Here is a 72089-nt window from a genome sequence, read left to right on the forward strand (position 1 = left end):
TGGAAAAGGGTGACGCAGTTGCTCCGGCTGCACACGATGAGTCTGAGGATGAACACGCACAGGAGAATGCTGAGGGGGTAGATGCTGACCTGGGCATATGCCAGGGAGGCAGAGACACCCAGGAGGCTTTAGTCCAAAGAAACTTCAGCTAGCCCACCACAGATAGACCTGCAACACAAGCCAGGGCAGTAGGCTCCATGCTCGATACCCGAGTGCAAAATCTGCCTGGATAGGAACATTAATTAAAGGCCTTGTCAATAAAGCTCAATGTCACACAATTCACTCAACATCATGGTAACCGTCCACCTGCAGAAGAAAGGAGTCATCTTGAGCCATGCTTACGCATCAAAATTTAATAAAGTTAACAAAATGAACAGAAAAAAAAAATTACAAAAGGCGTTGCACATCACACCAAGTGGTCATGAACTAATAGTGGGGCAACATAAAGTGGAGAAACCCGTGGTGTGCCTAAGGTGCCTTAAGTTTTACACTCATCGATGCTATGTCTAGATGCTCCCCCCTCGCTGGCACTGGCATCTGAGACAGCCTGCTCACTGTGCTGTCCTGTTGGCCGTCCTCTGGCCCGTGGAGCCCTTGCTGGCCCAGCCTGGGAGGGAGCGGACAGTTCTACAGCTGGCGTCTCCCCAGTCGCCGCAGCCTCATCGGATGCCACGGTCACTGGCAGAGGGGCGAAGGAGTTGCTGCCCTCATCCAGAGCACCCCGAGAGGAGCCTGCAGAGACGGCAGGCAACTGCTGCGCTGACGTGAGGTTGCTTCAGACCTCCCTGCTCACCGTAGATGGATGGGCACCGAGCTGGGATACTTGGTGCCCAAACCATCTCCCACACTGGCACTGACCAGCTGAGGTCAATGCAGCTGTGAGGGCTTGCAGGTCCGAGCGCAACCCCAGGAGGCTGCAATTGTTCTCCTGGGGGAGCCTCTCCACAAGAGTCGCCACTCTCTCCCTGGAGGAAGCATGGCGCTTGGCCATGAGGCTCATTGTATCAGTGATGCTCCATGTGGACTCCTCCAGCGCAGACACCATGCCACGCATTGCCTCATGTATTTCCGTCAGATCCTCCCGCATACCCTGCTGCCTTGCGGACAATTCCAGAGGCACATCAGCCACCGACTAAGCATATGCCAAGTCCCCTGCAGTCCTCCGACTGCCAGCGCCATGGGCACTGTCTCTGCCCACACCTCAAACAAGTGCGAAGTGCCCTCACTGCTGTGCCCCAGAACACTAGTCGATGATCTAATTCCTACCGCGGTGCTTGTATCTGTGCTGGTGCCTGCCTGGCATAGATGGTGTGACACTGGCGAGTCAAAACGTTCAGAGCCCTCAGGTGTGAGAGGTGGCCCCTCTGCTTCCTCCTCCCGGCCCTACTCCAGTGATGCTGAAAGAAAGAACAAGGATATTTGCTTAGTTAAAGTGAAGACAATGTCAATGTGCATGCCTGTCCCCCGGATCATTATGCACTCATCCTTCCATAATTAATGGTCAACCCATGTTGCAAATTTCAATCATTGAGCATTCAACAGTGCCATGGCTGCTTGGGCACAGTGACCTCAGTGCTCAGCAAACATACCTCCCCATGGCACCCCAGACTCACCACCACCGGTGGACCTGGGTGCATGGTGCCTCTCCAGATCCATGGCGTCCTGCTCAAATCAAGTGACAATGGCCAACTTGGCCTGACCTCCGCCAGTCCACATCCGCTTGGTGGCATTGTGTATATTCTTCTCCTGAAAAGGAGTGAAGAGCATTGATTAGTCCAGCCTGTACCTGGATTCCCATCTCATTCCTGCCACCCCAACCAGAGTGGGACATTGCAGGGCTCCAATGCTTCATCATCCCACAGCTACTGCACACTCACAAAGAAGCCAGGGCTGACACACCCACCCTTGCCCAAATACTGCCTACATCATATTCAGCACCACACAGTCTAACCTTGCAAAGCAAGGAGGCACAAGCACATGGAATGCAAAGGCCAGCAGATGGATTGGTGCCCTGCAACCTGGAAGCTCCCCTCCCAACAGGTTAGTACCCTGACTTTGACATGCTTCGCAGTTCTAGCACTATGCCTAGGTGCAGATCCTGGAGTTTGCCCCCAAACCTATACTCTGGGTATAGGTGTCACACATGCTGCAGGTGCAGAACCCATCTCAGCACTACCCTCTCAGGGTGTACTTGGCATGGGCAATATCTGCTGGCCCACCTAGCAAGGGAAACATACTGTGAAGGATTCAATGCTGTAACTGCACTCAGTTGTTGGTGGTGGGAGGCATGGCACCTTGGGGGGATAAAGGCTGACAGCTGCATTAAGTGACCTCTGCCAACATGGTAGTCACCCTTCCTGAGCACAGGAGGTCGTAAAATCTCTTGCGGCACTGGACCCACGTGCGTCATACCACATCATGGGAGCTCACTGTCTTGGCCACCTCTTCCCAGGCATGTTTGGTCAGGTCCGGGGGGGTGGGGGGGGGGGTGGGGGGGGGGGGGGGGTGGGGGGGGGGGGGTGGGGGGGCGGTGCTGGGTGGACCTCCTCCTCCCGTCCCTCGGAAGCAGGACCTCCTGCCGTGCTGCCAACTCCACCAGGAGGGCAGCAAGGCACTCATCCAAAAAACAAGAGGCACACTGCCCCACCCTCCAGCCTGGCCTGCTCTCCAGAAGCCCTCTGGTGAGCCCTTCTATTTGCCATTGTGAGCAGCCTTTCCAAGGCTGCCAGTGCTTCATTTAAACAGGCCACTGGGTCGCCATTGGACCCAGAGGCCATTGCACCGCTGCCTGCCCACTCCTGCTATCCTCGGGAGTCGTGCATTATGCTGGGTGGGCCTTAATTGGACCACCTGGGTAAAATGGCAGCGTGGACCCAATTGGGCCCACGCCTGCCCCTGCTTGGTCCGCCCAACATAGAGAAAATTCTCCCCATGGGGTCAGCTTTTACATGTATGTAAGGCAACCCAATTCCTCTAATACCTCTCGACTCCTCCATTGTCTGTATTGTCAAACTGTTTGTCGGAGCTCCAGCCTTGAATCAGCCACAATTTCAGTTAATTCAGAATACAGAAGCCATAATTTTTAGCTCCTGCCATAACCTCACCACTGCAATTACAATATCCCTACTCCACCATCACAGGTTGAAACAGACAATTCAAACTATTTTATTTAATGCTCAGCTAAGTTTCAGGACCCACAAAAAACTTACTCCCATTTTTGCAACATGCCTCTGCTCCTTCTCAGCCACTCTGCTGCTGACACGCTCTTCCCTTGTCATCTCCATTCTCCACCCTCTGGAGGCTACAGCTCATCTGAAACTCTGCTGCCTGTAACCAATCCCACATCAAGTCCCACTCACTCATCACCCCTATATTCACTAGCCTGAAATCTTTCAATACCTAAATTTAAAATGATCATTGTGTGCAAATTCCTCCACAGCTCTGCTACTGCTCAGATGTTCCCTATGCCTCAAATGTAGAAGCCAAGATGCTTCACTTAAGGCATTATGCAAATTTAAATAGTTTTGATTGAGAATATTTTTAGTTTGGATTCTGTTTGTCCAAATGTTAACTTGCTACTTTCATTGACTTCAAAAAACAGTTTAGGATGAAGATTTTATTCATACAAGTTCTCTCACAAATTTATAAAAATCAATTGACATTTTTAGTACCAACTTAGTGACTATTTTCTATATACACTGTCCATCAAGTGCACTCTGTACATTTGGCAAGCAGATACATCTAAGTGATTAGAAACATGGTACTGCTTAATTACTGAATTGAATGTACAAGTCTGAAGTAGACAGAGAAAGGGAAATTGAAGAATTCCAGATCATTCAGTACTAATGGCCTGTAAACCTTGCATCAGTAACCTGGTACATAGTTATCTTGAAGCTTCTTAATATATAGGTAGGTGGTGAAAATCCCAATTATCTAGACAGGGAAAAATTAATTTCTTTAAGTCATTTAAAAATGTTCTCCAATAAGTTTATACCAATACCCTTACACAAGAACAGAAGAAAGGAGTCGACCATACAGCCCATCAAACCTGCTCCATTATTCAATAAAACCCTTGATTTCAACTTCACTTTGCTGCCCAAGCCAGTTCAAAAATTTATCTTAACATTGAATATATACAAACAAGCATCCATAGCCCTCTCCACATGAAGAAATCCTTCCTCATCTCAGTCCTAAATGGCCAGCACCTTATCCAGAGGCTCTAGCTTCTTGTTCTAGACTTGGTATATTTGAAGGTGGTGGTGATGGTGGTGGGGGCAGGCGGGGGTGGGTGCAGATTCATAAAATTACATGGATGACCTTCCCACCTCAACCCGTCTCCCAGCTCCATCACTATTTTATGTGCTGCAGAGGAAGCTAAAAGTAAGTCAGGCAGCCTGGCAACTTTCACTGCGTGGGTTGCTGGAACGGAGAGGAGGAAGAGTAAGAAAACAAAAGGAACCCCTTTTTGACATCTTGTGCCCAGAGGCAACTTCCCCCACCACCCCCCCACCCCCCCGCAACCTTCAAAAGATAGTTCCCCCGTAACCCTTCCTTGCCTCTTGGCTGACTGCTGCCCCTCCCTGCAACCATGCTGGGGCTTTCTAGGCAGGCCCATCCAAAATCCCAGGCTTACCTGAAATCCAGGTTCCATGACACTTCCTCAGGCCTGTAGTCCCAGCAGTGGCCAGCACAATCCTGGTGCTGCTGGGGCCACAGAGCTGTCAGTGGGACTTGCGCACCCATCTGGGAGAAAAGTACCATCCTATCAATTAAAGCATCTCCCAGTGACATATTACTGTGGGGCAGCCAGATACTGAAACCCACTTTCTCAGGAGATTTCCAATTGCTTGTTCTGCCATGGACTAACATTTAAAAAGGTAAATTTAAATGGAGAGGTTGATAAGCACATTTTCCAAAAGTCAAATAGTCATAAGTGAAATGTTCAATTGTTTTTTTTAAAAAAAGTACACACACCATCTAGCAATAACATCACTTTACGAATCTGATACAAACCAACTGACCTTGTTTACATCATGTTACCTCAATAGTTATTTTAAAATGTGTATTTGTCAAGCATGAAAGTTAAGTGACACATGGGTTGCTTTTTGGTCTCTTGACTTAAATCCAGAAGGTGGCAAGGTAAAAGATAGAGTCCAGTCAAGTTGGTGGGAGATCATCTACTGTGTCATTCATTTGCACGTCAGGAGAGCTCATTGCAAAATGTACTTCCAGTTGGCAGCACACTAAGTGGGGTAACAAATTAGATGCTGCAGCAGGTTCTTAAAAAAGGGCCCAAAAGCAATAAACAGCAAGTTATTTTTTCCTTGTGGGACAATATAGGAGAAAAAAAAATAAGTTGTAAAACTTCAGGAAGGTATCAGAAAGTTTTGGTTCAATCCTTACTCAAAGGATTAAATAGAAAAAAAAAACCCATCTAGAAACAAAGAATAGTCAGCATAGATTTCAAAAAAGGAATGTAATGCTTGACCAATCTTATTGAATTTTTTTGTAATAATAGAAAAGTACAAAAGGGTAATGCAGTATATGTAATATATTTGGATTTGCAAAAGGCCTTTATCAAGATAATCACAGTACACATTTGATGAAGGTCAGAAAGTGGAGTCAGAGGACAAGTAGCATAGTGAATAGCTGTTTACAAAGCAAAACAGAATGGAGGGGGATTCAATACAGATTGGCAGTAGATGCAGATAAAACAACCAAAAGTAATGATGTAGGTTTACAATACCATTAAAAAAGCAAGGCAGTGGAGTTCATTTCTAAAGGGAATGAACTGAGAAGCAGAGAAGTCACGCCAAGCTTGTATAGGCCACAGAGTACTGCAAACAATTTTGCTCTCCATATTATAATAAAGAGATAGAAGCACTGGAGAAGGTGCAAAAGATTTCTAGAATGATGCAGAACTAAGGAGCTAAACCCAAAGAAACTGGGGATCTTTTCTATAGAAAGAGAGAAGACTCTTTTTGAGAGGTACACTGATAGAGACCTTAGTTTATGAAAGGCTTTGACAGAGTAGACACCAAGAAGAATTTTCCACTTGCAGAAGAGCCTAAAACTAGGGGCTATAGCTACTAGCAAGTCCTATAGGGAATCCAGGAGATTCTTGATCAGAGAGTGGTTAGAATGGGGAATTCTACCTTCAAGGGAGTAATTGAGGCAACTAGCATGTGTGTTTATCGAGCTTTCCCTTGAATACAAGACAGAAAGGAATAAAAGGACATTGTTCACGGGGTTAGATGAGGCTTGTTGAAGCATATATACTGGCATGAACCAATTGGGCCAAATAGTCTGTTTCTATGCTGTAAATATTCCATAACTATAGTACTGTGGGGTTGCTGGTAGAACAAACTCAGGAGTGGTGAAACATTCTCCATCTATTGATTGTGTCACAAAGCAAGTTGTGGAACAGGCTTAGAACAAGGTTAATAGTATGTGTGAATGCAAGTAATAATAATTTGCACTATGAACTGATGAGAAAGAATTTTGATGGCCTTATTAGATGTCCAACAAGACTACTGGTGGGAGCTCTCATTCTTTCTGCTCAATCTAACCTTCACTTAATCATTTAGTTATCCATTTTCCATAGCTGCTCATACGTCAGCAGCAAAGACTCCACTGCACCTATTTTCATTCACACCAACAACCTGCAAGGAGTTTTCCCATAAAAAGGAGGATATTGAGTGGAAGGTCTCTAGGAACTAGCCTCTATGGAACAGACCACCTTTGAAGTTCTGAGATGAAACATGACAAATGGCATTCAGATGCCTAATTTGGAGGATTCCTACAAACTCATCCATTATCCTTCCATATTTCCACGGGAGAAAGTGATAATGTGATCATTGAATTTTATGAGTAATGTTAGAACTCTGTTGGGGTAAAATGTGGATCAGAACCCCACACACTTTCCAGAACTATTATATAGCTTACAGCACCAAGGTGCAAAAACCCAAAAATTTTGTCAACCATGGCTGACAAAAGGAAGTTAAGGATTGTATAAGGTTAAAAGAAAAGGCTTATAAAGTTGTCAGAAGTAGTAGTAAACGTGAAGATTGGGGAAGTTTTTAGAATATAGCAAAGGAAGACCAAGAAACTGGTAAAGAAAGGGAGAATAGACTATAAATGTAATCTAGCCAAAAACAAAAATAATGGGCTGTAAAAGCATCTATAGGTATGTAAAAAGGAAGCATCTGGCTAAGACAAATGTGGATCCATTACAGGCAGAATTAGAAAAATTCATTATGGGGAATAGAGAAATGGCAGAGAAGCTAAATGATTACTTTGTGTCTGTTTTCACTGAGGAAAATACAGGAAATCTCCCAGATCTAGAGATCCAAGGGACTAGGGAAAATGAGGAGTTGAAGAAAATTAGTATAAGGAGGTTGTATTTGAGAAATTAATGGGACTGAAAGTTGATAAGTCCCCAGGACCTGATATTCTGCATCCCAGAGTGTTGAAAGAGGTTGCTATAGAGATAGTGGATGCATTGGTGATCATTTTCCAAAATTCTATAGATTCTTGAATAGTTCCTGAAGATTGGAAGGTAGCAAATACAAAGGGTGGGAGAGAGAAAACAGGGAACTACAGACCTGTTGACCTTACATTAGTAGTAGGGAAAATGCTAGAATCTATTATAAATGGATACTTGATAGTCATGATCTGATAGTCAGCATGGATTTGCAAATGGGAAATCATGTTTGACGAGCTTGGAGGTTTTTTTCGAGGACGTTACTAATAAAATTGATAAAGCAGAGTCAATGGATGTAGTATATTTGGATTTTCAGAAGGCTTTTGATAAAGCCCCCCACAGGAGGTTGATTGGCAAAATAAAAGCACATGGGATACAAAGCAATATATTGGCCTGTTTTAAGAATTGGCTAACAGGCATAAAAAACAGTAGGAATAAACAGGCCATTCTCACACTGGCAGGCTGTGACTAGTGGGATACCACAAGGATCAGTACTTGGACCCCAGCTGTTCACAATATATATCAATGATTCGGATGTGGGGACCAAATGTAATATTTCCAAGTTTGCAGGTGATACAAATCCAGGCAGGAATGTGTGTCGTGAGGAAGATGTAATGTGGCTACAGAAGGATTTGGACAGACTGAGATGAGTGGGCAAGAACATGGCAGATGGAATATAATGTTGAAAAACGCAAGGTTATCCACTTAGGTAGAAGGAACAGATGTGCAGAGATTAGAAAGTATTTATGTGCAAAGGATCCTGGGTGTCCTTGTCCATAAATCACTGAAACTCTTTCGAGTTATCAACAGTCACAGATTGCAACTCTTTCGAGTACAATCACAGTTCTTGGTTTCCAGGAGTGGGACATGAACCCGCAACCCTCTGATTCAAAGGCGAGGGTGCTATGAACTGAGCCATAGCTGACACCTCAATGTTTTATTAACTCTTTCGAGTACATTCACAGTTCTTTTTTTTTTCCGGGAGTGGGACATGAAGCCACAACCTTCTGACTCAAAAGCGAGGGTGCTATGAACGGAGACACAGCTGACACCTCATAAATCACTGAAAGCTAACATGCAGGTGCAGCAGGCAATTAGGAAGGCTAATATAGAATGTTAGCTTTTATTGCAAGAGAATTTGAGTACAGGAGTGAAGTCTTGCATCAATTGTATAGAAACTTAGTTAAATCACACCTGGAGTACTGTGTGCCGTTTTGGGCCCTTACCTCAGGAAAGGATATTATTGCCATAGTGGGGAGTGCAACGAAGGTTCACCAGACTTGTTCCAGGGATGGCGGGACTATCTTATGGAGAGAGATTGGGGAAAGTGGGCCTGTATTCTCTAGAGTTTAAGAATGAGAAGTGGTATCATTGAAACCTACAAAATGCTTAAAGGAATAGATAGAGTAGATGCAGGTAAGATGTTGGGGAGTCTAGAACCAGGAGACACAATTTCAAAATAAGGGGGAAGCCACTTAGGATCAAGATGAGGAGAAATTTCTTTACTCAGAGGGTTGTGAATCTTTGGAATTCTCTACCCCAGAGGGCCGTGGAAGCTCAGTCATCGAGTATGTTTAAGATAGGGATCGATAGATTTCTGATTAACAGTAACAATAAAAGGTTATAGGGATAATGTGGGTAAAAGGCAATGAAGTATTCTATCAGCCATGAAAGTATTGAATGGCAGAGCAGGCTTGAGGGCTGAATGGCCTTCTCCTGCTCCTATGTTCCTAAGCGGGACCAACTCAGCAATTTTACCACAAGTGGCCCCCTGTTCAGCAATCCTAAATTGGTAAGAATAATAAAAAAAAATTCAAGGGGACTTTGTGCCAGTGGGAAAACACCTCCAGTGAAATCACTGGGGCCTTGGGTACTGCCTTCCTTACCCACAGCCCCCCTGCCACTGGGGGACTGCCTCTGATTAACTGGTGAGATGTGGGGGTCACTCCACCTTCTACAAAATGTCCCTAAATTGGGCTTTTCATTATGTTAATTGGCTGCTCATCTCCTTTGAGCAGACAGTCTCTGCTTCCAATCCCACTACTGGTAAATTCCTGGCCAAGGTCTCAAATCAATTGTTTAATACAAGCATAAACTGCAAACTAGCTGATCTCACTGATATACCTTGTGGCAGCCTGGAGGGAGCCAGAGGTCAAAATGTTCAGGTTGTAGTGACCTTGTACTTGTTCTTGCACTTGGATGCAGGGTTCCTGGCGAGACTGTCAGTATCTCCCTGGAGAAACACAATCTTTCCATGTGCAATGTTCCTCAGAACTGTTCTCCTGAGCATATGTCCTTTTGGGTGAGAATCCTTCCTTCCATTTGCTGCCCCTAGAGCTACAGCTCAAGTTTCTTTCTTCCGCTTCTTTCTAGAATAGGATTTTCAATCTCAGCCACCCCATTCTGCCCACCCTCACAATGAATGACACTTAGCTATGCAAACTTAAAGAGCCCATATCATGTAATAAACTTACAGGGATTACAAATTAGTTATCTACAAGTGTGTAATACAATGTTTCATAGAAACTTATGCAAAAGCCAGATAAAGGAGCACACTGAACAGCTCCCTGTCAATATAGTTAGAAATGCCAACCAAGATCTTCTACCACCCAAAGCCTTTGGGCATGTCAAGGAAGCAGAGTTATTGGATAGAAAGATCAAGGAATTACTTTGGCTTGATGATTTCATGCAACCTCTATTGGCTTATACACAGACTCCTGTTCATTTGGTGAGAGCTCTGCACAACAGAGGAGTATCCCTCCTGACATGCTTCACCACTCCTACACCAAGAAACTGACATGACAAGGTAGAATCAAATATTGCTCTTTTCCCTCCAAGCAAAATCTCCACATTCAGATGCAAAAGATACTAATATGGTTCTAGTGTATCCTTACCTGTGCGAATACAAAGCCAATACCAGTTCCTCTAACAATTGAAAAACGCTCTTCAATCCATGTTGCCATCATTCTAGTACAGCCCTAATATATCCATAGACAATAATGATGATTTGAAAACAAATGAACAGGATCATATGAAAGGCCATATTATTTGCATGATTGCAAGGAATGTACTGCAAGTGGTTTCTAAAACCTCGCACCATCAATATGTCAATTTATAATGGACTCTTACCACAGTATAGATATTTGCCGTTTGATAGGAAACACTTCTTCCACAAGACTCTGTGATATTGATACAGCAGCTGAATGGAACAGACAAAGTTGCCTGCCCAAATGTTGTCTTAAACCAGTCGGTGTAATTGTTAGAACCACAACAATGAAACTGTGGAGACAGAAGGCAAGAAGAAGTAGTTGTCAAACACCAGAAATAAGTACACAAACTTAATACACTTGCAGCTATAATGATTTGAAGTGGTTTCAGACAGGTTATGACTTGGGAGAAATATACAGTTGCAGTACAACTCTGATCTACCAAATGAACATCACACTCCACAGCTAGTTGTCATTGACTTAAGCTACAACTGAAAACTTCTGGGGTGTAACAACATTGCAACAATTTGCACGCAAAGTTGAAAATAGTACATCAAGACAGAAGTTTTACATTTAAGGTTATGCTATTGTTCAGTTATTGTTGTGCATTTAAATATTTTATGAACAAAGATTTTGGGATTAATTGGCTTCAACGAACAGTTAGCTTTGAGCTCTGCCAGGTCAGCTATCTATATCCACCCAAACTAAGTGACAAGAGCCATCCCAGCATAACCTTGAACCAATATTTGATATGCAGCATTTTATAGGGAAATATTTTTGGGAATGCAGTTAAATTCAATGTAATTATGAAATGATGATAGCAGAGCACAGAACCCTTAGTAGTATTCATATCAATATTACACATGCACACCATTCAGTTTGGGCTCCTTCCCAGCTCCCAAACATACAAATGTTAATTTAAATGGCTCAAAAGCAAGAATCCCCTATGAACAGAAACTTCTTTCAAATTATATATTAAAAAAAGGCACAGAATTTTTAAAAAAAAATTCTTTCCAGGGATGTAGACATCACTGGCAAGGCCAGCATTTGTTGCCCATCCCTAGTTGCCTTCAAGGAGGTAGCAGTGAGATACCTTCTTGAACTGCTGCACTGTACACTCAGTAATGTTAGGAAGGGATATCCGGCACCCAACCCAGTGAGATCTTTGTTCATTCGTTCAGCATCCCAGCTGCCCTTCCCCCAGATGAACTTGTCCAGTGACCTATTCCCACACTATTATTCAGGCCTTCATATAAGATTGCAGTGTACCTTGCCAATATAGTGTACAGTATTTGCTGCTCACAGGAAATCTCCTGTACAAGGTAGATCAGACACATCAGGAGAACATTTTGCCAAGCACTTTTCTGTTTGAGCGTGATCCTGACCTACCACGAACTCGTCCTCTTGATTTCCCAGTCTAAGCGCTCATCTTTGACCTTAGACACTATTCTAATTATACTCAACAAAAGTATCTCATCTTTCTGCTGGGCATGCTACAGCTCTCAGATATGAACACTGACTTGCCATTTCCAACTCAAATTAATTTTTCAGCAGAGAATATTGTTGACCTATTAGCATACCTGCAGTGGGCAGGGAGGAGACAGGTTAACTTTTTTAAAAAATTATATAGGAATTGCAACATAGAAACAAACAATTCAGTCCAACCAGCTCATTTTGGTATTTATCTTTTATGATCAGTAATTGGCAAAAGAACAAGGTGATATCAGATGCGTTTTTATTTTAAAGAATGCATGGACACAATGAGTTATGATACTCTGGAATGCACAGCCCCAGAGGGTGATGGAAGTAGTTTTAATAATAAAGCTTAAATTGAATTGGATAAATATTTGAAGCAGCACATTTTGCAAGGGTATGGGGCAAGAGCAAGGGTGTAATACTAGTTGGATAACTGTTCAAGGAGCCAATCAAGGAATAACGGGCTGTCTTCTGTGCTGTTTCATTCCACAATTCTAATCCCATCTATTCACTTTGTTCTCCTACCCACTTATTTTTTTTTCCTCCTGTCTAACCTATTCCCAAATGTTGACATGGCCCCTGCTTATAGTGCATTCCACAGTCTAGAAATTTCTTTTGCTCTCTATCCTAAATCTCCTTACCCATTTCCCCTTGTTCTAAACCCTTCAGCCACTCTGACAATGGCCTAGAAATCTCTTGGTACCCCACTTGCTCAGGTACTTGGCAACCAGTGCTCCTTAAAAAGAAACTACTAGAGACCACCTCCATACATGCAAGTTTGTTTTAACATAACAATTGTGGATCAAGGTAGAAATGCTCTTTCCAGATCCATAATAAGTTTGAGAGCTGCCAAACTCTTCTACAGCTGGAGTTTGAGTTGGCCAATTGTCATTTTTCCCCAGACCTGGCAAGCTGCCTTGGGCTTTTTTTTGCTACCCACAGCTTGCAAACAGTAAATAAAAAAGATTCTGTGGTCCTGGCAGTATCACTTAGTCCATACAAATTCAAATAAGATTCCATCTCTTAAATCCATTTTATCTCTGACACAAATGAATAATATGGGACTCAGTACAGTACTGTCCACAGTGATTAGAACACATGACCCACACCTAGGGGTCAGTGTAGTGTTGGACAGAGCCATGTGTAGAAGCAAGCCTGGCGACAGCTCCTAGCTTAGAGCTTTATTGTACCAATGTATAGAGGTCAGGAATTTCCCCTCAGTGATTTGGGGGCAAGGCCTGCTCACTGAGGGGAAAATGACACAGGATGACGTCAGGAGGAACCCCTGACGTCATCCTGGTCCCTTTAAATATTCATGAAGGCGGGTGGACAGTGAAATCAGCTGTCCACCCGCTGACCTGTCAATGGCCAATTAAGCCCATTGACAGGCTAATTAACCTTATTAAACATCCTGCCCGGCCAACCTTAAGGCTGGCAGGCGGGCCAGGAGCCCCAGAGGGCTGCAGATTATTAATTAAACTTCATCCACTGGCGGGATGAAGTTTCATGTCCGTTTTTTAAAAATTTAATAAATTTTGTGTTTATTATTAACATGTCCCATCTCATGTGACATTAATAATTTTAATATTTATCTATTTTTAGAGTTTACTTATCTCTCACGAATCTCCCTGAAACAGGACTTTGCCTCAGGGACCAGTGCGCGAAAGAGTGCACTTTGACAGATGGGGATTCCCTCCACCCCCCGCACAGGAAACACATAGCGCTTCCTGTCGGGCAGGCTACTGGGCGGGCCTTAATTGGCCCGCCCACTCAAAATAGCAGCAGGCCCCGTTTCAGAGGCGGGGTTCGGCTGCCTGCCCGCCCATCGAGGTAAGAATTCTGCCCATAGTTTCTAGTAGTTAATAAATACTTACTGTTGAACTATGAATACCTTAACAGGACTTATAAAGCTATGCCCAACACCTTATAACATGGTGGCAGTGAATGGAACTTAAAACTTTGCAGAGACTGAAGAAAATGAAAATCCTGGAAAACTGAAATGAAAAAAAAAATCAAAAAGCATTCTGAACTGAAGAAATGCTCGAGAAGCCACATTAGCGCCAAAGGCTTGAAATCTGAAGGAAGACATTAAATTCCTCACTGCAACAAAAGACTGCATTCAATCCTGAGGAAGTCTAGCTTCAATACCAGAGTGTGCAGAGTCAGCAGACCTAGCAGTGGGGGGACTGAAAATTTAAAATTCATGGACAACACGAGTCCTAAAAAAACGTTAAATACTGCAGTGGTCAGAAATTGCCGTTTAATTACAATCTTAGAAACCAGATTCCCAAGCCAGCACCTGAACATGTGGTGGCCGAGCTCACTCAGAACCAAGAAAAAAATTTGTAACAAAGTAGGCAGCTTAAAAAACCCAGCAAAAGCTGGGATTCGACACTTCCAAAACCAGAGAACATTGCGCTAAAGTGGGGAAGAATCTAACCAGTTAATCCAGGCAGCCATTGTTGAAAAAAAATTAAATGCAGAGATCACGAACCTCATGACTGCAAGCACAGGAAAATCTTCTGTGCAGAAGCATACGGTGGCACTACCTTGGATTTTTAGAGACCTCAAAGCTGAACCTGCAACTTAAAAATATTAACCACAGATCAAAAATCTGCTTGATCAATTTGAACTTATCCAAGGCCCAGCTCAATCACTAAATTAGGGATTCTGGAGCAAGATTGCTTAGATACATGATTGCTTCAGGTCTGGATAAAAAAACAGACACTTAATGAGTTTCCCAATAGCTAGACAAGGAATCAACAAAACATCTGCAATGTTTGATAAGTTTTGAAGTAATTTGAAATTTATTTTAACCACCAAAATAACAAAATCCTTGAAAAGGGCCACATTTAATAAGCGTGTCCAGCAGCCAGGAGAACCTGTCGGGTCCTTAATTACAGAGCTGTACCGAACAGCTGAAAGCTGTGATTACAGTGACCTGAAATCTGAGCTAGTCAGAGATAGAATAGTTGTAGGAGTGGCAGACACCACAGTCAGACATGCTTCAAGTGAAGGAAGATCTAACCCTCAAGAAAGCCATCCAGATCGTCAGGCAATCTGAAATCTGTTTGCAGCACAGGTCCATATTAACACAAGAAAGCAAACCGTGGTACAAAGTAAACCCCACTGTCCAATTAGCGAAACACTAACAGGGAAACTCCAGGCCAAGGGAGACAATACCCTTACTGACCAGTAGAGCAATCATGCCAGCGCTGTGGAGCAAAGCACCCCCACAGGCATGATCAATGTCCAGCAATTTCAGCCCAATGCTTTCAATGTAGCCAAACAGGACATCTCAGGAATCTGTGCAAGGCCAAAACATCAAAATGCACAGAAAATTCATAAGGTTGACACAACACACCAAGAGGAGACACAACCATACTTCTTGGGGGAGGTCAAAGATCCTGGATTTTCATTTTGGAATATGGACATAAGTTAATGGCCATCTCACAAATTTTAAATTGGAAACGGGAGTCAACGTTACAGTCCTATTGGACAAAGAACCATGGCCGAGAGACCTCCAACTACAAACAATGGAGACACCACTTATGGGCCTGGACCTCCGGTCATGGGCATGATTCTGGAACCATTGAAGGTATGGCAGCAAACAATCTTCCAGCTGACATATGTCATCCATAACCAGTCTTTTTCTCTCAAACAGAAATGCCTTTGTAACCCTAAATCTCCTCAAAACGGCAAACGATGTCAAGACAATCATTTGTAAATTATACAAAACTACAAGTTCCCAAGAGCTTCAACAAGAAAGATTCTCTCGACTGGGACTTTGGCTTAGAATGGTCTTTTCTTTGCAGAGCGGATTTGTCCACTTTCGTTACAGGTGCTAGAAGCCCCTCAGTCAGACCAGCCAACCACTCAGGTGGTTTCCATAACACCAAGTAGACGACAGTCAAGAAGAACCAGCAATGAGAAGAACCTCAACTTCCAGCTCTAATGCCAGTTTGAGAAATAAACCCCTAAGAACACAGAGCAGACACTGCAATCTGCAGCCCAGCATAACAGTGCCACAAACGATGCTGGAACCAAGTAACAGCACACCACACAGCCAAATGCAAAGCTGAGCTTACTACCAAGTCACACCCTCAACAGGAAAAGCCATCTTCCATTCCAGCAGGCAGCATGTTGAGCTGCACAAAAGGAAGAGAAAAAAAAGAGATGAGCCCCAAGTTTGTCCACCCCATGAAAAGTGGGATAAACTGACTGCCACCTATCACTATGCCAAAGAAAAAAGGGAGACACCCAGATGCCAGAACAACCTACAATTTAACAAAGTTCACCTGCAGCGACAGCTGTCCACTCCTCAGACAATAGTGAGGACAGGATAAGGAAGGGTTAAGGCCTCTTGACAGCTTGACCCTATGAACTCAGACTTGGTGGTTGGTGGGGGAGGCGGGGTTGGTAAAGAGAGAAGTAATGATGTAGCATATGGGGTAAACTGGGATAAAACTTGTAAATATGTTGAAGACAGACTTATGAGGGTGGGGGGGAGGAAAGAGGTGTAATACGAAGGTCTGGCCCATAAAGGGTTAACATGGGACTGAGTACAGTACTACCCACAGTGATGTAGGTGAACACAACCCAAACCTTGGGGTCAATGTAGTGTTGGACAGATCCATGCAAAAGCAAGCATGGAGACAGCTCCTAGCTTATACCTTTATTGTACTTATGTATATAGTTTCTAGTTGTTAATAAATACTTACTAGTGAACTATCCAAGACTAAGAATACCTTAATAGGACGTACCAAACTACACCAACACCTTACAATGTTATCTACTCTATCTCAAACATCTTACCATATCACTGCATAATCTCCACTGTTCTAACAAGAACAGCCCCAATTTTAGTGAATCCTTCATCAGAACACAGCAAAGGCAATGATAATCTTAACCCTGAACTTTATCTCTCTCATCTCCCCTTATGCCTTCTCTTTGAACTCACCTTGTCCATGAGCTCCTCTTCCTGCTCCCTTGATCCCTTTCCCACTAAGCTGATCAACCATCTCTTGGTCCCTAAGTTAGCCAATATTATAATTGGCTCTCTTCAGGCATCATCACTCTCCTTTAATTTGCCATCATCACACTGCTCCTCAAAACAAACCCACCCTTGACTCTACTGTCATAGCATGCTACCATTGCAGCTTCAACCTTCTTTTCCTCTCAAAAATTTCCAATCAGTTCCCATATTTCCCAGAATCCCATGGTTGAATTACTCCAATCAGGTTTCCAACCCTTCCACAGTACCAAAACAGCTCTTAAGTCACAAATGGCACCTACATCAAGCCATGGTGACAACAATAAACTTTTCTCCTCTCATCCTCAGACTGGTCTGCAGCCTTTGACATGGTTGACTATCCTCCTCCAATGTCTTCCACCGTTTTCCAACTGGTTGGGACTGCTCTCATTTAGTTCTATTCTTATCTGTGTAATCAATCATAGCTAGAGGATTACTGCAATGGCTTCCCTTTCTACTCCTGCACAGTTATCTCTGGTGTATCCTTGGCCCCCTCCTATTTCTCAACTTCATGCAGCTTTTCAGTCCTTTATTCTTTCATGGGATGTGGGTGTTGCTGGCAAGGCCAGCCATTTCTGCCCATCCCTAATTGCCCCTGAACCAAGTGGCCTGCCACACCATTTCAGAGGGTAATTAGGAGTCAAAAATATTACTGTGGCCAGACCAGGCAAGGGCAGCAGATTTCCTTCCCCAGAGGGGATTAGTGAACCAGATGAGTTTTTAAATGACAATGGTTTCATGGTCACTATTACTGAGACTAGCTTTTCAATTCCAGATTATCAAATTTAAAATTTCACCAGCTGCTGTGGTGGGATCTGAATCCTTGTCCCCAGAACATTAGTCTGGGCCTCTGGATTACTAGTCCAGTGACATTACCACTTCATCTCCTACGCCCCCCGCCCCCCCCTCCCCCCGCCCTCCCGACATCATCCCAGTGTTTGTATTCACATGTATATTGATGACACCAGCTCTATATCTCACTACCAACTCAAACAATGACTCTGTTTTTAAACTTCAGATTGTTTATCCAACATCCAGCACTGGATGACCAGAAATTCTCCAATTGAATATTGGGAAAACTGAAGCCATTGTTTGCTGCTCCTGCTCCAAACTTTGTTCCCTAGCTACTGACTCCATCCCTCTCCCTGGCAACTGTCCAAGATTAAGCCAGTCTGTTCACAACCTTGGCGTCACATTTAAAAGTTGAACATCTGACTTCATATTAATGCCATCACCAAGATTGTCTATTTCCATTTCCCTAGCGTTGCCCAACTTCGCCCCATATCAACTATCTGCTGCCGAAATCCTCATTCATACTTTCAGTACTTCCAGACCTGTCTATTCCAACACACTCTTGGCTGGTCTCCATATTCTACCTTCTGTAAACTTGAGGTCATGCAAAACTCTGCTGGTCTTGACTCACACCTAATCTATTCCCCTATCAGCTGTGCTTGCTGACCTACATTGGTTCCTGGTCAAACACCAGCTCGATATTAAAATTCACATCCTTGTTTTTGAAACCCTCCATAGCCTCACCACTCCCCATCTCTGTAATTCCATCCAGCTCCATTCCACGTCTGCATTCCCCAATTATGGCCTCTTGAGCATCCCCAATTTTAATGAGTTCACCGTTGGTGGTCATTCCTTCAGCTGCCTTGGTCTTAAGCTCTGAAATACCATCCCTACATTTTACCTTGCTTTCCTCCTTTAGCAAGGTTCTTAAATCTACCTGTTTGACTGGGCTTTTGGTCATGTGACCCAATATCTCCCTTGTGGTACAGTGTCATATTTTGTTTTATAATACTCCTGTGAAGCACCTTGTCTCATTTTAAGACATTAAAGGCACTATAAAAGTGCCGATTGTTGTGGTGGAACTTGTGTCCGGGTTGATAATTTGCTTTTAATCACTTCAGCACTCCCATATTGTATTTTCATAACATTTGTTTTCATTTTAGAATTAAAAAATAAAACCCCAATCTTCCCCTTCAGTAAGGGCATTTACCATGCTTATACACTACCATGTTATGATCCTAGCTGATGTCTCAATGTTGTAGAGCCAACAACAATCTCATATCTCTTTCCACAGTTGAATATTGCTGCAGGCAAGAGAAAAATAACTGACTGGGCGTTCAATCCCCATCTCATCCTCCTGTAATAAAACTGCACCAACACCTACGTCGCTGGTGTCAACAGCCAGTTTAAATGGCTTAGCATAATTTGGTACTGCTACAGCTGGTGCAGTAGTCAGTACAGCTTTCAAGCTGTCAAAGGCACTTTGACACTCCTCTGTCCATTCAAATTTTGTTGCCTCTCTAACAAGCTTGTCAGGGGAGCCACTACCAGTACTGAAATTCAGAACAAACCTCCAATAGGCATGAATGGATTCTATATACTGCAAAATCTCTCATTTTGCCTTTAGGCACTGGAAAATCCAAGATAGCCTTTATCTTTGCTTCTCTGGAGGCTACTTGGCCTTATGCCAGCATGGCCCAAGTAAGTTACTTTGCTTTGGCAAATTCACTTTTTGCCAAGTTTATGACCAAACTGGCTCTTTGTAACCAAACAATTTGTTCAAGTTTTGTAAAAACTTTTCTCCCAGGTTTGGCTGAACACAACCAAATCATCAATACATACCACACAGTTGTAATCCTGCAATGACCTTGTTGGTTAAATCTTTCAAAAGTTGCTGGAGCATTTTTTGTGAAAGGCATGACTTTACATTGATAATATCCATTTGGGGTCATGAAAGCTGATAAATTTGGCTGTATTGGTTAATGCAACTTGCCAATATCCCTTCAATAAATCAATTTTTGTAACAAACTGCCTGTCCAATCTTCTGAATACAGTCTGCCAATTGTGGAATTAGAGTATGGATCTGCCTTTGTAACCACATTAATTTTGTGATAACCTACACAATTGCTGCAACCTCTCTGGTTTTGGTACCATTACAACAGGTGAGTTCCAGCTACTGAGACTCAGGTCAATAATGTCATTTTCCATCATGACCTTTACCTCTTCCCGCACTTGAACTAACTTCTCTGGATTGAGTCTGTAAGGATGTTGCTTTATGGGTAACATCTCCTACATTATCATGCATAGCCAAATAAGTTTTCCCTGGCTTATTCACCCAAATCAATTCACGAGTTTGTAGGTTTTCTAAGTCACCTTGACAGTGTTCTGGAAGATAGCTTAATATTACATCCAAATTTTTAAGCACCTCCATATTATCCAATCTGATTACTGGAGAGTTGACTTTAGATTCATTCTCCCTATTCTGATATTTTTATTTCACTCCCTACATCTTTTACCACTGTGAATACACTCCTTTCCTGATCACCTTCCCTTTCATAATATTGCTTTAACATATTAATGTGCCATACTCACTGACCTTTCTTCTTGTCTGGAGTACTCACTATGTAATTTACATAATTGAGTTTTTTTGATTTGTTTGATTTGAAAAGGTCCCATGAACCAGTGAACCTCACTTTTAAGTGTTCACCATAGACAGCTGACAATACTAACACCTTGTCTCTAGTGACAAAATTGAGCTTTGGCATTTTTATCTGCTCTAGCTTTCATCATTTAATAACTGATTTTCAAATGCTATTGGGCCAGCTCACATGCTTTGATTAATCTTTCCCAGAAACGTGACAAAGGTGTAGTCTGAGCTTTGTTTTTCTTTAATTAATTAAAGGGATCCTCTCACCTCATGTTCAAAAGAACCGAATCCTATTGACTCATTAGGGGCATCCTAATGGCAAACAGTAAAACTAGAATAAGGGCAAAATACTGCAGATGCTGGAAATCTGAAACAAAAACAAAAAATGTTGGGAAAACTCAAGTGGTCAGGCAGCATCTGTGGAGAGAAAGACAACGTTAACGTTGAGTCCATATGACTCTTCTTCAGAGCTCTGAAGAATCATATGGACTCAAAACGTTCAGTCTTTCCACAGGGAGAAACTAGAATCCCTTTCTCAATCATTGGGACATTCCTGACAATAGGCTTTAATCATGATCTTTAAAGTTTGATGCCATCGGTCTAATGTTACTTGTGACTGCAGATGATAAGCTGAAGGCTTAACATTGTTTTATTCCAGGACTATTCATTAATTCTTTGAATATGAGACACACAAAATTTGAGCCTTGATCCGATTGTATTTTAGGTAAACCATACCTTGTAAAAAATTGAACTTTTTCCTCTAGCAATTATGCCATAATCTTCTCCAAAGGCACTACCTCAGGAAATCTTGTTGAAAAATCCATAATTGTTAGAAGATACCGATTTCCACTTTTGGTTTTAGGTAGGGGTTCTATACAAATCTATTAAGACTCTGCTAAATGGCTCTTCAAAAGCTGGTATCGGAATTAAGGGTGCAGGTTTAATTGGTGATTGGGTTTCCCCACTACCCGACAGTCTGGCAGAATTTAACCATGTATTTATGCAATCCTGTTCAATAATATTTTAGCCTGCACTTTCCTAATACGCAAGTCACCTGTCATTGGAACTTTGAGCCGCTTGTAATATTCCGTTACGATACTCAGATGGAACTACCATTTGATGAACTTCTGCCCATTCCTCATCTGCTAGCATTTGAGGTGGTCTCCATTTCCTCATTAGAGCTATGTTTTTTAAAATAATAACACTTGGGTTTGGTTCTGATTCAGTCAGAGTAGGCTGCTTGATACAGCTCACAACTTAGGAGCAGCCTGCTACATTTCTATTAACATTGGACTAAACATATCAGCCTCATTCTCTTTTCCTTCCTCATTTTTGCTTAAGTTTTTGAAAATAGTGTCAGACAACTGAATTTTTACATCTTCCTTTTGTACAGATTCCTCCTCTTCCTGTCTAATTTTATGGGCATGAAATCTAGTCATGGCAGTCAGGAAATAATCCAGGATGTTCCTACTGTAGCATCAGTTTCTTTCACTTCAACACCCTCGGTGAAGCTAATATTTTTGAGCCAGCCAAGTCATTCCCGAAGATAAAATTAATTCCTGCTATCAAGATTTGATGCCCTACTCCAACTGCAACCTCTCCACTTAACTAAATCACTCTTTAATCCAACTCTATATAATGGGACCAGTTTATAACCTCCATGGATACCTCTAATATTATTTTCCATCATTAGCCCATCTGGAGGACAAATTGTATCATCAGTCAACATCAGTTACTGACTTGTTCTAGTGTCTCAATATCTTTATTGGTTTGCCTCCTTGAATAGAAGGATAAGAGATTACCTCTCCTCTATAAACAATCTTTCTACCTCTGTTAATTTGTTTTTCCACATTTACTTGACTAATCTGAGGAAATGTCCCTACCTCTTTGGTAAATTCAGAGCCTTCACTGTGCACCTGCACTGTGGCTACTGTTTTGTCACTCGTCTCCTTCCCAAAGTTAGTTTTTCCTAAAGGTTCTTTTCGGCATCCCTTTTACTGCAATAGCTCTCCCACATAATTTCCAGGAATTAGCTTTACTATGTCCAGATTTATTGCAATGGAAGCATACTGTTTTCTTTACATCACTTATCTCCTTTACTATTTTGGCGTGCTTCGGTCTGTTCCCTAGAACTTCTACCTTTTCCATCACCATCTTTCTATTCCTCCAATTTCCCTGTCAATTCCCATTGAACTGTTTCCCCACATGTTACTGTGTGCAAGATACCATAGGTATCAGCCAAAACTGCTGCATCTCAGATCTTTGATACTTGACGCTCATCTAATAAAGTCTTAATGGTTACTGGAATGCTATTTCAGAATTCTACCACAAAACAATTTCCCTCACATTCTCCAAAGCTCTCCCTAATTTCAGTGATCAAAATCACAATCCCACAGCATTTCTTTTTCTCTTACAAATTCTACAAATACCTGATTAAGTTTCTTTCTTATGGTCCTAAGCTTTAATTTACAAGCTTCAGGGACAAGCTCATAAGCATTGCCCCTTTTACCACTTCTGCAGATTGCTCTCCTGACAGAAGAGCGTACACATTGATAGCTGCTCCTGACAGAACACTTCAATGTTACAAAGTCCAAGCACATTTTGGCCGTTTCAACTTTGCAGCTGTCTTTTCAAATGAGGTTAAATACCTTTCAACTCTGTCCTCTAAATTTAGGCACTAAATGAAGATTTTCAGTTAAATCAAAATCCTCAGTGGAATCAGAATCATCCTCTGAACCATTACCTCTTTTTCCTTTATTTATTCTAAGCTTTTCTCTCGCCAGGTCATGCTGTCCGATTTCTTTCTCTGAAACGAGCTTTTGCATTTCCATTTCTTTCCTCTTTTGCCTGTTCAATTTTTTTCATTTCCATTTCTTTTTCCCAAGTTCAAGCTTCTGATTTTCTCTTTCCATCTTTTATCCTTAACTGAATTTTTTGCTAACTCTAGCTGTGAGACACCAATTTCAGGTTTCTCTCCTTTTAACTCTAAATGCTGGATAATTACTTTAATCATATCATTTTTACAAAATCATGCTTTTATTTCTACATTCACAGCAAATCCTGTTCCTATGCCCTGTGTTCCTATTCACAAATCCCACCAAAATTCATGAGTATTTGATCATGGACAAGCCTCAACTTTGTTACAATCCTAGTTGATGTTAATACTAGACGAGTCAGATCCCAGAGTGAAACCTGGATTGATAGATCCTAACTTTTTTAAAGTATCAGTGGAGGAAAGTTACTGAACAAATTCACAGGAGTTTACTGATGAACTTTTAACAAAAAACATTAAACAAGGAAAAAATTAATTGTATTACACCAGACAAAAAGGTTGGAAAAATCTCAATACAAAACACAAGAAAATGATTCAAACTCACACCATTATCCCAGCAATACTCTTAGACACAAAACCCCATTGAAGATTTACCACCATCTTAACACCAAGGCTTCTTGCTTGGTTTTCTTCCAGCAGATTTCTGAGCATTCACTAGATACCAGCTGAGGGAAAAAGTATGAGACACCCAAAACCACACTCTAAACTCACTATTACACCAATTGCAGAGCAAACACACGAGTTCCCTAAACTCTGCCTCCAGCAGCATTTATCAGAGAGCTTAGAACTCCTTCCTTCACACTCCAAACTTCTTTTCTGTCTCTGTGCCTGTCTAACTGGACCTCTGTTGCTAGGCAACAGCAGTTTTTCTATTATTTTTCTTCCAAAATCACTGAACTTCTAACCCCTCTCTTCACTTCAAGTTTGTAAAACCTCATTAACATAGTATACAAACTAGAAAACTTGACCTTTTTGCTAGAAGGTCCTCCAGACTTCCCAGCACCAAGCTCACAAAAAAAAAACGAAAACAAAGCCAAAATCCTTTCTTAACACAAATATAAAAAGTTATACATTGTTCCCGACACTTGGTTATTTATATGTTCTTATGTTCCTTTATTGCTCTTCTCCGACTATTGCCTCACTGCATTGATTTCATATCCTAACGGATTCTTCTGCAGTTTGAACACCAGTAACCCAGACTGGGGCATTTGCTGTTTCCTTCCCCACCTTAAGCTTAAAAAAGGAGCTTGTGTCACTCAGTACCAAGGAAGCTTATGCACAAACAATGAAGCTAATTTTTCTACAGAGAACTATTGTATCCCTTGTATTCTGTTGATTTTTTCATTTCTCAGTACAGTTGGTTTGCTTTCAGGGAAAAATACACAAGTCATGTGCTGAAACATCTTGTGCAATTTTTCTACGTTAAAGCCATTACATAAATGCAAGCTGAAAATATATAAATTTGAATAGTGGCTATATAAAAAGACTGTAGCAATAACTTCAAAAGCAGCTTTCCATTCCAAGGGACACCCTTCACTATCCAAGGAGTGAAATAATCTGTTGTGAAACAAATTCAATGCCATTCTGATTTGAGACAGTGAGCACAGCAAGTCCTTGTTTAAAGTTGTTTCTTTTTTTAATTATTAAAAGGGACTTTAAGTGAAACAACCTATGTTGAAACCAGAATTGGGTTCCTTCAGACGTCTCTCACCTGGAAAAACCATGTACAAGTTGAAATACTGTAGCATAGATATGCAGTACTGTTCATTCCTAGCCTGTATAAATTCAATTTAGATAACATTCTGCAGCCTCTGGTCACCAGTCAGAAAAGTCACCTTCACATTTTCAGCAAGTCAAAGTCAATAGGATAACTAAGAGGAGCAATATCTTGAAGGTGAGAGTTTCTCCGGTGCAACTATACCTTCCAAGCTGGGATGGCATACAGAGAGAACCATTCTTGAAAAAAAAAAGTACCTGTCATCCAGCTTCCCTTATTTGAAGACCAATTGAATCATAGATATTCCTTGGAATACTCCCTCAAAGCCTGTGGTGTCTCAGGCTGGTACACCACTGAGGTGGTAAACTTGAGACCACCTGCACTGTTCCCAAGCAGAACAGTCAGGTGACCTTTGTCAGCTTTAAATCCTGGCATGGAAAATGTACGTTCTGTGGCATACACTTCCAATAAAGCATGTCTCATCATTGAGCATTGAAAACTTGTTTTTGGGAATAGCCACTGTTTTTTTAAAATGAGTCTCTTCAAATGGGCTGGGAATTCATAGCTGCTTCACCGTTCACTGATATTGGAAATGCCTCTGGAGAAGCTCAAACCATCCACTACTAGCATTGAAACTCTGACCGATAACTCTCACCCTGTTCATTCTGTAAGTCTTCATAAAGGCTTTTGACTGGTTGACCAAACTAAGGAATCTGGTGTTGGTTTTGATCTTCAATCCAGACCACCAAGAGTCTTTACATAAAGATAAAAACAAAAAGCTAAAAGCTACTGCGGATGCTGGAAATCCAAAACAAAAACAGAATTACCTGGAAAAACTCAGCAAGTCTGGCAGCATCAGTTCTGCCGAAGGGCCATGAAGGCTCGAAACGTTAACTGATTTCTTCTCCGCCGATGCTGCCAGACTTGCTGAGTTTTTCCAGGTAATTCTGTTTTTGTTTAAGAGTCTTTACATGTTCTCTATTATGCTACTTTAAGTCCAACTCACCTGCCAGTACTTAATACTTTGCACAACTACTTGTTGTCAGTGTTACTATGGATTGTACTCAATGTAAATGATAGCCCAAGCACTCTACCAATATTGACGACTGCTCATTCTCCCCGCTCAACCCTCAAGATGCTTTAAAACATCCAATTTCACTGCCAGCCTATTTTCTTAGCAGCAGCAGACCCACTACCATCACTTACTGGGCGTTTCTGACTCACATTTTAAGAAAAATCCCGAGGGATTACAGCGCTAAATCAAAAGCCTGAAACAATCTCAATACACTTTAAAATGGTTTCTCTCCCTCACTTCAGCAAATGGCTCTCACTGGTTTTGTGACCTCGCTGCCTCACCTGCTGCAGAGGCATTGAACAAGGATCAGACCTGGGGCTCCGAAATTAATCAGAAAACTGAGTCAGGCTCCTGAAGGACAAGCACTGCACCCTGCATTTTTCACCCAAAAAAGCCAGAGACAAGGAAAGCAATTTTACCTGTGTATTGCACAGTAGCAAATGCTGTGCTCAGAGACTTCAAAATGGCCTCTCTGCCTCACCCAAAATTGCTTTCAGAGTCAAGAAATGGGTCTTTGCTCACAGAAACGAGCAGCCCAGGCTTCAACTTTTCTCTTGTAAAAAAAATCCTGTTTGTTTGGATATTCTCCATGGAAAGTTAGTATCAGTTTGAAAAAATTGTGATCCTTCAAGCACAAACACACACCTCTCCTCGTACTCGATTCAGTTTTGTGCCGACTGAGTCACGGGACCAGCTGTCAAAGCAGTGCAAAATGGCGACATGAAATGATGCAAAACCGTGAAACAGCAACAAAACAGCGAACAGCAATGCTGCACAAGGACGGGAAACGATGTATAAATCAGAACTAAATGGGGAATTCAGGCCCTAAACTATGCAACTTTAAAACAAAATGACTTAAAAGCAGGGACTTACTGCACTTGTGATTTTTCGCTAAGGAGCAAAGAAGGAAAGAGAGAAAATGGAAACCATAAATAATAGCATCTTTATTTGGTACCTGCTCAGAATATTTTCTTTTTAAGTAAAGTTAATTCAGAATTATGGACTATTGACATTTGTGGCAGAAGTGTCAGTACATCTATAAAGAACAAATTTACAATCTTGCTACAAACAAATGGAAATCCCTTGCCCATGTGGGAAATTGTGACCACAAGCCTACCCTTTCTTTCCATCTGTGGTATATTAGCATGGGGAAGCTCCAACTATAGTACTTTACTAGTATTTAAATTCACACTCCAATTTTTCAAGTAATCCAACTTCATAGCATTTGTTGAAGTTGGAACAAAATCTATTCTTGCACCACTCTCTCAATCACTACTTAGCTTCCTTTTTTAAAAAATATACCATTGATATAATAACAAATGGTTTAAATTTAGCTATACAAGGACCAGCCTTTCAGTCTTCAAAAACCCAGCAAATTTCAGACAGGTACCCCCTTCCCAGAACAGTTTTAAAATTCCAAAGAAAAGTTATCTTAAATGAAATACAGACAAAATAGTTGAATGGAATTAAACAAATCTTCAAGACATCGAAAAGCCACAGGTTTCTTATATAATTCAGCAACAGATAAAGCAGAGAAAAACATCAAAAACAGTTTTTTAACCTTGATTTGCAGTCCATTTATCAAAGCTTCCAGTTTAGACTTAGACTTAAATCCATGAATAGGCATCTCATATCCAGGAATAGACTTCTCCAAACCATTAGTTATGTTACTGTACACCTATAAAATTGGGGAAGCAAAGCTCAATTTAAAAAGAATTTTTAGAAAAAAGCAACACAAAATGTACAATTACGCCAAAACTTAAGATGGGGTCAAGAACAGTACATTTGATGGAAATACAACAAAAACGTACTGCTTCTCTAAAAGCAATACTTGCCTGGTTCCTGAAGATGTATGTAAACACTTCAGCAGTTACTTCCAGAAGACAGACTAGAATCATCAGAATCAGAAACTGCAGAAGAAAATATATTCCAACGTAAATCAAATATGACTTCTATTTAGAAGTTACATTTTCTAGGTTTGCAGTCTATTTTTAGCCTATTTTTAGAACTATTACAGTTAGAGATTTTTGGATTATGAAATTTAAAGCAAGAATACCAGGTAGCAATTCTTTTTGCCTTCTTTTAGTGAAGATATGGGGAAAGCTCTCATATATAACTTGAAAGTACAAGAAGTTACTAAACTGCAACTCTAGAAACAATCTAATAAATCTTGAACATTGGGGCTGGGGCTGAATATCCTTGGGACTTTGTCCTCTAGAACTTCAGCCATTTCTCTGGGAAATACTAATGCTTAAACCTTTCATTTGGAAGGAAGGGAATCTTGATTTTATGATGCCCCAGCAGATTATACTTATTTTTGTCTTTTTCGTCACTAACATAATACAACTAATTTGCATTAATTTCAACGAAATTGTGTCTGAGACTGCTATCCAAGGGAGGGATCAAGCTATTCAATTTAACAACAATATGCATTTGTATAACACTTTTAGCAGAAAAATGCACAAAGGCACTTTATGCAGGGTAAATCAGACAAACCTGGATGCCATGTCTGAAAGAGAAAAAAATAATAGGATGGATAGATGATTAGAAGTTTAGGTTTAAAGAGATTTTTTTTTTAAAAGACAGAGGTAAAGAGGCAAAGAGGAAATTCCAGAGTTCTGGGCCAAAATGGCTGAAGGCAGGAGGGATGCACAAAGACACCAAAGTTGAAGGAACATGGGGTTCTAGATTATACCTCTTATTCAAATGTTTGTTTAATTTAAGAATTCAACTGTCAGTTATTTAAATCTGCCAATTTTTTGAATGCATTTATCAAGGGGTTGGGTGGGCGGTGGTAAGTCGGGGGGACATTTTAAACATGGGGCAGTGGGTAAGGGGCTTTTTAATTGACCAAAAAAAAGTGAATACATGTCAGGAAGCAGGGTCCAACCTGCTGACTTCTGGGTTTAATTCTGGGTTTAACTCAGGTAGTGTAAGAGGCAGGCAGCCAATACCCATTTCCAGGTGAAAGGTTGGCACTTAATTATGTTAATGAAGCTGGAATACTCTGATTTTACTGCAGCGGTCCAGGTTTCCCAGGCCTCAGGACTCCTTGTGGGCCAGGAGGAGTAGGAGCACTTCATTCTGCTCCCACCGCCACCCACCCATCCTCTCATCCTCCAGATCAGGGATACCTGGTCCCTTGTGGCCTCTACTTGACTGGAAACCAAGCCTGTCAATTCAATCAGGTTGACTTTGAGGTAGGGAAGCCTGTCAGTGATGTCACATGACAGACTTGTGGAATTCCCATGTGCTACAGCACCTCCCAACCACACTCCACCTCCCAATAGGTCAATAAGTTAAAGCTCCCCATCTGTCTTGTAGAGGCTGGAAAATCTGAAGCTTCTAAAAGAGATACAGATTAGATAATATTTCAATGTTCAATACTTCAGTTAGAAGAATAAAATAGCAGAGCACGCACACTATTATTTTTAAATAATCAGGCAGCTAGCTACGTTTAACATGTTTTGTTGCAAATCCATTGTTGTATTTGGCAATTAAAACCTAAGTCAATGTCTAGTGTAAAATGACTTTGCTGCCTTTCTAAGATGGTTGTGTGGAATCATATGATAAAACAGCTGGAGTAATTTGAAGAACGCTCATTACCTAGACAGTGAGACAAGTAGAAACATATTCTGAGGAATATAGATGCAATGCTTCACTTATAAAGAGGAGCTTGAATCAGGGAGGCCAAAAATTAAAGTTTTAAAAAACTCAAACAAAATGAATAGTAGTTCTAAGGGAGCACCACATGCACACCACTGGCTGAGACTGCTATCAACACTTTAAATTTGCATTCAGAACATAAAACCAATATAAAGCACAACTGTATGCGATTTAAATATGTCAGAATTTTATTTGAAAGTTATCTGAGTCATCAAAAGTCAGCAGGTACTACAATCTGCCAAGGGGGAGAAAATGAAAAGTCAGGAAGTCATGCTTGAACCTTGGTTAGACCACATTTAAGAGTAGTGTGTGCAGTTTTGGTTGCCACTTTATAAAAAAAACGATATAAAGGCACTAGAGTGTGCAGGCAGGATTTTAAAGGACAATACCAGAAATGCATGGGTATACATATCAGGAAAAGGATGAACAGGCTAGGTTTATTTTCTCTTGAAAAAGGAGGCTGATGGACAAGTTAATAGAAGTCTTTAAAATTATGAAAGCTTTTGATAGAGAGGAGAGAGAGAGAGAGAGAATGTTTCCTCTTTTGGGGAAGAGCATTACAAAGGCCACCAATAGAAGATAGTCACCAAAATCCATTAGGGAATTTAGAAGAAGCTTCACCCTAAGAGTGGTGAGAATGTGGAACTTGCTACCTGCGGTAAAGTGGAATGCTATATACCTTTAAGAGAATATAGTTAGTACCACGTGACTGTATTGACCAATCGCTACATAGCAGGGGCTTCTTGGGTAACTAAGTCTAGAGCTGGAGGTGATTGAAGCACACATGGTATTAGTGCTCTGTTCTGAGTTCTAATAAACCACCAGTGTTTGTTCAGCTAATCAGTTTCTGTCTATATTGTTTCAAGCACCAACTTGTGTTAATGTGTTAATATCAAGGGCGCAGGTAGCATTTGCCAGACAAAAATGAACCTGATAACCAAAAACAAAACTACCAGAGCAGTTGAAGCAAATAGAATGGATGCATTTATGACAAAGCTAGATAAGCATTAGGCAGAAGGCAATAGAGGGTTACATGGTTGATTTAGAGAAAAGAGGGAGGAGGTGCGAGTGGAACATTAACACCAGCATGAGCTGGTGGGGCTGAATGGCCAGTTTCTGTGCTGTATATCTTAGGCAATTTGAGCGTGACACCTTGAATATCAACAATATTCAATTTTCAGAAATACAACAGCAACGTTCTTGCAGGACAATGAAAACATTTAACTTATTGCAGGCAACAATAAAAATCCACTACTCTAAGTTCCCCCTTTACTTATCCTGCCAAGGAGAAATTTTTTTTTCCTTTTTGTATTCATTTATGAAATGTGGGCATCACTGGCTAGGCTAGCATTTATTGCCTATCCCTAATTGCCCTTGTTCAGAGGGCATTCTTTATGAGTCAACCACATTGCTGTGAATCTGGAGTCACATGTAGGCCAGACCAGGTAAGGACAGCAAATTTCCTTCCCTAAAGGACATTAGTGAACCAGATGGGTTTTTATGACAATCGGCAATGGTTGTGGTCATCAGATTTTTATTGATTCAACTTTCACCATTTGCCATGGCAGGATTTGAACATGGGTCCCCAGAGCATTGCCCTGGGTCTCTGGAATACTAGTCCAGTGACAATACCACTATGCCACCATAGTGGGAGAGGGTGCAAACTGCTTTAAGTAACTGTTGATTTTTTTTCCGAAAAAAAAAGTTGCTTTCAGAATTCTTCAGACACAGCAGAAAAGGTCCATTTCTGGGCAGTGAGTCGGGATCTATCAACAGATTTTAAAAATACATAGAAGCTCCATGCACCCATCTTCTTCAGCCACATCCAAACTGATCTGGACATTAGACCCAGATCAAGGTGGCTGAGTTACAAGTTTACATTCAAAAGGTGTTGTTTTGTATGGAATGATGAGGCACAAGAGTAGGCCAATAATCTTAGTTAAGATTTTGGGAGAGAAAAGCACATCAACAACAGCTATCACAATGGGCAGCCAAGGATGAGCTATTTGCCTAGTTAAGAAAATTGAGTGATACACTACCCAAGTCATCATCATTCCATTATAGGTCCTCCCATTTTAACTGTGGAATCCTTCCTATTATCACCATCTATTTGCCATTGAGCATTTAATCATGTTTTTATGTACCTTAATTTTTACATTACCAGACCTATGTAACAAGTTCTCGCTGCATCCATTCGCATACACATTTTGGCTGCTGCTCCAGACCTGAATCCTGTCTATTTCCACAATTGCTCTTTTTAAAAAAACTATTCTATTCTTTTCTATTTCTCTCTATTATCACATCTTTCACTTCTCTCTCAGGTAGTCTGCCCTCCCAATTCTCTACCCTAACCCTTCAACCTTCTTGCTCTCTTGCCACCATCCAAGACTCAACTCCTGATTAAGTAGAGGTACAGCTTTCCTCTGTCTTTCTTGGCATCCTTCAACAGGCTCATTGAGACACTTGGCACTGGCTCATTATGAGCAGCAAACCCAATTGCTCCATCCCACTCTCGTTAACTTTTCTGCCCAGTACACCCACTGGTGGCTGACCTCTAATTTTCTTCATGTCCAACTTACCCCTCCCACTGGTGACTCTGCCAGCGTCCCTCTAGGCAACTCCCTCCAGAAGAATGTTTGTTCATTTGTGATCAAGGCTGTAGCCATCCAATACTTATTACAGATGATTGCATAGATTTTATGGCCTTAAGTGAAACCTGGCAGATGAGTGATGACACCTCCCCCCTAGGCTACATATTTCACCACTCACCTGGCCAAGACCATCATGATGGTGTGGTACTTAAACACCAGATCACACCTTAGCCCAATCCCTTACTCCTGACACACTTTCTTTAAGTAGCTCACGTTGTTCCACCACTCACCTCTTTCAAAAAGATTCTTCAGTACTGCCCTCCAAATAAAATAAAATGCCATTACTGATATTTCTTCACTGCTTTCCTCCCTCAGCCTCTTCACCAAACAAATTCTCATCTTGTGATTTCAACCTCCATCTCAACTCAATGCACTCTCTCTCCTGATTCACTGATCTCTTATTCGCCCAAAATCTCTCCCTCCATGTAAACTCCCCAACCTATATTCACAACCAACTCCCTGACTTTGCTATCTCATGATCTTGCTACACCCACAGCTTCAATCACAGATAAAGCCATCTCTGATCACTTCCTTGTATCACTTACCATCCATACACCACCACCCTCCCCCTTCCATGCCTCAACCTAACTCCTCCTGTATCCACTCCTGGGGGAAAAATCTCTCACCAATTCACTTACCAATTGTGTAGCCTATAGCCCTTCATTCACCACAACATTTCTGCAGCTACTGATTTATTCACCCTCACCTCCACCTTTGATGTCCTAGTCTTCAAAACCATTATTCTCTCACCCTGGTAGGGTCTTCATTTCTGCTCTCAAGTCCAAAGGACACAAACTGGAAAGGACATGCAGACAATTGCCAGATCTGGCTGCACTACAAAGCACCATCAGGTTCTGCTTTGTCTGCTAAAAAAACTGCTTTGCATTTCAGGGTCATACTGGAATACAAAGATAACCACCAGCTCTTTTTCTCTACTGCAAGCTGTCTTCTTAAACCATCTTCCCTGCCCTCCAATAACAAATGCAAAGAGCTCATGGATTTCCTTGAAAGCTAGATTGAGACAATCCCACAGCTGCCTCTACCATGTTCTTTATTTGGGCAAGGCTGGCAAGACAGCATTTTTTGCCCATCCCTAACTGCCCTTGAGTAGAGCAGTTTGCCAAACCATTTCAGAGAGCCGTTAAGTCAACCACATTGCTGTGGATCTGGAGTCACATGTAGGCCAGATCAGGTAAGGACGACAGGTTTCCTTCCCAAAAGTTCAGTAGTGAACCAGATGGGTTTTTATGACAATCAACAATAGTTTTCAATTCCACATCATTAATTGAATTTAAATTCCACCAGCTGCCATGGTGGGATTTGAATCATGTTCCCAGAGCATTAGCCTGAGCTTCTGGATTATTTGTCCAGTGACATTACCACTACACTATTGTCCATACACTATTCCAATATTCTACTGGGCCAACTTTCTACTAATTTATCTCCTATATCCCCTCATGCTCTGAGCTCATCTTGCCCAGGCAACCCACCTCCCATTCCATCAACCTATTCTCACTAAATTGATCACCCAACATCACCACCACACCCCCACTCCCTTCAGGTGTTACCCTGCTCTCTTTCCAATCTGCTGTCATCAGCCTATTCCTCAAAAACAAAACTAACACTTAATCCCACCATTCTTGCAAACTATCATCCCAACTCCAACCTCCCTTTCCTATGTCCTTGAACACGTTGGTACCTCAGTCTGTACCCATCTTTCCTCCTGGAACTCCACATTTGAATTGCTCCAATCAGGTTTCTGCCCCTACCAATACCAAAACAAAGTCATAAATAGCATCCTATGTGACTGTGACAAAGTAAAAAACTTTTCCTCCTCAACCTATCTGCAGCCTTTGACAGTTAACAAACCATCCTCCTCCCAAGCCTCTCCACTGTCATCCAGCTGAATGGGCTGCTCACCTGTTCCATTCTTATCTAATCATAGCCAGAGAATCAGTTGCAGTGGTTTCTCTTCCTGCTCTCGCACTATTACCTCCTTGGCCACTCTTATATATTTCTCATCTACATGCTGCCCCTAAGCGACATCATCCAAAGGCACAACATTAGTTTTCATATGTACACTGGTGATACTCAGCCCTACCTCATCACCACCTCCCTCAACAACTCTTGTGGTTAAATCATCAGATTTATTTTCCAACAAATAGTGCTAGTACTTGATAAACAGAAAATTCCTATAATTAAATATGGATAAGGCAGAAGCCATTTTTTAAGGCTCTACTCTAAATTCCATTCCATAGCTACCAGCTCCATCCCTCTCCCTGGCAAAAGTCTGAGATTAAGTCAGCCTGGTTGCAAACTTGGTGTCACATTTGATCCAAAGATGAACTTTTGACCTCATTCATACCATCATTGAGATTGCCTACTTCCACCTCCATAACATCACCTGACTTCACCCATCTCAGCTCATCTGCTGCGGAGACCCTTATTCATGCCTTTGTTACCTCTAGACTTGACTATTCCAATGCACTCCTGGCTGGTCTCCACATTCTACCCCCTGTAAACTAGAGGTCATCTTAACTCACACCATGTCCAATGGCCCTATCACCCTATACTCACTGACCAACATTGACTCCTCTTATTCAAATCCCTTCATGGTCTCACCACTCCTCATCTCTAATCTCCTCCAGCCCCACCACCCTTTGAGAAATCTGCACTCCTCTGCTTCCGGCCTCTTGCACATCCCCAATTTTAATTGGTCACAATTGGTGGCCTTGTCTTCAGTTGCCTATGCCCCAAGCTCTGGAATAGTCCCCCTACCTCACTTTTCTCCTGTAAGACACTCCCTAAAGCTTACCCGTGACCAAACATGTGGTCATCTGACCAAATATCTTATGTGGATTGATGTCAAACTTTGTTTTATATTGCTCCTTGGGCATTTCATTAGGCACTAAGTTGTTATTAATATCAAAAACCAACATCACAGCAGTGGGAAGAAGGGTTTTAAAACTTAATCTAATACTTAACATGAACCATAGCCAAGTAGAAAGTTCACTGCCAGTTCTGTTCTTTAGTTTGTAATAAGCTTACAGCTGTTTCTGGTAAACTGTAACATGCAAACCGTACAAGTTTGTTTACTGCATTTTTCTGGGACAGCACACCCCTTCACTTCCAGCAAGTCTGAAGAACTCAAGTCAGACTTAACCATTTAAAAATACAGCACAAAGTCTGATAAGCTGAATGCTTTCAAGCTGTGGACATAAGAAGATATTCCGCATGTTCTACACAGACAAAGACTAATGAGGAAGTGCTGGAAATGGCTGGAGAAGAGAGAGAAAGATACAATACTTTAGTCAGTCATTACAGCATAGGGTAGACAGGAGAAGATCAACAGAAAACGTAGGAGGGGGAAGCAGAGGAAATACGGGCGATAGATATAATCGACCAGATGCATTTGACCTATGTGGAACATTAAGGGCAACACAGGACAGAGAAGCCAAGATCCATGGCAGTCAATCTTCTAGAAAGATGACAAAATGAACAAAAACATCTGAACCAGCTCTTCCTACAATGCACATTGAGAAAACCAAAAGGCGATGTATAAAAAAACATTTGATCTCTGCAAGCATGCTGACTTAAAAGTTTGAACACTAAATGATGCCCGAGAATATCATTTGTCCCAAGAGTTCCAGGCAGATCACCTTGTTTTTAGTAGTAAACATCATCTTACCCAAGAGGCTTTAATATAGCCACAGGAAGAAATGTCTGTGTTAATAATATTGACCATAGGAATGTTTAAAGCTTTACTGTTGAATGCACCCTCTCAACCATTTCACTTCAAACCTATATTAGATATGAATACAAACAAAACTAAATCATGGAAGTAAAAGACAGATTTTACCACTTTCACCATAGTAATGTTTTCCTTCCAAACAGCAGCAATCCCAAAGACAGCCATGAAAACAATTAAGACACCCATAATCATGAGCACAGCAGGGGTTCCAGAGATCGATTTACCAGCCAGTAAAGAAATGGGATACAGGTTCAGGTGAATCGAAACACCCATCCACATAAGTTCAAGACCAAATACCTAAAAGGAAAAACATTTGCTTTTAAAAAAAAAAGCTTCTGCAAGATCATACATCTGGAAGGTTATAAATAGAACAGTATTATCAAAGTTTTGCAGAGCAGGAGGTAAGGTAGATGCTCCACATCACAATTACTTTTATACCCTTCTTTCATCTTAAATCAGTCAGAGGGAAGGAAAGTAAGCTAGGGGATTTTTAAAAAAAAATTATATGTACTAAAAGGCTTTCCAGGTGCTTTATTTTTAACCTATTTTAGACAACTCAGTGCTGAGAAGTTGAATGCAATTGGCTTTTCACTTTAAAATAAACACCTGTATCACTAAATTCTTTGGAACTTCAGTCGATTATTTTCGTCATTCAAACAGTAGCCCATATTGGGCGGGGGTGAAAGAATCATTTGACCCCAGCCCCTCCCCAATAAAGACTCACTACTCAAAAGTGAGAGCAAGTTGTGTAATTTCCCTCCCTCATTATAAAGGCACGAGGTAAACCTAGCTTCCATTCTCATCAGCTAGCACAAGGGTTTTAAGAAATAGATTGATCTCATGATTGAGGGAAGATGCAGCTGCTCAGTGCCATGCAGGATATGGTAGAGTATATACAGAGTAGAAGTTCATACTAGAACTTGTTGACCTCATCCTGTTGTTCCACATTTATAGTCATAGTGACCGATAGGCAGGCTCTTTACTGTAAATGAAGTTTATGAATTTACTGGTTGCAAATGCAAGGTGAGGGTTCACTGACAAGTACATTTTGACAATAAACCATCAATGTAGAGTGAGGCAAAAAAAAAACAGATTGGGGCTACATTATATTCCTAAGGAAATATTTGGAGTGTACTTGCTTTCCTAAACTGGCGTCTGCAATCTTAAAGTTGCTTCCCTTGGTTTGATGGGGATGGAAGGCGGAGCGGCGGGGAACGACGCGCGCTGGAATTGGACTTTTATTTCACTGATCTAGGATGATTTGTGGTGGAGGGGGTGAAAGGGAGACTTTTATATTTTTAAAATGAGTTTAAGTGTCAGTCTTCTTCTAGAATGGCGTTAACGCGAATTTTTTTTAAAAAAAACAGTAATTTGGACAAAGTAAGAAAGAATTTCCATTGAAAAAACACATTTTGATGAACAAAACTTGAAATGCTATGCAGTCGTTTCGGGCCAGTTTGTTTTAATTGAGAACGATGGCCTTCCGATACTGAACACCAGTGGTTATGTTCAGGGACTTCAGAATGCCTAAAATCGCCAGCAATCTGTGCCCAAAGTCACTTATTTCGATATTATTCCCACTACATTTAAAGAAAAAAAATGGAAGGTAACGATGGCGAATAAGGAAGACACCTAAAATAGTCTGGGGAAAAAAATCAATTGACCATAACGTCATTAATACAAGTTAATCAAGTCTGCGCAGCACTTCATACCATTAGCCGTTTAAAGTCACTTCAACAAAGTCATTCAGATTTTTAAATTCCATTGAAGTATCGACTTTTCAAATTAAAATACATTTAACATTACCAAAAAGAGCAGGTTAAGAGCAAACAGTGTGATTTTAAGCATCACGACCCCAACTCCCGACTCCATCGTAAACTATTAATCACAAACTCAGCCAAGGTAAACTTTGATGATTATATCGGTTACAATCCACACGTGTAAAAATCCTCTTCCCCCGCCCCAATTAAAACCGTGCTAATAGACCAGTCAAAGCGCACAATTGTCAATAATACAGCTGTGTTAACTACAAATTGCTTTTAACACAATAGTCTGATATTTTCTATCAATGAAATTTCTTCAATAACGCCTCGGGTGTCTTGCAGTTTCATGAATTATTTACAAATAGTTCTGTTAAAAGGTCATTGACCTGTTTCTGTCTCCACAGATGGTGTCAACCAGATTTTCCCCGCACGCAACGTTTTCTGCTTTTTATTTCAGATTTCCAACATCTGCAGTTTTTTGCTTTATATTTTCAAATTATTTTTGCTGGAAATCAAATGTTGACCAGAATGTGTAAGAAAGAAAAGGCTTGAATTTATATAGCACTTTTTGCCTCCTGGGCACATCCCAAAATGCTTTACAGCTAATTACGTACTTTTGAAGTGTGGCCACTGTTTTAATGTTGGACGATCGCAACCAATTTGCACACAGCAAGCTCCCACCAACAGCAATGTGACAATTAGTTGATCATCTGTTTTTTGTGATGTTGACTGAGTGATAAATATTGACCAAGATCACAGAATCACACAGTGCAGAAGAGGCCCTTCAGCCCATCGAGTCTGCACCGACACATGAGAAACACCTCACCTACCTACCTAATCCCATTTACCAGCACTTGGCCCATAGCCTTGAATGTTATGACGTGCCAAATGTTCATCCAGGTACTTTTTAAAGGATGTGAGGCAACCCGCCTCCTCCACCCTCCCAAGCAGTGCATTCCAGACCGTCACCACCCTCTAGATAAAAAAGTTTTTCCTCACATCCCCCCTAAACCTCCTGCCCCTCACCTTCAACTTGTGTCCCCTCTTGACTGACCCTTCAACTAAGGGGAACAGCTGCTCCCTATCCACCCTGTCAAAGCCCCTCATAATCTTGTACACCTCGATCAGGTCGTCCCTCAGTCTTCTCTGCTCCAACGAAAACAACCCAAGTCAATCCAACCTCTCTTCATAACTTAAATGTTTCATCCCAGCCAACATCCTGGTGAATATCCTCTGCACCCCCTCCAGTGCAATCACATCCTTCCTATAATGTGCCGACCAGAACTACACACAGTACTCCAGCTGTGGCTTCTATACAACTCCAACATGGCCTCCCTACTTTTGTAATCTATGCCTCGATTAATAAAGGCAAGTGTCCCTTTATGCCTTTTACACCACCCCACTAACATGCCCCTCCGTCTTCAGAGATCTATGGATACACACGCCAAGGTCCCTTTGTTCCTCAGAACTTCCTAGTGTCATGCTGTTCATTGAATACTTCCTTGTCAAATTACTCCTTCCAAAGTGTATCACCTCACACTTTTCAGGGTTAAATTCCATCTGCCACTTATCTGCCCATTTGACCATCCCGTCTATATCTTCCTGTAGCTCAAGACACTCAACCTCACTGTTAATCACCCGGCCAATCTTTGTGTGATCCGCAAACTTACTAATCCTACCCACCACATAGTCATCTATGTTGTTTATATAAATGACAAATAATAGGGGACCCAGCACAGATCCCTGTGGTACGCCACTGGACACTGGCTTCCAGTCACTAAAGCAGCCTTCTGTCATCACACTCTGTCTTCTACAACTAAGCCAATTTTGAATCCACCTTATCAAATTACCCTGTATCCTATGTGCATTTGCTTTCTTTATAAGTCTCCCATGTGGGACCTTGTCAAAGGCTTTGCAGAAATTCATATAAACTACATCAACTGCACTACCCTCATCTACATACCTGGTCACCTCCTCAAAAAATACAATCAAATTTGTTAGGCATTACCTCCCTCTGACAAAGCTATGCTGACTATCCCTGGTCAAACCTTGCCACTCCAAGTGGAAATAGATTCTCTTCTTCAGAATTTTCTCCAATAGTTTCCCTACCACTGACGTGAGACTCACTGGTCTGTAGTTCCCTGGCTTATCTTTATAACCCTTCTTAAATAGCGGAACCACATTAGCTGTTCTCCAGTCCTCTGGCACCTCCCCCATAGCCAGAGAGGAATTAAAAATTTGGGTCAGAGCCCCTGCAATCTCCTCCCTTGCCTCCCTCAGCAGCCTAGGACACAAATCATCCAGACCTGAAGATTTGTCCACTTTTAAGCTTGCCAACACCTCCAATACCTTGTCACTCCCTATATCAATTTGCTCAAGAACCTCGCAGTCTCTCTCCCAGAGTTCCATACCTTCATCCTCATTCTCTTGGGTGAAGACGGATGTGAAGTATTTGTTCAACACGCTATCGATGTCCTCTGGCTCCACCCATAGATTTCCCCCTTGGTCCCTAATGGGCCCTACTCGTTCCCTGGTTATCCTCTTTCCATCGATATACTTATAGAATATCTTGGGGTTTTCCCTACTTTTACCAGCCAGAGCTTTCTCATATCCCCTCTTTGCTCTCCTAATTGCTTTCTTAAGCTCCACCCTGCACTTTCTGTACTCCACTAATGCCTCTGCTGATTTGTTCCCCTTGTACCTGCTAAAAGCTTCTCTTTTCCTTCTCATCGTTTCCCAAATATCTCTGGTCATCCAGGTTCTCTGGGCTTGTTACTCCTTCCTATCACCCTAGAGGGAACATGTTGAGCCTGCACCCTCGCCATTTCCTTTTTGAACGTCCCCCACTGCTCTTCTGTAGATTTCCCCACCAGTAGCTGTTCCCAGTCTACCTTGGCCAGATTCTGCCTTATTTTACTAGAATCCGCTCTCCCACAATCCAAAACATTTTTTTGCAACTTGTCTATTTCTTTGTCCATAACAAGTTTAAATTGTACCATATTGTGGTCGCTATCACTAAAATGCTCCCCCACCACCACCTCAACTACCTGGCCAGCTTCATTCCCCAGAATTAGGTCCAGCACTGCACCGTCCCTTGTTGGACCCTCTACATATTGACCTAAAAAGTTCTCCTGTACACATTTCAAGAAATCCACTCCATCCAAGCCCTTAACACTATGTCTATCCCAATTAATGTTGGGAAAGTTGAAACCACCTAATATAATTACCCGATTGTTATTGTTTTCACACACCTCCGCAAATTTGCTCCTCAATTTCCCACTGACTTTCTGGGGTTCTATAATAAACACCTAACAATGTGGCTGTCCCTTTTTTATTCCTAAGCTCTACCCACAAAGCTTCATTCGATGCCCCCTCCAAGATATCATCTCTCCTAACTGCAGTTACCAACTCCTTAACTAATAATGCAATGACACAAAGATACTGGGGATAACTTTCCTGTTCTTCATCAAAATAGTGCCATGGGATCTTTTATGTCTACCTGAGTGGGCAGGTAAGGCCTTGGTTTAGTATCTCATCCAAAAGATGGCACCTCAGTGCAGCATTCTTTAAGTACTGTGTTGGAGTATCAGTCTAGATTTTTGTGCTCAGGTTGTGTAGTAGGACCTACAGTGTATTTATGAAGGTCTATCAACTGTGGCTCAGTTGGTAGCAGTCTTGCTTCTTAGTCAGAGGGTTCTGGGTTCAAGTTGCACTTCAGGGTTTGAGCGCAATAAACAAGGTTGACACTACAGCGTAGTAATAATGGAATGCTGCATTGTCAGAGGTGCTGTCTGTTGGATGAGATATGAAATCAAGGCCCTGTCTGCCTGCTTGGTTAAATGTAAAAGACCCCATGTCACTATGTTGAAGAACAGCGGAGGAGTGATCCCTGGTGCCCTGGCCAATATTTATCCTTCAATCAACGTCACACAAACAGGTTATCTGGTCATTATCACATTGTTGTTTCTGGAAGTTTGCTGTGCACATATTGGCGGCCGCATTTCCTTTGTTGGATTATTGGCATCCTTCCATCTATGAGAGATGATAGACATACGACACAAACAATCTAGGTAGGTGGGGTATCTTCATTTGGTGCACCTTTGCTGATGACTGTGAAGGCCAATCCTTGAGAGGCAGGTTCTGCCACAATGAATTTGCAAAATGATGTAACAAAAACAGAAAATGCTGGAAAAACTCAGCAGGCCTGACAGCATCTGTGGAGAAAGAAAAACAAAGTTAACGGAGTCTGTATGACCCTTCTTCAGAGCAAAATGATGTTGGGATTGTTGTTTTCAGCATTGGTGCCTGTTGCCAAGTTGCTGGAGCCACTGGTCATCATGGTAGTGCATGCTAGCTCACAGGAGGTGTTGCCATTTCCCTCTTTCGCAACTTAGTGACTCCCAGGTGCAATAATCAATGTTTAGGGCCTTCCATGTCACGCTTGCAAGTACTTTTGAAGCAAAGCTTTGGGCAGAAAGTAGGCTGCATTCCACAGGAGATGCATGACCAAAATCACTTCCTATGTCACAACAGTGACTACACTTAAAAGTACTTCATTGGCTTAAATGTTGAGTAGTTGTGAAAAATGCTATATAAATGCAAATGTAATGGACAAAATGTACATGTTTTGTTGCTGCCTATGATATATGTGATTTGTATGTAAGGTCTGTGTATGTTCTTACCCTCAGAGTGATGGTCCCAATTTAAATAACTCCAGCAGCAAGCTATTTTGATGAAGCTTCTCCTGATGAAGGGTCATATGGACTTGAAACGTCAACTGTATCCCTCTCCGCAGATGCTGTCAGACCTGCTGAGTTTTTCCAGGTATTTTTGTTTTTGTTCAAGCTTTTTTGTGAGTTTAAGAATAAAGGTTATTCATTATCCCACGCTTTTCCCAGAGTTTTTTAAAAAAAATGCAATGTCCCAATCACTCACCTCAGACACGCTATCACTCACACAAAGATTAGATACAGATGAAGGAAAAAAAACAATACAAAGCATAATTGACTCAGTTCCTCTCTTCAATTCCAAAGAAGTTATATTGGACTCAAAATGCTAACTCTGCTTTTCTCTCTGCAGATGCTGCCAGACCTGAGTTTTTTCAGCATTTTCTGTTTTTATTTTAGATCTCCAGCATCCATTGTATTTTTCTTTTATTATATAATTGTCTATGTCTGTCTCTTGTTGCAGGCCTGGAGTTTCTTAGATGAGTTGATGCTTTTCATTGAAGTTCTTGTAAGCAGATAATTCTCAGTAATCTGTGAGGCTTCGTGTAATTGAATTTCTGGTAGGTTGGTTCTCAGGTGAAATTGAAGTTAGAACTTCTCCTACTTTCAAGGTATTACTGTTTATTACCTTGGCTGTGTAGTTGACTTGCAGCTGGTTCAATGGATTCTCTGATGGACTTTGACAGAAATATTTCTCTGCAAGTAGCTTCTGCTGTTTATAAAATCAAAGAGAAAACATAGCAGTGCTCATCGTGTGATTTGTACAAGTTCAAAAATCCATTGTCCAAAGCAATTTGTGTTGTTGATTACACATCAAATGTTGTTGTTTGACACTTTGAAATTCATCCTGTCTCATTTGGATGAGAAACCATCATAATACAATGATGGTACAATAGGATCCCTTGTACATTAGCCTAGTGCATGTTGTGCTTTGATGTTTCCTTTGTCCATGGTGAAACAGAAAGTTGAGTCAGTTGGAATGCAATAGTCCTGTCGTTGACAGTCCATCCTTAAACAAAGCTGTGTAAATGTTCAGTGGCTGTGAATGTCCATACTTAATTGCTATTTGCTTGAGATTGAGGGCTGTCTGGATCCCAACATGCCAAGGCTCACATGATTTTCAGTGGTCATCTTAATAAACTGTTTGTGTCCAAAATTTTAAAGTATTGTCTGATAGTTCATAATACACTGGAGCATGACACAAGTTTTTCTTTCTTTTCGTACAAGGAACACAGAAAGATAGCCTCAGGTACAACAAACAATTAGGAAGGTAAATGGCATGTTGGCCTTTATTGCAAGGAGACTAGAGTACAAAAATAGTGAAGTCTTGCTACAGTTGTACATGGTTTTGATGACACCTGGTGTATTGTGCGAAGTGTTGATCTCCATATCGAAGAAAGATTTTATTTGACTTGGAAGCAGTACAGCGAAGGTTCACTAGATTAGTTCCTGATGAGAACCAGAATAAATTGAGCCTATACTTTCTGGAGTTTAGAAGAATGAAAGATGATCTCATTGAAATATATAAGAATCTGAAGGGACTTGACAGGGTAGACATGGAAAGATTGTTTCCCTGGCTGGGGAATCTAGGACATGGGCACAGCCTCAGGATAAGGGGCTCAATCGTTTTGGACTGAGCTCAGGAGAAATTCCTTCATCCTGAGGATTGTGAATCTTTGGAATTCTCTACCTCAGAGGGATGTGGATGCCCCATTGTTGAGTATATTCAAGACTAGGTTTTGCAGATTTCCGGTCTCTCAGGGAATGAAGGGAAATGGGAAGTGAAAGGGAAAATGGAGTTGAGGCAGAAGATCAGACATGACGGCTTTGAATGGTGGAGCAGTCTTGATGGGCCATATGATCTGTTCCTGCTCATATTTCTTATTTTGTTATCTTCACAACATTCTGTCTCCAAAATGGGAAATGGTGTTCAATCAAGTGAAGATAAATATTCAGTAGCAAGGAACATTTTGCCTCTCAAAGTTACAATTCTGTCACACACAATTTCCTGTGGCATTGTACATGGTAAATCATACGCAATATCTCTCTTACCTGCATCTGGTGTAAACTTGCTCATTCCCTCTAATTCCTTTTTGTACCTTCTGCTTCCTTTTTTTCCTTCTCCCTCCCTTCTTCACTTACTCTCTATTCTCTTTATTCCGTCACCTCCCCATCTATCAATTTTTCTTTCCCCTTTTTTCTTCTTTCCCCCTTTTTATAGAATCATACTGCACAGATGGAAGCCACCATGCATCATATGTATATGATTGTTTTTTTAAATACAGTGCATATTTCCTGTGCTTATGAGAAACTCACATCATGGCTGGGAATTCTTTCAATCCTCCTAAAACCAGGTATTGCTGTGGTGCCATGGTCCACAATGATACAGACTTGGCGCATTGGGGAATGAGAGGGTATCCAATCTAATGTAGCCATTCATCTGTTCTTGCCTCTCTTTCTCCCCCACTGCCATCTAGTTCAACATCAGCAACACTTCAGGCCATGGCTTTCCACCCTCACTTCTCCTTGCCTCCTGCTTTGCTTGGCCTGCTGCTTTGGATCTCTTCATTTAGTAAACCCTCTTCAGACCTGTTGTGCACTGTTCACCAAGCTTATATAATCAGTACACAATGGGCTTTAAAATCCTGGGATGTAATTCATTCCGATTGATGGCGCAAACTGAGTGATATTGGGTCAGCCACCCGTTTAGCATAGAGCCTGAAATAGAACTGAATATTAGTAAGTAAGCAATTAGCTATAGTCCACAAAGGACCATAGGCAGCTCTCTCCATTAGAGAGAGACAATTGGCTATATAGCTTGAGGGGCACCACTCCATATCAAGCATGGGGCAAGGCAAGAGACAGGCCCCCGCAATCTACCACAGCTGGTATGGGGATTGAACCTGCGCTATTGGTGGCATTCTGCACCACACTCTAGCCATCTAGCCAATTGAGCTAACCAACCCCCACAACTGAATTTTAGGGGCTGCATATAATGGTGGCCAATCTGATATTACCCATTTTGTGCCATCTCCCGAGATGAATTTCTATTCCCAAAACTCTTGGGCTAGGATTTTCTTGTCCTGAATCAGGTGGGAAGTGGAGGTGCGATGGCAAAAAAAAAGGCTGCAGAGTGGTGCAACTGGAGACCCAACCTCCATTTATGTCCCCTGCTATTTTCCAGAGGGTGGAAGAGGGAGAGGGACCCAAACAGACCCACTCATATTAACCAGCTAATTTGCATAACGCCAGACTCATCAAGATCCCAGCTTCAGTAAATTTCAGATTTTGTGGGAGGTGGCCAGGGTTCAGCAGCTATTGGGTTTTACACCAGATCATGGAGGTGCAAAGAGTTTTTAAAAGAAGTTATTTTTAAGCACTTTCAATTACTTTAATGTTTTCATTTTAGAATCTGCTGAGATTATCAGTTCTGGGGCCAAATTATTTATTTGGGGGATTTATGGACTCTTGGATGTAATCCAGCATTTTAATGTGTTTATAATATCTTGACAGTATCTGTACAAACGTTGTCAAGTCTTTATAAACATATTAAAAATCTGGATTTTTCCAAGAGCCCATAAACCCCCCAAATATATAAACTGACTTTTGGCATTGTTTTTACAGCTTTGTAGATTCATACTGTTTATTTGGAGGATTTGTAGCTCTTAGAAGCAATGCTTTCTTTGTGACACCCTTGGCTATCTAATGTCCTAAGCAAAAAATCTCTCATGACCATTACTTCTCTTCCTTCCTATCTTCCTCCAGTGTACTTTTTACCTTATTACTTGCCTGCTTATTTCCCACTTTTCTTCTCTCCTCCTCTCTTTCCCTTTCTTTTCCTTGAACTTCCTTTTCTTCCTTTGTCCTCCCACTTCTCTTTTCCCTTGATTCTTACTCACATCTCTTTCTTTCTCATAATGCCATGTCTGCATTCCTTTTCTTCCTACCCTATCACTTTTCCCTCACTCAGCACTTCCTCTTCCCGGTACCTTCTGAGCTTGATGAGAGACATGGGATGCAAGCAGATCAGCATAAAATGGAGGAACAAGCACATGTTTGGCAAGTTTTATTTATAGACAAATGCAGTGTTGTACTTTCAGGTAGGTGAAATTCCAAACATGTATACACTACGCCAGGGTTATGTACTCAAGGCAACTGAGTGGGAAAAATCCCAAAGGTTGGGGGAGGGGGGTGGGGTTGGTTATAATCCATGAGTCATTGAAAGTCCATAGCCAGTGTTGTAAGGTTGCCTAAAAGCAATTAGGTCTTTGGATGCCTAAGTAGAATTCTTACTTTAAACTAGGCATTGGTCCAGCTACTATACATCTAGAATATAATGAATACTCAGCAGGGCAAGCAGCATCTATAGACAGAGAAACAAACTTAATATTTTAGGTGGATGACCTTTCATGAGAACTGAAAAAAATTTGGAAATGTAACACCTTTAAACGAGTACAAAGACAGGAAAGGGATGGAGGAGGAGGGAAGGAAAGAACAATGGGGAAGGAAGATCTGTGAAGGCAAGGTAACTAGATTATTTAAGAAAAGTGAGAGAAATCAGCAAATTATAGATCTGGTACTTGAATATCTGTTACTGGAATCTATAATTGAGGACATATTGACTGAGAAATTTGAACTGATTAGAGAACGGCAACATAGGGCAGAATTTTCTGCTTGACATGCGGGGGGTGGGTGGGGGGGGGGGGGGGGGGGGGGGCGGGCCCTGGCATGTCAGCGTGTGAATGAGGCGCGGTGATGTCAGGTGAGCGTCCCGATGTCACCGCGCACCATAATGATATTTCACTGGGTGGGTGTGCGATGAAGTTTGGCGCGTGCCCGCCATTAATTAACAGGCTAGTTAAAGCCCTTAATTCGTCAATTGACGGTGATTTTCAGGCGCCCGTGTGATCTTCAGGTCGGCGCAGGGGCGCAACGGGCAGGTGGGTAAGAGACTTTTAAATGAAACTCATCCACGGGCGGGATAAGAGGGCCCAGTGGGGTCGTCAATCTGCTTTCTGGAGTATTTATTGCAGAAAGTGTTTTAAACTTGCCTGTGTGATCTGTAACAGTTCAGAACGAATTCCGGCAGCTTTCTGTGTACTTTGAAACTTCAGCTCACCAGTCTGCAGTCAGTAATCTTTATCGGGCCTGCAGCTTTCTGCAGGCCTCCCCTTAGCCTGGGTATAGGTTCTGACATGTCCACTGGAGGCAGCTCCTCTGAGGAGGAAGGGAGGGCTAAAATAAGGAGGAGGCCAGGAGTGGACAATAAGCCTACAGGGGAGCGATCTTTGGGAGTACAGGCGCAGGCACAAGGGGCGCTGGGCCAAGAGGTAGTCCAAGGCGGAAGGGGCTGCAGAAGACGCCAATACCCTGCTGCCAGGGTATGCAGGCGGAGAAGCAGCTACCTCAATATGACTGAGGTGCAGTGTTGGAGGATCTGACTGTCAAGGGAGACAGTCAGCTACATCTGTCAGATTATTGGCCCTGAGATCTCTCTTACCTGTGTGGGCGGACACCCCATGCCAGTCGCTCTGAAGGTCACAGCTGCCCTCGATTTCTCTGCCTCAGGTTCCTTCCAGGGCTTGGTGGGTGATCTTTGTGGCGTCTCCCAATCAGCTGTCCACACGTGTCAAGCAGGTCACAGACGCTCTGTTCAGACGTGCATTGACCTTCATCCACTTCCGCTGGGACCAGGCAAGCCAGGCACAGCGAGCCAGAGGCTTCGCGGCCATTGCTGGCTTCCCCCATGTCCAGGGTGCTATAGACTGTACACATGTGGCCATCAAGGCGCCAGCAGGTGAACCTGGTGCCTTTGTCAACAGGAAGGGATTCCACTCCATGAACGTGCAGATAGTGTGTGATCACAGGATGCTGATTCTACAAGTGTGTGCAAGGTACCCAGGCAGCTGCCATGAAGCCTACATCTTCAGCCACTCCCAGGTCCCGGGGCTCTTCAGTGCTCTGGTTCGGCTTGATGGATGGCTGCTGGGTGACAAGGGCTATCCCCTCAGAAGGTGGCTCATGATGCCTCAGTTCCACAGCTGGCATCTCCCCAATCGTCGCAGCCTCATCTGATGAAGCAGTCACTGGGAGAGGGGCGGAGCAGCTGGTGTCTTCATCCTGAGCGCTGCGAGAGGAGTGCACAGATATGACAGGCAGCTACTGCACCAACGTGAGGTCGCCCCAAACCTCCCTGCTCACCATCGATGGATGGGCAACGAGCTGGGAAGCTTGAAGCCCACACCATCTCCCACATTGGCACTGACCAGCTGTGGCCACTGGTGCTGTGAGGGCTTGCAGGTCCGAGCTTAACCCCAGGATAACCTGATTGTTCTCCTGGAGGCGCCTCTCCATGAGAGTCGCCACTCTCTCTCCATGGAGGAAGCATGACGCTCTGCCATGAGGCTCATTGCATCAGTGATGCTCCGTGTAGACTCCTCCACCATGGACACCATGAGGAGACACAGCCTCAAGTAACACCCCAGATGCTCCCGCACACCCGACTGCATTTCCTGCAGCTGCTGCATCACGGACGACTCCAGAGGCACATCATCACACACCGACTTAGCATATGCCTGGTACCCGGCAGTCCGCAAACTGCTGGCACGATCGGCACTCTCTGTCTCTGCCAGCTCCTCCAGCGAGTGTGAAGTGCCCTCTCCACAGTGCCCCGGGACACTAGCTGATGTTGCAATGCCCACCTAGTATGTGCGCTGGTGCCTGCCTTGCATAAATGGTGTGACATAGGTGACACTTGAGGGCCCTCAGGTATGAGAGGGGGCATCTGCAATTCCTCCTGGCGACCATGCTCTGATGATGCTGAAATTAATACCAAGGACAGTGGATCAGTTAGCATGCACATAGTGACACACTTCATCCCTTTCCCCCTGGCTCATTATGCGCTCAACCTTCCAGAACCTATAGACACGAATATTGTGGCAAATAGTGAGGAGGATACCCTTACATTACAGGCAGATACAGACGGGCTGGTCAGATGGCCTAAGGAATGTCAAATGGAATGTTATGTGGATAAGTGTGAGGTGATGCACTTGGGCAGGACAAACAAGGCACGGGAATACATGATGAATGGTAGGACCTTGGAAAGTAAGGAGGATCAGGGGGACCTTGTTGTGCATGTCGACAGGCCCCTTAAGGTAGCGGGACAGGTCCATAAGGTGCTTAAGAAGGTAAATGCCATACTTGCCTTTATTAGCCGAAGAGTAGAATATAGGAACAGGGAGGTAATGTTCCAAGTGCAGAAAACACTGCCTAGGCCACAGCTATAGTTCTACGTGCAGTTGTGATCAGCGCTTCACAGGAGGGATGTGATTGGAGTGGAGAGAGTGTAGAGGTCGTTGACCAGGATGCTAGTTGGGCTGGAGAGTTTGACTTCTGAGGAGACATAGAATAGACTGAGGTTATTTCCCCTGGAGCAGAGGAGATTGAGGAGTGACATTATTGAGGTATATAAAATTATGAGGGGCATAGATAGGGTCGACAGAAAGGAACTTTTCCCCTTGGCGGAGGGATGAGTAACCAGGTGGCATAGATTTAAGGTAAGGGGCATGAGGTTGACAGGTGATGTGATGAGCAACTTTTGCACACACTGTTGGGAATGTGGGATGCATTGCCTGAAAGGGTGATGGATGAAGAAACCCTCCTAACACGTAATAAGTATTTGAATGTGCAGTTGCGATGCCATGGCATACAAGGCCATGGGCATAGCGCTGGGAAATGGGATTAGGAGACTTTGGAAGGTGTTTGACGCGTGCATCTTCGAAGGGCTGAAGGGCCTTTTTCTGTGCTCCACACCTCTGACTCTATCACTCTGTGACTGAGCAATGTTGCAACAATAACAAATTAAACAATCATCAGTGATATGGATGTTGGGAGGACATTGCGGATCTCACTGTTGGCCTCAAATACCTGGCCGTTCCACCCCAGCCTCACCGACACCAGTATACCCGGGTGCATGACGCCTCTCAAGCTCCAGGGCCTCCTGTTCGAAGCGGCTTAACATCATCAGATGAGCCCAGCCGCCTCCAGTCCTCGAACGCTCAGATGCAATATGAGCATTCTTCTCCTGAAAAACAGAGAAGACCATTCATTGCGGCAACTTGCACATGGACTCTGCATGCGCACACCGTACCCCAACCACAGTGGCCCACATCAGGCCTCCAGTGCCTCCTCTCCCCGCTACTGCTGATCAGTCACACAGAGATAGTACGCCTGCTTCAACACCCCTCAACGGCCACCTTAGACACATTCTGCATACATCACTTTAGGAAACACATGGTCTTTGCTCCCATAGCAAGGAGGCACAACTACATGCAGCGTCGAGGGCAGCAGATGGTTCTTGGCCACGACACCTTGAGGCTCCCCTTCCATAATCTCATCACTGTGAATAGGACATGTGTTGGAGTTCTGAGTATGCGCCTAGCTGCATCTCCTGCAGATTGCCCCCAGACTAGTCATGTGCGACTAAGAGCAACACATGGTGCGGGGGAGAACTCATTTCCTCATGAACCACTCGGGCTGATCTAAGCATGGGCACTATCTGTTGGCCCACAAAGTGTACGAGAAATGCCCAACATGATTCAATGCATTCACGACAGTAAGACTTGGGGTGGGGGCGCCTCAAAGGCTAAGGGTACCGGCTGGGTTAAATGCCCAATGCCAACATGGTACTCACCCTTCTAGAGCGCAACAAATCATTGAAGCACTTATGGCACTGGATCCAGGTGCGTCGCACCACACCGTGGGATCTCACCGCCTCCGCCACCCCCTCCCAGGCACTTTTGGTCATGTGGGGGGGCCTCCTCCTCCCATCCTGGGGTACGAGGACCTCCCGCCATGCTGCCACCTCCTCGAGGAGGGCAGTAAGGCAGTCATCAGAAAAGTGGGGGGCATATTGGCCCCCCGCTGGCCTACCCTGCAGCCTGCCGTGCTCCTGGGGCAGACCCTGCAGCCTGCCCTCCTCCTGGGGCAGACCCTGCAGCCTGCCGTGCTCCTGGGGCAGACCCTGCAGCCTGTCCTCCTCCTGGGGCAGACCCTGCAGCCTGCCCTGCTCCTGGGGCAGACCCTGCAGCCTGCCCTGCTCCTAGGGCAGACCCTGCAGCCTGCCCTGCTCCTCTGCCCTTCCCTCCAGCTTGCCCTGCTCAGCCGACCCCCTGCAGTGTGACCTGGAACTGGTCATTGTTAGCAGCCTACAGGAGGCTGCCAGGCCTTCCTTTAAACAGACTGCCGGGTCTCTATTGGAGAAAAGGTAAAAGGAGCTGAGAATAGCTTTGGACTGGTTCATGGAGAATGAAGTGTCCACATACGGGACAGAGTAAAGTGTAACCGTGGCAGGGGGAGTTGCCTACCGAAACAGTGCTTGAACAATTTTGTTTTTAGTTTGTTGCAGTAAAAGCCTTAAAACTTGAAATCTTGTCTTGTGATCCTTTCAGTCATTCACTGGAAGTTTGAATTTCTTTTTAAAAGTTATTGATTGTAACACTTTGAAGAAGTGACTACAGTAGATGGCCAGGGAATGCCTAGGAATGTAGTTTATATGGGCTTCCAGAAGGTATTTGATAAGATTCCACATAAGGAGACTGTTAGCTAAAATTGAACTGAAGGCCAATCATTGCCCTAGCTATGCAGTCAAAGATAGAATGTGGAGGTAATGGGCACATACTGGAGGGAAGAGCCACACCATTCATGAGAGAAATTAGGAAACATTTCTTCACACAAGGGTATTGCAGAATATGGAGCCAAGGCAGTTGGATAGAATTGAGATGTTATCAGCCATGATCTCATGAATGGCAGAACAGGCTCAAGGGGCTGAATGGTCTAATTCTATTCCTATGTTCCTATAGAGTGATAGGCAGGAGTGATTAAATGACAAAAGAGATTGTAGTCAAGGTCAAAGGGGGTGGTAATGGGACACACAAAAAAATATAATATAGATCTGGAGGAGCTATAAATGGTAAAAGCAGAATCATTGCCAGAGCCTGCTGTCTGTAAAAATGGGAGCAGTGGTTATGATCTGAAATTGTTAAACTCACTGAGTCTGGAAGGTTGTAAAGTGCCTAATCAGAAGATGAGGTGCTGCTCCTAAAGCTCAGGTTGCACTTCATTAGAACAATGTAGGAGTTTGAGGACGGAGAAGTCTGAATGGCAAAATGGTAGTGGATAGGAAGTTCAGACTCTCACTTGCAGACTGAATAGAAGTGTTTCAGCAAACAGTCTCCCCATTTGCATTTGGTCTCCCCAAAATAGAGGAGACCACGTCGTGAGCAATCAATACAGTATATTAAATTGAAAGAACATATAAGATCCTGAGGTGGCTTGACAGGGTAAATGCTAGAGGATGTTTCCTCTCAGGTGGATTCTATAACTAGGGGGCTAAAACTAGGACAGTCTAAAGATCAGGGGTCTCCCATTTAAGACTGAGATAGGAATGAATTTCTTCTGTCAAAGGGTTGTTAGCCTTTGGAATTCTCTTCCACAGACACTGGAGGCTTAGTCATTGAATCAAGGCTGAGTTAGATAGATTTTTGATTGACAAGAGCATCAAAGATTGTGGAGGACAAACAAGAAGCTAAGGCTACAATCAGATCAGCCATGATCTTATTGAATGGCAGAGCAGGCTTGATGGGCTGAATGACCAATTCCTGCTCTTATTTCTCATGATCTTAAAGTCATATAGTTTAAAATACTGTGCCCAATTCCAAATTCCAATTTCTACACCAGTGTGTTCAAATAGCTTTTGCTGAATGTGGCTAATGCCAAGTGCCAGGATATTGGAACATGCCCACCATATAAAATGGGTTTGATATCTCCGGGTTGGACAGACAAGGCAGACTTTGTGAACCAGCTGGCCTTTTCCTGTACTTATTCATGAGTTTGTAGATACAGGACAGGAACAAAACAAAAATCAAGTCGCATATACCAAGACTAAAAAATTGCTCAGTATGGCACTCATTAAAAATAGATTAAAAATACCTTATTCTTTTATCTACAGACTCTATCCTCCAAGAGAAAGTTATTAATGCAGCACTTGTCATGCTTTGTTTGTTTTACTTTAGCAATAACAGCCACAATCCTTATTTTGCCATGCTTTTTCATTATAGCAACAATAGCAATAAGCCTCTACCTTTGGAAAACACCTAATAATCTTGGTTAATTGGCGGAATTGTCCCAGACTTGCACTAAGTGCAGTAGCGGGTGGGTAAAACGACATTTTACCTGCCGGTCGCAATGGCGGCATTTCCTGCCGTATCATCCCAAAGCAGCCGCATTAGAAATGCATTCCCAGGAAACATGCCGTTTCCATGGCGGGTGGGGTCTCATTCACCTACCATGCCATCACCTTGCCACTTCATCAGGCTGGGTGCCACATTTAAAGTGCAGCTGCACGCACACATCTCAGTGCTTCCAGCCCATGACTCCTGCACGGAAGACAGGATAGCCCCAAAAGGCAAAAAGACTGCAGCCCCCCGCTTCAGTGATGTGTCTCTTGAGCATCTTTTAGACACAGTGGAGGCCTACCGTGATGTTCTCTACCCCCACTCTGGCCACAGGATGGGCAGCTGCATTACCAATCCAGCATGGGAGGCAGTGGCAGCAGTGGCCTGCGCCAATGCCCTGCAAAAGAGGACAGCTACCCAGTGCTGCTACAGGATGAATGGTCTCATCCGTTCCACCAGGGTAACTCACTGTTCTCATCACTCTCTCAACTCACACACACACAAACATCCACAGGGATCTCACACCTCAAGGGACAACACCAATAACTCTCACACATGCATTCACATCTCCATCAGGCTCATACCCTCTTGAGCTCGTGCCCTCATCCTGTCCATGGCTCTGCTCACCACACAAACATTCCATGCAGTGCCATGTGTCCTGCTCACACTCTCTCTCCATCTGTTTTTATGAAGGAGAAGCCTGCTCACATCAGCAGGGAGAGGTCCCAGACCGGGGGTAGAGTGACCCACATTAGGCCCCTCACTCACTTTGAGGAGTGTGCCATCGTACTGACATGGATTGTGCCTGTGGTGACGGTGAGGTCGGCAGCAAACACCCTCGTGAGGATCCTGCACCACATCTTCCCTCTCTCAACGCAAATGTGAGTGTTCTTTCTCCTGCTTTTGACTCTGCTGACATGCACTAATCTTTAGTTTGGTTCACAGGGAGCTCTACCAAGTGACCGACACCCTCAGCCAGCCAGTCCCTCAGCTCTATCCAGGTCCTCCCCTCCAGCCAAGAGGACACCTCCTCCATTGAACAGCTGGAAATAAGCAGCCTGGAAGACCCGTCACAGCGCTTACCCACAGCCTGCACCAGCACAGAGACACATACCTCGGTGGGACCTCGATCTAGGGCAGGCTCGGGTTCACAATCTGATGGTCGCTGCACAGATACATGTCTGCAGCAGGAGGAGGCAGGTTCAGCCGAGCTCCTCAGCACTTGGAGGACTGCTGGGGAAGAGGCATCTGTGAGATCTGAGACAGATGATGAGCCTCTGGATTTGGCCTTCCAGCTCATCCTGGAGAGTCAGCAGAAGATGTGGGAACATCACGCAGAGCTGTTGGAAGCCTTCAGCAGAGTGGCATGTGAGTCAGAGGAATGTGTCCACTTGCTCTCTGATAAAGTGGTGTCCACATGTGCGCATATAGAAGTCTCCATGGGGAGGATGGTGAATGCCATGGAGTCCCTGGTCCAGCCGAAGGTGGAGATGTGTGCAGACCTGCACTCCATCGCGGGAGCCATGGGTAAGTTCTGCAGTGGCAACGCGAGAGGGAAATGGCGCACCTCGACTTTCCTCCAGATGCTCCTTCCCCTCAAGGAGTCAGGCTGGGGCCACCGAAGGGAGGAGGAGTGGCAGCTGGACACCTCTGGGTCATCCACTCGGGAATCTCAGAGGCTGTCCATTCCCTCCGAGTCCCCTTTGCCTGTGAGCCCCTCAGCCTCGTCCTCTGTCACCTTTGAGGAAGCAGCTGGCCTATGAGATTCTGGAGGGCAAAGTGTGTGTGTGGCAGGGCCTTTCGGAGCCTCGTGCAAGCGCTTTCCCACACACACAGATCCTTCATGTGTCACACTCGCCTCAATCTCCTAAGCATTTTGAATGCTGGGGTTCACTTTCAGGTGTCCTTCTTAGCTGACCTGCATCTCTGCCCATCTCCGCGCTCCTTCCTCCCGCCAGGCTCCCTCCCCTCTCCTTCCTCCCGCCAGACTCCCTCCCCTTTCCTCTGTGCTCCTTCCCCACTCCAAACTCCTTCCCTTACTGCTTCCACCCCCCCTTACATCTACGTACCCAGTTGCTGTCTTTTCCCCCATACTCCCTCCTCCCGCATACTCCCTCCTCCCCTGTACTATCCCCTCAAACACCTTCATTTCCCCCCATCTCAACCTCACCCCACCCTGACACCTTCATTGCCCCCCCTCCAACCTCACCCCATCCTGACACCTCTTTCTCTCCAATTGATCCTTGATTTTCCTCTCCCATCCCCCACTACATCTTGCTCTCCTAAGCAGAGCTGGACCTTTCTTGACCATCCTTGGACCCCCATTGAGCAGGCCCTCAATGGTGACTTTCCAACTTCCGTGGGCTGCTTCGTGGCGGAGCTATGTCCATGAGAATCCACCCATCATTCCATAGGTGTCCCTCCAGTATGCCATTGGTGTCGGGCTCCAGCATCTTCTGCTCCTCTGATGTCCACGATGTGAGCAAGGCCCTGACGGTAAGTCCCGATTTCTGCACATCATGCTTGTCAAGACGTGTTCTGCACTGGTGTGCAATCAGGCCGACGTGGATGGATGATCCAGCAGGGGGTGGGTGGGGGCGGGGGGGGGGGGGGGGGGGGGATGATTCTGGCGGGCTGGCCTAACAATGATATGCAGGTGCATTACAATGAGGCTCCCAACGTCTGATGGCGGGAAACGCGGCCCACCATCGACGGGCTGGGAGGATGATCACAAACTGGTTTCACGACATTGTGAAACCAATTTTTGGCCTACTCACCATATTGTCCACTCACACTAACACCAGTGGACATGGATGATTCCGCCCAATATGTTAATATTCATTTCTTGCATCTAACAATTTTCAGAGAACGAAAACTACATTTCCTTATAAGAAAAAGAGTGCTGCTGTTTGCTTATAATTTGGCTGTATTTTGTTTGAATAGCAGAGCAATAGACCGCTTCTGTTTTCTCTGTGGAAGATCTGTCTTGAGTTACTGCACAGGCAGGTAGTCTTACATGTTTGAACCATTTGCAGAGCTTTAATGCCAGCTGTATATCTGTGCTGTATGCAGATAACTGGTTCATTAAGCTCTACATGTCAAAGAAGAGGTGTTGCTAAACAGCAGAAACTGAAAGCCAGTCAGTAGCTATACTCCATTGCCTGTCAAATTCAACAAATAGGTTCTCTCTTCATGACCCCCAGAAATATGCTGTAACCCCAGCTGACTCATAGCTGACAAAATTCACTAATTGTAAGATTCTAAATATTAGGAGGCCTTTTGGTGCAGAATCTGAATCCACTAATGATCTATATCATATAGTGGGGCAATATGTGGGTTCATTCCTGTGATTGATTGCACAGAGTGTTTTTGATTTTAGGTGTACCAGAGTATTTCTGATAGGAAAGGAAATTAGAAGTCAAGTTGATAAAGACTGCTCATTCATACCCTTTCATGGTCAATTCTTGAATGTTACTGATAGATGACTCAAAGCAAAATGTTTTACCCAGTCTCATTTGGGTAGCGGTGTTTAGGGACTTAAGTGGGTTAACACATATAACTGCTTTAAAAGGTTACACAGCCTGCAGTTCCATAAACTTTTGTTCTTTAATGTATGCAGGATCAACAAAGAATCATTGTTTGCACATCTTGGGAACTGTTTGGGAAAAGACTATCAACATACTGCACTTAAACTTCTGGCATGAATAAAACTAAGATTTATTTGTACTGATATTCAACGTCATCTCATTTACGTCGACAGTTTCATCAATGTCAGGCAGAAGTTCTTTGTGCTTTATTAATGAAGGTGTTATATTAATGAAATTTAAACATCTACAAAATCACGGGTTTACTTTCCATTTGTGACAAGAATATATGAGCAACTCTTCAAAAATTTGGTGTAAAAGTAGGAAAATGAATAATCCTAAAATACCAAAATCTTATTATATGGATATAGCCTGATATTCAGTTATGTTCTTTAAGTAGCCTGACTGACTGCTGGTGAGATTGCAGTTGACTTTCTTTCCCTGGAATAATCAAGGCTGAAAATAAGATAGGCATGTGTTAGGATTAATAAAAATAAAAATACCTGGAAAAACTCAGCAGGTCTGGCAGCATCTGCGGAGAGGAACACAGTTAACGTTTCGAGTCCGTATGACTCTTCAACAGAACTAAGTAAAATTAGAAGAGAGGTGAAATATAAACTGGTTTAAGGGGGGGTGGGACAAGTAGAGCTGGATAGAGGGCCAGTGATAGGTGGAGATAGCCAAAACTTGTCATAGACAAAAGGACAAAGAGGTGTTGAAGGTGGTGATATTATCTAAAGGAATGTACTAATTAAGGGTAGAAAGCAGGACAAGCCAGGTACAGATAGCCCTAGTGGGGGTGGGGTGAAGGAATCGAAATAGGCTAAAAGGTAGAGATAAAACAATGGATGGAAATACATTTAAAAATAATGGAAATAGGTGGGAAAAGAAAAATCTGTATAAATTATTAGAAAAAAAAAGGATCGGAAAGGGGGTGGGGATGGAGGAGAGAGATCACGATCTAAAATTGTTGAACTCAATATTCAGTCCAGAAGGCTGTAAAGTGCCTAGTCAGAAGATGAGGTGCTGTTCCTCCAGTTTGCGTTGAGCTTTACTGGAACATTGCAGCAAGCCAAGGACGGACATGTGGGCATGAGAGCAGGGTGGAGTGTTGAAATGGCAAGCGACAGGGAGGTCTGGGTCATGCTTGTGGACAGACCGAAGGTGTTCTGCAAAGCGATCCTCTAGTCTGCGTTTGGTCTCTCCAATGTAGAGGAAACCGCATTGGGAGCAACGAATGCAGTAGACTAAATTGAGGGAAGTGCAAGTGAAAGACACTTCCTCCTACCTCCCCCTGGACCATGACCCCACCACTGAACATCAAGCCATTGTTTCCAGGACTGTTACTGACCTCATCTCCTTTGGAGATCTTCCTTCCACATTCTACATTGGAGAGACCAAACGCAGACTGGGTGATCACTTTGCAGAACACCTTCGGTCTGTCCACAAGCATGACCCAGACCTCCCTGTCGCTTGCCATTTCAACACTCCACCCTGTTCTCATGCCCACATGTCCGTCCTTGGCCTGCTGCATTTTTCCAGTGAAGCTCAACGCAAACTGGAGGAACAGCACCTCATCTTCCGACTAGGCACTTTACAGCCTTCCTGACTGAATATTGAGTTCAACAATTTTAGATCGTGAACTCTCTCCTCCAGTCCCACCCCCTTTCCGATCCTTTTTTTCCCAATAATTTATATAGATTTTTCTTTTCCCACCTATTTCAATCCATTGTTTTATCTCTACCTTTTAGCCTATTTCGATCCCTTCAGCCCACCCCCACTAGGGCTAACTGTACCTTGCTTGTCCTGCTTTCTACCCTTAATTAGCACATTCCTTAGATAATATCACCACCTTCAACACCTCTTTGTCCTTTTGTCTATGACAAGTTTTGGCTATCTCCACCTATCACTGGCCCTCTATCCAGCTCTACTTGCCCCCCCCCTGCCACCCCCCCCCCACCCCTTAAACCAGTTTATATTTCACCTCTCTTCTAATTTTACTTAGTTCTGTTGAAGAGTCATACGGACTCGAAACGTTAACTGTGTTCCTCTCCGCAGATGCTGCCAGACCTGCTGAGTTTTTCCAGGTGTTTTTATTTTTGTTTTGGATTTCCAGCATCTGCAGTTTTTTGCTTTTATCTATGTGTTAGGATTATCCTTCTTGATCGAATAGTGAGTTGGACTCATTGGAATTCTTAGAAGTAAAAATAATTTAGAACCCTCACTGAAGAAGCAAATAGTCAAGGTGACTTCAGATAATTTTGCTATAAATCCTAGAGTTGGAAAGTATGTTGTCTTGCTTCATAAAATGTGAAATTCTAAACAATGTGTTGGACATAAGAAGTTGGATGGACGAACCTGAACAATTTTATTTTAAATACAGTTTGGATGCTCATACACAAAATACGAACTTTCATGAATATGTGTTGGAAACGTGAGAAACTTGATTAAAACCAGATCATACATTTGAAATCTGAAAATATTTACTACTAAATGAAAATATTAGGCATGTCAAGCCGTGACACACCAGTGGTAAGAATAAATTTAATAATTGATCATCCTTCACTGATAACCATTTCATGTTCCACAAAATGTGCAAGCAAGGGTTCTTTGCTGATTCTGCATATCTTAAAGAATGAACATTCACAGACCATTGCAAGTTATGTAAATTTTTTAAATCACTTATGTTTCCCTGTGGCTCTGAATTTACTTGAAAGAGCTATTATGTGCACAACAGTATCTCCAAAACTGCAAAGTATTGCTAAAATAATTTGATTGATGTCCTAAATTTGAACTGAGAAGTCTTTTTTTTAGTTACTTATTTGATAGTGTTTCAACATTGTTGTTTGACTCTCAGGCCTGAGTATAAACCCAAACAAAGACTGGTTAGGAAAAAAATCTCATCACTCTCCGTTGTCTGTAAAGATCCTACTTGAAATGAATATGATCAATCTTAACATAGTTCCTAATGAATATGAGACCATATTACAATATAAATAGTTTGGCACTAAATTTCAGTCTCAAGTTAGCTAAATAAAAAAAAAATCACATTTGCACACTAAAGGTGATTGGTCTAAAGCTACGGTACAGCATATTTCTGGGGGCCATGAAGAGGGAATCTGTTTGTTGAATTTGACAGGCAGTAACTCCTTCCAGTGAAGCGTAGCTACCTGACTGGCTTTCACTTTCTGGCTCTTTTGAATCACCTCTTTTTTTTGACACATACAGCTTAATTAACCCATTATTTGCATACAGCTACAGACTTACAACTGGCAGATGCCATTCTAGAACCTATAATGAAGAAATCCAAATGTTCATTGACTTTCAAATAGAGGAACGTAGGATGTTAAAAATTCTTCTATGTTTGCTCTGAGTCTGGAGGTATATATCATGAAATTACAGTTTCGTATTAAGCAAACAGTAGAATGTCTCCCTTGTGATTTAACCGAGTCTTGGCCTTACAGAGGCCTGACTAGCCAGGCCAACTGACAGCTGAAAATTGTAAAAAGTTTGCATCTCAGCCACTCCTTGGATTCCCAAGATTTGCCTGATGCTATTTTCAGGCAGGTCTCTAAACATGCTCAAAGCTAGCCTACATAAAACAGAAGGGGAGGCTACTAGACAGACAAGTCAGAGTCCTATGCCAGCTGTAGAACTCAGTTTGCGATTTTCAGGTACAAATGGATGGAGCTTGCACTGCCTATGCTCTGCCCATATGTACCTGCTTAAAGACCCAAGAGACCACTGGAGGCTACTCCAGAAAAGGGCTAAGAATTTTTAGGGGCAAATGTTTTGGGGAGTCAGCACAGCAGGCATACGATGGCCCACTGTGCTGTTTACTGGTGGGCTCCAATTTTACAGAAATCTTCTAGATTGGTTCACTCGTAGAGTGATTAGATTTCCTGACCCTATTTGAGTGCTTAGCAGCTCATCTGAATTATGCTGATGTGACCCAAAGCTGAAAATAGTTCAGATCTCCTGATGCTGGCTTTGTGCGGACAATGCGACCACTGGTCTGCTGGCTTCCTGTTCTCTTTGGGAGTTATTTGAAGAATCTTCTCCTCAGCTGTGAAATTTTGAGCCCCAACTGTCTGACTGCTTTACAGGAAGATCAGCTGCACATTGCAAAATTAAACATAGAAGAACAGCTATATTTGCTCACTATCATCAAAGATGTGGTGTAAAGGTAACAAATCAGACAAGAAAGGATCACTTTGATTTTGTATTGCATCAGTGGTTTGTGCTTCTTGAATATTAATCAGGTATTTAATTGTATTCAGTTGGTGGGCATTGATTGGGGATTCTCCTGTAATCATTTATACAGCAGCAGACTGAAATTGTGTTGAATGGATCTTGAGGTGTATGATAAGTAATATGTGGCTCCGTAAATAAAAGGTTAAAAGTGTACAAAGACTGCCTGGCTATCAGAATTATGACAGTTGCTTGATTACTAGTGGTTCCTGGAACATGCTCTGCCTAGCAGGAGGACATATGAACATACGAACAAGGAACATGAGTAGGCCATTCAGCCCCTCGAGCCTGCTCCACCATTTAATAAGATCATGGCTGATCTGATAGTAACCTCAAATCTGCATCCCACCTACTGCTGATAAACTATCACCCCACCTGCTTATCAAGAATCTATCCACCTCTGCCTTAAAAATACTCAAAGACCCTGCTTCCACCGCCTATTCAGGAAGAAAGTTCAGAGACTCACGACCCTCTGAGAGAAAAAATTTTGCCTCATCTCTGTTTTAAATGCGCAACCCCTTATATTTAAACAGTGACCCCTACTTCTAGATTCCCCCAAAAGAGGAAACATCCTCTTCACATCCACCCTGTCAAGGCCCCCCAGGATCTTATGAGCAGAATTTTGCTCTTGTCAGGCGGGCTTGGCGGCAGCAAGTGGGAGCGGTCGGGAAGCCAACAGCCGCCCACGATCAGGGCCGCACTGTGATTTTATGCTGGCAGGCCAATTAAGGCCTGCCCAGCATGAAACGCAAGTGGCAGCGCTCAGCGCTGCCTGTGTGGGTGGGGGAGGAGGGCGAGTGGGGAACTTTGTGCATGCACATGAGTGAGCACTTGAAAATCTCCCTGAGGCACAGAGCTGCCTCAGGGAGATGAAGAGTTTTAAAAATTAGAAATAAAGATTTTAAAAATGTTATGAAGTAGGGACATGTTATAAATTAAATTTTAAAAATCCCGCCTGTGGATGAGGTTTCCAAAAAAAATGCAAAGGCCGCTTGGCCTTTTTGCCTGCCCGCCAACGTAAGGTTGGATGGGCAGTGAAAAATTTAAGTTAATTAATACCTTAATGGCCTTAATAGGCCTTCTAGTTGTCGGTGGGCACACTGCCAATTCCTGTGCGTGCCTGCCGACTGAACTATCGTGTGACTGCGTGTTGATGTCAGGACGTTCACCTGATGTCATCACACGTCATTTCACGCTCGAGGGGGTCAGGCGCATGCACACACGCTGAGGTGAAAATTCTGCCATATGTTTCACCTCTTATTGTTCTAAACTCCAGCGGATACAAGCCTAGCCTGTCCAACCTTTCCTCGTAAGACAACCCGCCCATTCTAGATGTTGGTCTGGTAAACCTTCTCTGAACTGCTTCTAATACGCCGCTTCTTAAATAAGGTGACCAATACTGTATACAGTACTCCAGATGTGGCCTCACTAGTGCTCTGTATAACTGAAGCATAACCTCTGTCAGGAAGATATAATAATTTTCATAATATTATTGGAATTTATTGTAAAGCAGAGTAATAGTGGGGTCTGTGTCTATGCCTGCGTGTGTGTGTGTGTGTGTGTGTGTGGGACTTAATTGAATTAAAGGCTGCTGGTCTGAAGGCTTTGATGTACCAGGAGATAAGCTAGGTTTGAAATGTTAAGTAGGTAAACATAGATGTAAAGGGAACATTTGCATTTTATATAAACCAGACTAGCTTGAATTCAAAAGAGGGGGTGAAATGTTTCACCTAGCCAAGAGAAGTTAAGAAACAGTGTGTTTATTTTTCCCCAAAGATTACTGGTAAAATTGGTACTTTGCTAGATACTTATTATTAGAGGGTAAAGTCCAAAGACATAGTGAAACAATGGGAATTTGCATTCAAAGGGGAAATCTATATAAAGGGTTGTGTGTAGGAAGGAAGGAATTCTAAGATCTAACATAAGTGTGAAAAGCCTCAAGTGCTGTCTGCAAGGAACTGAAGCTGAGAAAAACTCACTTTGAATTCAACTGTTCAGGGTATTGTGTGTTACTTTGCCTGGGTCTTTCAAAATCTATGTGTCTTACTGTTGCTTTAACAGGTGCAACTGGGGATTAGATTAATTAGGGGATTTAGAAGTTATCATAGTAGTAATTTATAGATCTATGTATGTGCTTAAAACAATTTATTCTATTAATAAAGGTCTAATTTAGTTTTGTAAGAAACCCATAAGACTTGGTGGCCTTTTTACTGAATTCAAAGACCGCATCTTGAAATAAGTACAAATTGCAAATAGTTGTGACAGCTGCTTCAAGTTTCCCTCTAGGATTTGGGCAGTTTGTCATTTACCATCCACCTCCCTATTTTTGTATTCAATTCCCCTTGCAATAAATGATAACATTTTATTAGCTTTCCTAATTACTTGCTGTACCTGCATACTAGCCTTTTGTGATTCATGCACTAAGACCCTCAGTTAAAGTCCTAGCACTGATCCCTGTGACATGCCACTTGTTACATCCTACCAACCTGAAAAAGACTCATTTATGCCTCTGCTTCCTATTTGCCAGCCAATCTTTTATCCATGCCAATATGTTACCTCTGATACCATAAGCTGTTATTTTTTTGCAATAACTTTTGATGTGGCACTTTATCAGATGCCTTCTGGAAATCTAAATACAGTACATCCACCAGTTCCACTTTATCCACAGCACATGTTACTTCCTCGAGGTACTCCAATGAGTTGGTAAAACATGATTTCCCTTTCACAAAACCATGTTGGCTCTGCATGATTAACTTGACCTTATCCTAGTGCCCTGCTATAGCTTTTTAAATAATAGCTTCTAACATTTTCCCTATGACAGGTGTAAGCTAACTGGAACTCCATATTAACCTGTTGAATTTACTGCTGGTGCACTCGGAGATTAAGTTAAAAAAGGAACTTCAGTACTACTGATCTTAAAGAAACTAGCAGGTTTACACTAAACTTTTCACTGGTTGGCATGTCTCTCACTTCATGATTGGTGATACTAACATAAAAAGCAGCTTGCATTTCTAGTATTACAACATGCTCGCTTTCCCACAGAAAGTGTGCGTGAAGGAGAGACTATTACTGCCAATCAAAATTCCAGAGGTCATTAACCTTGGCTGTGTGATTGCCAATCGTTAAACTCTTGGCCCACATCTCAGTGGATTGCATTGATATGGAGCCATGGAAGGCAGCACTTCACTATCATTCACATGCTGTTGTACCAATAGGTGACATTAAGCGAAATGGACCTATTTTCTATATGAAAAATAATGTCCTTGATTAGACATTTTGAGGAATCTTATATTGCTCCAAAGTTAAGAATTACATGTCCCTTTCTACACCTGTACCATTTATTGGCAATACAATAAATACAGCAGGAATCAATTGCTGAATGTCTTTCTAAAGAGTCTGAATTTAAATTAACCATGCATCAAGAAGCCTAAAGATACTTCAATAAAATTTCAAGAAACATATTGCCATATTGCTCCACTCCACAGGCAGCTTATCAAAGATACAGTATGGGTATGTTTCATGAAATAATCACTGATGAAATATTGAACACATAGAAATTGTATCACTGTACGTGATCTTTTGTTGATCTCAAAATAGAAAATGGCTATTTCTTGTACTACTTCACCTCTTGCCTTCTGTGGTATAAGAAGTGTTTTTTACTTGCATCAGAGGTAAAAAAAAATTGTACAGCAAAGTATTATTACTACTCGACAGAAACCTATATCTGCAAGCAATTTGTAAAGTTCACCCTTGTCATTTTTTTGTGCATGGAACCTTGTTAACTATACATCATGATAGCATAATGTAAATATCTGGCAACATGTGAATACCATATAAAGAGTTATCATTATTTTTTAAAATATTGAAATACGCCTGATGTTATCAGAATATACAAAATCTTTGTTGGTTCACCTGATTTTTAACAATGCTTGTGCATTCCCTGCACAAGTCTAAATCTGCACCTAAAGTTCTGCATGATTCTGCTAACTTGCTGGGCACAGTAGGTGTAAATAACAGGCTTCACTTTTGCCAGATTGAAACCTATTTAGGTGTGAACTGTACCAACTTTTAGAAAATGTAGGTTAAAATCTCTGAGGAATAAACTATACAATAATTAATTGGTGATGAAGATAAGACTGAAGCATTTGCAACAATCTTCAGCCAGAAGTGCTGAGCGGATGATTCATCTCGGCCTCCTCCGGAGGTCTCCAGCATCACAGGTGCGAATCTTCAGCCAATTCGATTCACTCCACGTGATATCAAGAAACAGCTGAAGGCACTGGGTACTGCCAAGTCTATGGGCCCTGACAACTTTTCAGCAATAGTACTGAAGACTTGTGCTCCAGAACTAGCTGCGCCCCAAGCCAAGCTGTTTCAGTATAGATACAGCACTGGCAACTACCTGGGAATGTGGAATACTGCCCAGATATGTCCAATCTACAAAAAGCAGGACAAATTCAACTCAGCCACTTACCACCTCATCAGTCAACTCTTGATCATCAGCAAAGTGATGGAAAGTGTCATCAACAGTGCTATCAAGTAGCACTTGCTTAGCAATAACCTGCACACTGCCGCTTAATTTGGATTCCGTCAGAGCCACTTAGCACTTGACCTCATTACAGCCTTAGTCCAAACATGGACAAAAGAGTAGAACTTGAGTTGAGGTGAGAGTGACTGTCCTTGACATCAAGGCAGCATTTGAACAAGTGTGGCATCAAGGAGCCCTAGCAAAACTGGAGTCAATGGAAATCAGGGGGAAAGCTCTCCACTGGTTGGAGTCAGGCCTAGCTTAAAGGAAGATGGTTGTGGTTGTTGGAGGTCAATCATCTCAGCCCCAGGACAGCACTGCAGACATTCCTCAAAGTAATGTCCTTGGCCTAACCATCTTGCTTCATCAATGGCCTTCCCTCCATCATAAGGTCAGAAGTGGGGATGTTCACTGATGATTGCACAACGTTCAGCACCATTCGTCACTCCTCAGATACTGAAGCAGTCCATACCCATATGCAGGAAGTTCTGGACAATATCCAGGCTTGCTCTGACAAGTGGCAAATAACATTTGTGCCACGCAAGTGCCAAGAAATGACCATCTCCAGCAAGAGAGAATCTAACCATTGCCCCATTGACATTCAATAGCATTACCATCGCTGAATCCCCCACTATCAACATACTGGGGGTTACCATTGACCAGAAACTGAACTAGACTAGCCATATAAATACTGTGTCTACAGGAACAGGTCAGAGACTGAGAATTCTGTGGAGAGTAACTCGTCTCCTGAGTCCCCAAAGCTTGTCCGCCATCTACAAGGCACAAGTCAGGAGTGTGATGGAATACTCTCCTACTCTCCACTTGCCTGAATGACTGCAGCTCCAACAACACTCAAGAAGCTCGATACCATCCAGGACAATGCAACCTGCTTTACTGGCCCACCCACCACCTTCAACATTTGCTCCTTCCACCAATGTTGTGGCAGCAGTGCGTGCTATCTACAAGATGCACTACAGTAACTCACCAAGGCTCCTTCAACAGCACCTTCCAAATGTGCAACCTCTACCTCCTTGAAGGACAAGGGCTACTGGTGGTTACTTCTTTTAAGAAGAATTGATAAATATCTGGGGGAGGCGATGGCATAGTGGTATTGTTGCTAGACTAGTAATTCAGAGATCCAGGGTAATGGTCTGGAGACCCGAGTTCGAATCCTGCCACGACAGATTTTGAATTCAATAAAAACCTGGAATTAAAATTAAACCATTGTCAATTGTTGTAAAAACCCATCTGGTTCACTAATGTCATCCTTATCTGGTCTACCCTAGCTGACATGTGACTCCAGACCCATAGCAATGTGGTTGACTCTTAAATGCCCTTGGCCAATTCAGTTGTATCAAACCGCTACAAAGTCACGAAAAAAGGAATGAAATTGGACAGACCCCACGGTATCGACCTAGGCACCAGAAGCTACAATGGCAATCTCAGCCCTGTTGATCCTGCAAAGTCCTCCTTACTAACATCTGAGGGTGAGTGCCAAAACTGGGAGAACTGTCTCACAGACTAGTCATGCAACAGCTTGACATAGTCATCCTCACAGCATCATATCTTACCAATAATGTCCCAGACACCACCATCACCATCCCTGGGTATGTCCTGTCCCACCAACAAGACAGACCCAGCAGAGGTGGCGGCACAGTGGTATACAGTCAGGAGTTGCCCTGGGAGTCCTCAACATTGACTCTGGACCCCATGAAGTCTCATGGTCATCAGGTCAAACAAGGAAACCTCCTGCTGATTACCATGTACTGCCCTCCCTCAGCTGGTGACTCAGTGCTCTTCCATGTTGAACACCACTTGGAGGAAGCACTGATGGTGGCAAGGGCTTAGAATGTACTCTAGGTGGGGGACTTCAATGTCGAACACCAAGAGTGGCTCGGTAGCACCGCTACTGACCGAGCTGGCTGAGTCCTAAAGGACATAACTGCTAGATTGGGTCTGTGGTAGGTGGTGAGGGAACCAACAAAAGGGAAAAATATACTTGATCTCATCCTTACCAACCTGTCTGCCGCAGATGCATCTGTCCATGACAGTATCGGTAGGGGTGACCACTGCACAATCGTTGTGGAGACGAAGTCCTGCCTTCACAGTGAGGATACCCTCCATCATGTTGTGTGGCACTACAACTGTGCTAAACTGGATAGGTTTTGATCATATCTGGCAACTCAAGACTGGGCTTCCATGAGGCGCTGTGGGCCATCAGCAGCAGAATTGTAGTCGAACTGTAACTTCACAGCCTGGCATATCTCCCACTCCACCATTACCATCAATCCAGGGGATCAAAAACAGAAATACCTGGAAAAACTCAGCATGTCTGGCAGCATCGGCGGAGAAGAGCTCAGTTGACGTTTCGAGTCCTCATGACCCTTCAACAGAACTTCAGTTGTTAACTGAAGTTCTGTTGAAGGGTCATGAGGACTCGAAACGTCAACTGTGCTCTTCTCCGCCGATACTGCCAGACCTGCTGAGTTTTTCTAGGTATTTCTGTTTCTGTTTTTGTTTTGGATTTCCAGCATCCGCAGTTCTTTGCTTTTAAGCCAGGGGATCAACCCTGGTTCAATGAAGAGTGCAGGAGGGCATGCCAGGAGCAGCACCAGGCATACCTAAAAAAAAATGAGGTGTCAACCTGGTGAAGCTATAACACAGGACTACTTGTATGACAAACAGCATAAGCAGCAAGTGATAGACAGAGGTAAGCGATGCCACAACCAACGGATCAGATCTAAGCTTTGCAGTCCTGCCACATCCAGTCATGACTGGTGGTGGGCAAATAAACAACTCAGTAGAGGAGGAAGCTCCACAAATATCCCCATCGTCAATGATGGAGGAGCCCAGCACATCAGTTGAAAGATAAGGCTGAAGCATTTGATACAATCTTCAGCCAGAAGTGCCGAGTGGATGATCAATCTTGGCCTCCACTGGAGATCCCCAGCATCACAGATGCTAGTCAATTCGATTTACTCCATGTGATATCAAGAAACAGCTGAAGGCACAGGATAATGGAAAAGCTATGGGCCCTGACAATATTCTGGCAATAGTACTGAAGACCTGTGCTCCAGAACTTGCTGTGGTCCTAGCCAAGCTGTTCCAGTACAGCTACAACCCTGGCATCTACCCGGCCATGTGGAAAATTGCTCAGGTTTACCCTGTACACGAAAAGCAGGACATATCCAACCTGGCCAATTACTGCCCCATCAGTCTACTCTCAATCATCAGTAAAGTAATGGAAGGGGTCATCAACAGTGCTATCAAGCGATACTTGTTTAGCTCACTGATGCCCAGTTTGGGTTCTGCCAGTGCCGCTCGGCTCCTGACCTCATTACAGCCTTGGTTCAAAAATGGACAAAAGAGCTGAACTCCAGGGGTGAGGTGAGAGTGACTGCCCTTGACATGAAGGCCGCATTTGACCAAGTGTGGCATCAAGAAGCCCTAGCAAAACTGGAGTCAATGGGAATTAGGAGGAAAACTCTCTGCTGGTTTAGATTATACCTAGCACAAAGGAAGATGGTTGTTGGAGGTCAGTTAAATCAGCTCCAGGACATCACTGCAGGAGTTCCTCAGGGTAGTGTCCTCAGCCCAACCATCCTGAGCTGCATCATCAATGACCTTCCTTCCATAATGTCAGAAGTGGGGATGTTCACTGATGATTGCACGATGTTCAGCACCATTCATAACTCCTCAGATACTGAAGCAGTCCATGTCCAAATGCAGCATGACCTGGACAATATCCAGGCCTGGGCTGACAAGTGGCAAGTAACATTCGCGCCACACAAGTGTCAGGCAATGACCATCTCCAACAAGAGAGAACCCAGTCATCACCCCCACCCCCCACCCCCCCACCACTGAATCCCCCACTATCAACATCCTGGGAGTTACCGTTGACCAGAAACTGAACTGGACTAGCTACATAAATACTGTGGCTACAAGAGCAGGTCAGAGGCTAGGAATCCTGTGATGAGTAACTTACTGCCTGACTCCCCAAAGCCTGTCCACTATCTACAAGACACAAGTTAGGAGTGTGATGGAATACTCTCCACTTGCCTGGATGAGTGCAGCCCCCAGAACACTCAAGAAGCTTGATACTGTCCAGGACAAAGCAGCCCGCTTGATTGGCACCACATCCACAAACATTCAGTCCCTCCACTGCTGACGCACAGTAGCAGCAGTGTGTACCATCTACAAGATGCATTGCGGGAATTCACCAAGGCTCCTTCAACAGCATCTTCCAAACCCACGACCACTGCCATCTAGAAGGACAAGACCAGCAGATAGATGCGAACACCGCCAACTGGAATTTCCCCTTTAAGTCACTCACCATCCTGAGTTGGAAATATACTGCTGGTCCTTCACTGTCGCTGGGCCAAAATCCTGGAACTCCCTTCCTAACAGCACTGTGGATGTACCTACACCACATGGATTGCAGCAGTTCAAGAAGGCAGCTCACCATCTTCTTAAGGGCCATTAGGGATGGGCAACAGATGCTAGCCCAGCCAGCGAAGCCCATATCCCATGAATAAAAATAAAGAATGGAATCAAAGGTAATAAGGTGGCATGCAATGTGCCTGTGCTTCCATGATTATAGCTGAGCCATCTGAGAAGTGCATTAAGTCACATTTAAATAACAAAAGCTGGACAATTTCTTGGGGTAGCTTCCGCTCTACCACCATTACTTCACTGGATGGGCAGTGAAAATTGGATTCTGCTGCACTTCTATTAAGATAACACCAGCAGAGCAGGTGCAGCTCCAAGAAATTTCCCAGCTGTGGCTTCTAAAATAGGAGTAATATCTTGTGTGATTGCCACAGACTTTTCACAAAGCTTTGTCTTGGAAGTTTTACATGAGTTTGGTCATTTTTCACAATCAGGATAGAATGGTTGAATTAATTTCATGTTTGGGCTACCACGTGACCAAAAGTGGGATTGACCTTAATGGCTTTTTCTTAATCCATTTTTTTTCTATGAAATCCAGTTCCACTTCAGTATAGCCATCTTGGATTTATCTTCAAAGTGGTGAACATTGGAAATGTTTCAGAGGGATCCTGTTACAATTAACATAACTCCAAGTCATCTTGGGTTCCAAATTCCAATACACGTTGGACACAAAGCACTTTACAGCCAATTAATTTGTTTTGTAGTGTAGTGCCTGTTGTAGCACATGAAGCATAGCAGCCAAATTGCACACAGCAAGGTCTCACAAGCAACAATGAAACAACTGAGCAATCTGTTTTAGTGATGTTGATTTGATTAGGGCCTCTGATAAATTTAACTAGGGCACCTACAGAAGTGCTCTGCCCTTCTTAGAATAGTGTCAATGGATCTTTTATGTACTGAGAGGTCAGAGCCACTAGAATTGCATACAACTTTACAACACTGAAAAAGGTCGTTCAGCCCAACAGGTCAATGCCACTGTTTATGCTCTAGACCCCATGAGTGCTAGCTATTATGTTACCTGTCAATATTAAAATGAATGTACTGAGGGTAATTTGGTAAACATTAATGTTTATTGTTGGATTACAGTAAATAATTAAAACTCACACATCACCAGTACATTTTTAAAACATATAACAACTTCAGAATTATAGACGATTTCCAAATAAAGGCACAGGATTATATATTAAAATGAATGTTCATTAGAGCATTCCACTGTCCGTGCAGTATCAATTAATGCAGCACCTCTGTTTCAGTTAACAGTGAATACTGTTATTAGTACATACACATTTTTAAAGAAACTTGTTTTTCAATTTTTGTTTGTAAGGGAAAACATTGTTTTCATGTGTCATAAATTTATTCCATATGCATTGGTTGTCCACAGTTAGCAAACTAGTCTTTTCAAAATTCACACAACTTCTATGTCTGCAGCCCACAGCTGAAGGG

The 72089-nt window shown here is 43.0% G+C and overlaps 1 protein-coding gene across 1 annotated transcript; it reads right to left on the reverse strand.

The window, feature by feature from the left end:
• Positions 1-3864: 3864 nt before the first annotated feature.
• LOC144686206 (CD63 antigen-like) lies at positions 3865-44658 on the reverse strand. Its single transcript, XM_078551301.1, has 8 exons — positions 44653-44658; positions 43229-43312; positions 36219-36407; positions 27878-27952; positions 27604-27720; positions 10613-10762; positions 10378-10461; positions 3865-3933 (listed from the first exon to the last, which is right to left on the reverse strand). Exons 1-8 carry the CDS (start codon positions 44656-44658, stop codon positions 3865-3867), a joined length of 774 nt encoding a protein of 257 aa, XP_078407427.1.
• Positions 44659-72089: the final 27431 nt, after the last annotated feature.

The sequence above is a fragment of the Cetorhinus maximus genome, chromosome 11 (genome assembly GCF_964194155.1).
Source record: "Cetorhinus maximus chromosome 11, sCetMax3.hap1.1, whole genome shotgun sequence".
Lineage (NCBI taxonomy): Eukaryota > Metazoa > Chordata > Chondrichthyes > Lamniformes > Cetorhinidae > Cetorhinus > Cetorhinus maximus.

Bases quoted from the DNA above. Each gene is read 5' to 3' on its own strand.
- LOC144686206 (XM_078551301.1), bottom strand. The intron at 10,763-27,603 runs GTTAAAAAACTG...CTGTCTCCACAG, and splicing joins TAAATGGACTGCAAATCAAG to TTTCATTGTTGTGGTTCTAA. The intron at 10,462-10,612 runs GTAAGAGTCCAT...TGGATATATTAG, and splicing joins CGGCAAATATCTATACTGTG to GGCTGTACTAGAATGATGGC.